Source organism: Odocoileus virginianus, chromosome 16, assembly GCF_023699985.2.
Source record: "Odocoileus virginianus isolate 20LAN1187 ecotype Illinois chromosome 16, Ovbor_1.2, whole genome shotgun sequence".
Lineage (NCBI taxonomy): Eukaryota > Metazoa > Chordata > Mammalia > Artiodactyla > Cervidae > Odocoileus > Odocoileus virginianus.
The window spans coordinates 17,257,757-17,328,753 of NC_069689.1; the positions used below are offsets into that span (position 1 = coordinate 17,257,757).

Sequence of the window (70,997 nt, forward strand, 5' to 3'; positions counted from 1 at the left end):
ACACGACTGAGCAACTGAACTGAACTGATGAGTAAGTCTCAATCAATATATTCTCTCACCAAAATCAATTGCCCTTCATTTTATACTGGATTGTAGAGCCAGTCCTCTGCAAAAGGATAATCTCTGATCAGGAAACTGGTGCTGCCATCTGAGAGCAAATAAATAAAGTGCCTCTGCTTACTAGCCCATACATGGTTTTCAAAAGAGTACTTTTTCCCATGTTGGAAGGAGTGCTGCAAACAGGGATGAATGAAAGGAATCTCCACCACCCCCACTCCCCACACCCCACACAAGCACTTTCTTGATGTGCCTGCGCTTCCTTCCATCTGCAGGATGAGCCCGTGATGATGGCTTCCAGAGCTCTGTCAACATTATTCTTGCACTCATGGCTTGTGGCTGGTCCTGGGCCCCAGGAGGGATTTGTAGAGCATTGCTGGAGAATGGATATATAGTCAAAAAGGGCCAGCTTTTCCTGTGCTAAGTTACCTACCAAGCTTAGCCTTCCTTGAAACTATTCTTGTACCTGATTATTAATTATAGCATTTTTCCATTTGATGGGGGAAGAACAGTCCTGCCCCCGGGCCTCTAGCAGCATTCAGCCCCCAGCACTGTATCTCCGATGCTGAAGCTGAAGCTCCAATACTCCGGCCACTTGGTGTTAAGAGCTGACTCATCAGAAAAGATCCTGATACTGGGAAAGATTGAGGGCAAGAGGAGAAGGAGCAGAGGATGAGATGGTTGGGTGACATCGCAGACTCAACGGACATGAGTTTGGGCAAACTCCAGAAGTTGGCGAAGGACCGAGAAGCCTGGTGTGCTACAGTCCGTGGGTCACAAAGAGTCAGACAAGACTGAGCGACTGAACAACTACTCACTCTCCCTAGTGCCAGAGGATGAAAACGATGAGCACTGTGTGACTTGGAAGAGCAGAATCAGCTGTTCCTCATGTCCATTATCACTATGACTATTATCATTATTTTTTACTGCTATTATTATAATTATTACCAAATTGCCACCTTCACATTGCCCATTGCATTTGATAGCATTGCTAACATCTTGGTGGAGTTGGCAAAGCAGGTGCTTCTGTGATCCCACTGAACAGACGGCAGCAGTGAGGCAGAGAGAGGTGAGGGGATGTGGGCAAGGCGGCCCAGCTAACGGACCACCATTAGTCCAGCTAGTGGACTGACCAGGATTAGAACCCAGGTCTCCATGACTTCAGGAGCTGAGCTGCACCTGAGTGTCACAGTACATCCCTGAGATTGGGGCTGAGGAGTAGATTGGGGAGATAGATGGTGCTGGGTTTTTCTTAGAGGCCTCGACTTCATTCATTCTGTACCTGTGACAGGTGCAGGCAGCATCGATCCCACCCCGCCTGAGTCTCTGCCTGTCTTAGATCTCCAGTGGCCGCAGTGTGCAGCATCTTAAGGCCAGATCTTAATTCCCTAACTGGGACTCGAACTCTGGCCACAGTGGTACAGGTGCTGAATCCTAACTGCTGGCCCAGTAGGGACAAGAGGCTAGAAGCAGGCTCTTCTCTTCTTTGGAGGAAGAGTTCCAGCAAAGAGATGGGAATTTGTAAAGCAGATAGAGCATTTATTAAGAGTAAAGTCCTTGTGGTGAAGAAACATGGGCAGGCCCAGAGGGAGCCACATGCTTTTGGGGTGATTTATAAGGGGGCAGTTTTCCAGGTTCCCTCTGGCCAATCATCTTGCTTTGTCTGACTCCATGTCCATATCTGGTCTGACTCAGGGCCCTTCCAGATGTGCACGGCATCTTTTATTCAAGATAGAATCAAGCGTGGGAGATTCTATAGAATCAACCTCTGGGAGGTTGGCAGGACGTATTATGGGCAATGCCCTCTCCCTTTGCTGACCCCAGAGAAACCTTCCTGCGCATGTGAAGTTTGTGAGGCCTCCTTGACTTTGACTGCAAGAAGGAAAAGTATGTAGGCTCCTTAACTTTTGATCCATGTGAGCCTCAGCTCCTCTCTGCTCCTGACATTATCTTTATCTTGAACTGTCTGTCCTCAGGGGACGAATACCAGCCACTCAGCCTGGGGCCCATCTATCTGCGCCCTCATCCTGTCTGTCCCTGCTTCCCTCCTGCTAGCCTGCTCACAGCTGCCTCTCTCTTCTCTCTGTCCCCTAGCCCAGGGTGATGGGAAAATCTGACAGAAAAGCTGCAAAGTGTCGCCAAGGGCTCAGCACTTGATGGCAAGGTGGAGCTGTGGAGATAGTCCTAGTTTTTCAATTTCTCCCAAACTTTTTCACTAAATGGCTTCTACATTTAATTTTTTTCTTTCTTTTATATCAAAATATTCTTAAGAGGACATACATCTACTTAATAATGATATGATATTCTGGGGATTGTTCTCTATCTGGCTTGAGATAACTTCAATTTTCTAATCCCTATAATGGGAGTGAGGGATTCCCAAGTGGCACTAGTGGTAAAGAACCTGCCTGCCAATGCAGGAGACATAAGAGACGTGGGTTTGATCCCTGGGTCGGGAAGATCCCCTGGAGAAGGGCATGGAAATCCACTCCAGTGTTCTTGCCTGGAGAATCCCATGGACAGAGGAGCCTGGCGGGTACAGTCCATAGGGTCGCAAAGAGTCAGACAAGACTGGTGACTTAGCACTCACACACGCCTGGTGGGAGTGACAGCAGTCTATCCCACATAGGCTTGTAAGAATTAAATTTACGTGTATGCATTTGTGTATACATGGGCACACACTGCCGAAATCAAATTGGCAGGTGTAATATTGTGATACAATAAGAAATACATGTTTGGGTCTTTACACACCCACCACCCATGAAAGGGAATTCCACTTTTCCACACCAGGGAGTTGTCAGTCCTAGTAATTTCAGCAATTCTGGTGGGTGGGTAGTGGTATCTTGCTGTTGGTTGTTGTCATTTTATTTGGTCGGTTTTTGGTTTTGGTGGGGTTTTTTGTGCATTCCTGATGACTGATGATGTTCGGCCATTTTTCAGATGCCTCTTGGTGATTTGGATATCCTCTTTGATGAAGTATCTGTTCAAGCCTTTGCCTTTGCTTCTAAGTTATGGTCTTTTCCGTATTGACTTGTAGAAATGTTTAAGACCCGGGTAGGATTAGTCCTTTATCAGACAGACATCTTGTAAGCACCATCTCCCGGTCAGTGCCTTGCTTCTGCATGCTCTTAGGTTACTTCTGGTGGACAGAAATTCTTACTGTTCATGAAGGTCAATTCGTCACTTGTTTATGGCTCACATGATTTGTGTGCCATTTAAGAAGTCTTCGCTATCTCAAGCTCATGAAGATATTCTACCACACCTTCTTCTAGAAGACCGTGTTGACAGTTGTAGTGGGGTTTTTTGTTTGTTTTTTTGCCGCACAGTGTGGCAGGCAGTATCTTAGTTTCCCATCCAGGGATCGAACCTGCACCCCCTGCAGTGGAAACTCATATCCTTAACCACTGGGCCACCAGGGAAGTCCAATACTTGTAGTTCTTAAGGTAAAAATAACATTGAATATCAGCAGTTAATATGGTTCATTCTACTACCTTTCACATTTGGGTCTATTATTTCTTAAATTAATTTTGTATGTGGAGTGAGATGACGTCAAAGTTCATTTCCCCCATGTGGATATTCAGACCTTCCTGCACTATTCGTTGAAAGGACCTTTCTTTCCCACTGAATTGCAGTGGTCTCTTTGCCTCATAGCAGGTGACTCTTCTTAGGCGTGTCTGACCTGGATTCTCTAGTCTATTCCATTTGTTAAGTCGTATGTCTGTGCCAATACTGCACTGTCTTAATCGCTATAGCTTTACAGCCATGATTGATAGCTGGCCATGTAAGAAAGCTCAGTATTTTCAGAGATGTCCCAGAATCTTCCCACAATCATCAGGCAAGAATTACTTGCTTTAGAGCAGAGAATCTCAAACTTGGATGTTTATTATAGCCCCCAGGAGAGGTTCTTAAGAGCAGCCTCTCACTGGCTTTTTCCCAAACCAACTAAATCAGAAGCTCAGAAGGGATATTCAGGGAATGAGTATTCTTAAAGCTTCCAGGTGATTCTAACATGATCCTAGACCTGAGACAACTACTTTAGAGATAGGATATGCTCATTTTTTGAAAAAAGGAAATAGAAGAGGCTTTTTGTTTTCTAGATCATCCACTCACTTTTTCCAGGCTGCAAGATCTTTGTTGTGCTACCCTTGCTCTCAGTTTTCACTTAGAGAACTCCTATTCATCCTTCAGGACCCAGTTCAAGATTGCCCCATCTATGAAACCATCCCAAGTACTTCAAGAGGAGTCAGGTGCCTCTCATCTGCTCTCACCTCCCAGAGCTACCTCTACCTCAGCATTTACCAAGCTTGTCTGTATCTCTGGACGCCCCTGTGTTCCCATCAGACTTGGGCTCTTGGAGTCAGGGCATGGCATAGTCATTAATATGTTCCTAGATCTCTCACAGTCCCAGCATCTGGGAGAACCAAAGAGCAAGGGTAAAATGGAAATTCCTTGCACATGGCCAAGCTGTAAAAACATATTCAAGCCACCGCCCAGTCTCAGGGCATTGCCTCTCGTCCATCAGCTGCCTGCAATGTCCCCAGACTTGACTGTCATCTTTATCCTCCCAGCCATTGATGGACACTAGACTCCAATCCCATTATCCACAGGGGATTGGGGAGGCCTCAAGTCTAAGCCCTGATCCCTTGATGGTGCTAGATGGGGGCTGGACCTCCCATAGCCATCTCCCTGATGCTCCACACTGATGCTACCCCCGCAAGTCTACCTTGGCTGATGGAGGACTGGAATATGGCTTCCTCCTGCAAGGGTGGGCGGCTCCTCACTGAGATCTAGTGCCTGACCTGGCCTCTAGCCCACCTGCAGCTGCCCTCTGCTGTGACCTACTGGCCCCTGGGAGTTGTGTGTGCTTGGGCATCCCCGGTGGCTCCATGGGCATCCCCACTTGCCTGGGTACTGACCCGCCCAGCCTCACCCATGCATCCTCATGGGAGTTTGCCCTGGAAGTGTGCGCGTCTGGGCCCGGCCGGCAGGTGTGGTTGGCAGACACCCACTGGCCTCACCCTGTCATTAGCAGGCAGGGTTATTTCCAGCCTGACCTGGATTCTGGGCCGGCGTCCGTCTGGCCGGCGGTCAGCGCCCATCACAATCAGGACCGCCTTCCCGTCCGCCCGTCCGTCGGCCAGAGACTCAGCGAGCAGAGTCACATGGGGAGGCCTCTCACCTGATCCAGATGCGTCACAGCGGACAGTCCCGCCTCCCCGGGTGAGGCGTGGTGGCAGTTTCCTGCTTCCGGCAGCTCTGGTGCCCATATCCCCATCGCCTGGTTAGCCTGGTCTGTGAGCGCGTCTGGGGCTGAACCCAGCTCAGGGAAGAGCCAGGGTCGCCTCTCTTCTAGAAGTCATTGCTGGGTCATCTGCGCTGTACATTGTTGGGGATGAGAGTCAGGTCCGCCAGAAGTAGTATCCCAAAGGAAGGAAAACTGGTGCTTCGCTCATACAGAACCTATTGTGAAACACCTCCAAATGGGGAAGGAATATTCAAATGATTTTTCTCCTCATTAGCATTTATTAGTGGAAACAGACTTGAAAAGAGGTCCCTTGGATCCATTGCAGCATCAGTGGGTCTGAAACATTTTCAGACACCATCACCACCCTCTGATAAAAAAGATAAGAGTGCCATCTTATCTGAAATCTTCTTAGAATGAATTCTAAACTAATACCGGTTCCCGAAGGACAACTTGGAAAATACAGAAAAGCCAGGGGGCAGAAAACCAACCCTCATCTCATCACTCAGAGCAACAAATATGCCATCAAAAACCAATTTGTAATTTTCTTGAATGATCAAAAACTTTCATGTGAATTTTTGATTCCTGTTTCTCCCTAACCGAAACTATATACCGAATTGTCTATTCATCTCTCTCTGAGTTCTCTTCTCTCAAAGGACTCCATGTGATCTAGGCTGATAGAACTGACAACCATAAAGAACCTGAAAAAATTATCAAAAGAAACAGGGGTTAGAGGCCAGAAAATCCTGTTTTCCACCTCTTCCCACTGTTGACAGTGGTGATATTTGGGTTGAATATTTAGCATCAGAACTACAGAATGATCTACCTGTAGAATACTCCAGGTTGTAGGGCCAGTGTGATTGGGAAATATAGTAGTTGCAAAAGTTATGAATGGACTTCATTAGGGAAGCCACACCCCAGTGGGTGTGGTCTAAATATCAGGCAGCTGCCTCCTGAGATGAGAAGCCCCAGAGGAAGTGGTGTGGCCTTTACTTTGGAACCTCCATCACCTGCCCAATCAGGCCATCTAATTTTATTGGCCTACAGTCTACTTTTCCAAGAGGCCATGGAAGTATAAATAATAAAGCAAGAAAAGAAGATCCATTTGGCTGGCTGCATAGATTTCTTCTGAATGTACTGTGAGTATGAGAACTTCTCTTTGAAAAGGTCAAGCGCTTCTTGCTTATTCCACACAAAGTTTGCTTCAGCTTGCAGGAGGGTACAGTCAAGTCCTAGAGGGATTGTCTAGAAGAAAATTCTGGAGGAGTTCTAGAGCTTGGAAACCCCTCTTTTGAAAAGGGTACTGAGCATCTCCAGTGAGACCCTGATCATTTTCCCAGACGTCTATCTCTTGTGCTTTTCTAAAGGATGTGGGGATGGGGATAGCCTAGGAAAATCAAGAGGCCCCTCCAAATCGGGTCTGTGTCTTCCCTGTAGTTCTGGCCATAGCCAGTCCTGTCTGTGAGCTGTGGTGTATCTTTATCTCTTCCCAAGGACAGAGGCTGCATTCATCAGTGTACTATTCCAGCATTGGAAAAGACTCTGATGCTGGGAAAGAGTGAGGGCAGGAGGAGAAGGGGGTGACAGAGGATGAGATGGTTGGGTGGTATCACTGACTCAGCGGACATGAGTTTGAGCAAACTCCGGGAGACAGTGAAGGACAGGGAAGCCTGGCATGCTGCAGTCCATGGGATCGCAAAGAGTTGGACGTGAGTTGGCTGATTGAACAACTAACAACAACTATTCCATGGAGAAAGTGAGGCCGAGCAACCCGTTTCATGAATTTTTGCAGAATTGCCTTAAAAGATTAGATTCTTGTTCTGATCCATCAGAATGCATGTTTTGACCTCAGAGAGCTCCTTTGTCCACTCAGGGCCTCAGTTTTCCCTTTATAGCACAAGTGGCCCAAAGTTGATGGTCATTCAACCCACACAGTCCCTCATCCTAGAATGAAGTTACAATGCAGGAGGAACAAGCCAGGCAAAGAGCTGGAAAGTGGTTGAGGATTTGGAGAAGTCTTTGGGGATGGGTGTTGGCACTGCCTCAGGAGAGGGAGCTCCATGCTTGGGTTTCAAAGGAGACCATGGGCTAGTCAGCAGCACTGGCATGGACCATTTCTTGGGCATTGCTCAAACGCCGTAGTGCCTAATGCATGACAAGGGCTCAAGATAGTTCTTAAAAGGATGAAGGCAGAAATCTCCAGGGTAAATCCAAAGATGAGATGATGGACCTGTGTCTCAGCCCCTTCTTCCTGGGAAGGAGGATGAAGTCTGTTGCCATAGTCACTACAGTTCTTTCACGGGTCGGTCTCTCTCACTTCCAACAGGGGAAAGAGGATGTGTCTCACCACCACTGAGTTCTAAACTTGTTTTGAAAAATAAGACCTTCTAATTAGAGTGTCCAGAGTGATCGCTTTTAACATGTCAATCCCGTAAAGCAGGTTGGAGCACAGGGCATCCCTGAGATGTCTCCCCTGGTGGGGAGCTTTTGTGCTAGTCTTTTGGGATGCTAAGGCACATCTTCAGGAAGGAAGGGTCCCTCAGGTCCCTTCTGAGTTTATCCAGGTCCTGTGCACTCTATGGAGAACTTTGGAAAGGCTTAGAGAAAAGCTGGGGTCTTGGAGGGCCTGCGATTCCTTGGGATGGGGCAGGACGCCTGTGTCTAGCCTTTGAAGACAGAGACTCCCACCACTTCTGGGAGATGGTGAGGGAACAGGGAAGCTTGGTGGGGTCACAAAGAGCTGGACACGATTTGGTGACTTAACAACAACAACAACCTTCTCACTGAGTGGGGCCCTTGGGCTGGTGGACCTTGCTCATTAGCCTCGAGTTTTAGGGGATGGGAGCTCGTCCCAAGCATCCTAAAACTTTGGCTTGAGGACGGATACTGCCTAAACTTTTCCTTGTTGCTCGGTTTATCACAGGGAAGAGAGAGCAGTCAGGAGACAGGAGATCTGGGGAGGGTGGCGGAGGTCTTTTCTCTTTGAAGACGATGGCTCCAAAGCACCACGCGTGGAACAATTCTGCTACATCCCGTGTGTGCTCCTTCTGTTGGTGGTGTTCCCTCAAACTACTGGTGACAACAAGGATGAAAGTACTTTGTAAAAGTACAACTATTCTTAAGAGTGCTATTTTAGCTCACAGGCCTCTGGTAGCTCAGACAGTAAAGAATCCGCCTACAATACAGGAGATCTGGGTTCAATTCCTGGGTCAGGAAGATTCCTTGGAGAAGGGAATGGCAATCCACTCCAGTATTCTTGTCTGGAGAATTCCAGGGACAGAGGAGACTGGCAGGCTACAGTCCATGGGGTTGCAAAGAGTCAGATGTGACTGAGCAACTAACACTTTCACTTTCTCTCCCTCCCTGAGTTGCTGTGATAAGGAGATTCCAGTCACTGGGCTTGGCAGGATGGTGTTGCGGGTAAAAGCAGTGCCGGCTGCCTTGCCCTTCCTTGGGTAAACCCACCCCCACCCCATATGTAGACTTCAAGTACCTGAACTGCTTGTCCAAAGGGCTTCTCATTTATACCTGGAACATATTTGGTTTGGATCTGTCTTTAGGATAAGTAAGTCCTGAGTCCATGCCATGATATTACTACTAGTAAGAGAAGAAAATTTTTTCCCCAAATTACTAGGGAATGTAAAACCAAGATGGTCAGAAATGAGCTGAAATTCTGCTACAGATTTATCTGCCCCCTGTGTACTCCACAAAATTAGGTTTCTAGTTTGCTCTTTTCCTTTATTTTATTTACCTATTTATTGGATTGGCCAAAAAGTTCATTTGGATTTTTCCATGGGATGTTATGGAAAAATTCGAACAAACTTTTTGACCAACCCAATATTTTGATTGACAGCCAAATACACACACCCCAAAATAAAAATGAGTAAAGACTTGCTCAACTTGGACAATCTATCAACTTATTAGGAAATAACCAGTCCCTCGGGTATTTTAATTGATGGGATAAAAAAAATTAGACTCTTTGGGCATCAGGGCCTGGTACCAATCTGACGAGTTTGGGTCGGTTTAGGGCCTGTGATGACAGATGGACGGGCCTGGAACTGGAAGTAGAGTGGGCTGCTTGCAGGGGAGGAAGGCCAGGCTGTCTGCACTCCATGAGCCTGGGCAGGAGGCCTGTGGGGACCACTGTGACACAGGTTATAGAGGTAGGGAACACTAAGGCTTGGCAGGGTGTGGGCTGTGTCCTAAGGGGTGGGCGCAGCGAGCTGATTACCAGCATCCAGTGAGAAGAAGGGTAAGATATCACTCCTTCCCCATTTATTAGATGAAAATATGGAGGCTCTGTAAAGAGTCTTCTTGGGAGTCACTGAACAAACACGTAAGCCAGAGAAGACCAATATCCAGACTTCCTATTCCATGTGTATATGTATTAGTCACTCAGTCATGTCCAGCGCTTTGCAATTCCATGGACGATAGCCCCTCAGGCTCCTCTGTCCATGGAATTCTCCAGGCAAGAACACTGCAGTGGGGAGCCATTCCCTTCTCCAGGTCTTATTCCAATAGTCAGATCTTATTCCTGAAACACGGTGAAGTAGGGAATCGACTTTGAGGGTCACTGACCAGGCATCACTGTAGAGTTATGCATGTGAGATGTCTGTGCTTCTGGGGTGGAATTCCAGCATTTTCCTTTCCCTGCTCCAAGTCCTGGCCCTGTCCTGCCCTGATCCGTACTCGGTTCCGGGGGCAAACTGCTCAAACCGCTTCCCACCCCACCTGGCTGGTCATCCAGCTGCTAGAATGTTCTCTCAGCTCTTTGTCAGCCAGGTCACTTCTTCATTCCCAGGTATTGGAAAATAATGCATACGAAGGTGGCCTGCCCCTCTGGATGGAAAAAACTTCTATTTTTAATCCAAGCAGTCTTTGTATGGTCCAACCCACTAATCTGAGACACTGAATCTTTTCCATTTTCTTCCCCTTATCAGAAATAACCCTGGGGATTTTACTGATCTTCATTTCTATAATCTAGTTTCAGACAGCCCCTGGAGGCTTGGTTCATCACTGGCCGTCTTTAATTTTTACTAAAGAGTGAGTTATTAGGAATGAAAGGTATTTGGAGATCACCTAGGCTCAGAGAGGGGAAGGCGCTTCCTCAGCATCACACATCAGAGTCAGGATTCCTGTCTGCCTGAAAGCCCCAACATTTGAAATAAAACAAAACTTGCATTTGTTAGGATGCTTTTGCCTTGAAGTAACTGACCACATATCTCACACCAGCATCACGGGAAGTCTTGGGGTACAGTGGGCTCCAGGTGAGCTTACCCTGGAATCCCCAACCTCAGTTTCTCAGCAGAGCCCTTGTAGGCACCCTCTTTGTGTTCTGGGCTTGTCCTAGAGTCATTCCCTTCATGGAACTAAGGGCTATGGTAGTCCCCAGTGTCTACATCTCCCTGGTCAGGACATCCAGAGGAAGAGAGAGGACAACAGCACCCCAACAATCCAACAAAGAACCCTGAAATACCCCCTCACTGGATCACTGAAGTCCTCCGTCCCTCTCTGAAAACTAACAAGAGAAACTCTCTATGCGCTGATTGGATTAGGCCCAGCTCAGGCCCCGGTCAGTAGTAGACGAGTGGAGGTTACCCTGCCCCATTCAGGGCTACCCTTAGAGCTGGGGTCGGGGTCCTGTCCCTGAGGTGCATGAGCTGCCCGAGGGAAGGGTAGATACCTGAAATAAAAGTTTTCTTAGGAAGACAGAAAGGAACCATGGGGAGCAAAAGCAAAAATAGAATTTTCAGACACAGGGCCCCAAGCTTCCTGAAGACTCATGTCTGCTGATCCACAGGACCTGGGCCTAGAGGGCTTGAGGGCGTGAAGAAAGTGAGGACGTGGGGCTCTCCTAGGTGCAGGCCTTGTGCTGCTCATCATTTATTCTCTCTTTCCGTCAACTGAAAGGAGCCTAATTGGTGCACGTCCCTGGGGCTGGTGATGCTGTGAGAGCAGGCTGCTACCAGCTCACAGCTCCCCTCTCCTCTCGAGGAAACTTCAGCTCTGGTTATAAGGGAAAACAAACTAAATCAAGCCAGCCAGCTCTAAAAGGGTTATTTATTGGCTCTTATAACTTGGAAAAATGGAACTGGGTGAGCTTCAGGTAAAGTTCAATCCAGGAACTTCAAAGATGTCACCAAATACATATTCTTCTTTCTCTACTTCCATCTCTCTCTCTCTCTGTCTCTCTCTCACCTTTCCTTCTGTATGTGGATGTCATGTTCACATTCAGGTCCCAGGCTTTCACATTAAGCCAGTTACCCCAGAGTTAGAATGGACTTTGCATTCTCAAAGAAAGACACTGATTGATCCTATTTTTGTCAACTTCTCATTCCTTAAGTACTCAGGGTGGCAGGGGGATGGAGTATTATGATGACTTAGCTTGGGTCAGATGTCCACACCATGGATTATTCTTACTGTGATCCAGTGTAGAGAAGGAAGCAGTTCCTTAAAGGAACTGAGATCCTGTTACTATAAAACAGGGCAAGAGGTAAACAAGAGCTATCCTCTACACTCAGACTTCTCATTCATGTAGTCATTTCTAGTCTCCGAGGTGATTGCAAAGGCTAGATGCTGTAATGAATGTCACAGCATTTATGAACTGCTATGCACAGTACACGCTGGTCACAGTATCACTTCTTTCATTGGTCTTCCTTGTGGATAAGACAGGGGTAATGGAGTTCTTTTGTTCTCTTTTCTGCTAACCTCGGGTCTACTACTCAACAGGACAATCTCCAAGAAAAATGAACCCCTTGCTGGGCCTGGGCCTGCTTCTGGCTGGCCTCCTTACTGTGGAAGGTCTTCTGAAGCCGAACTTCTCTCCAGAGAATCATGAAGCTGTGAGTCAGGGCCAAGGAGGGAAGGGAAAGGGGACAGCTCAGGAGCTTGCAAAGCGCAACGCAGACTTTGGACTCAAGCTGTTTAAGAAACTGTCTTTCCACACCCCTGACAATAACATCATCTTCTCCCCCTGGAGCATCTCTATGGCCTTCTCCATGCTATCTCTGGGGGCCCAGGACTCCACCCTGGCTGAGATCAAGGAGGGCTTCAACTTCAGGAGCATCCCTGAGAAAGACCTCCATGAAGGCTTCCATTACCTCATCCGCAGGCTGAATCAGAGGAACCAGGACCACAGGCTGGGACTCGGGAATGCCTTGTTTATTGACCAGAAGGTAAAGCCCCAGCAGAAGTTTCTGACAGAAATCAAGAACATGTATGAGGCAGACATCATCCCCACCAACTTCCGGAACTCAGAAAATGCTCAGAAGCAGATCAATAACTACGTCAGTCAGAAAACCCAGGGGAAAGTCGACAACCTAGTCAAGAACATAGACCCTGGCACTGTGATGCTTCTTATCAACTATATTTTCTTTCGAGGTAAGGCTTAGGGTATGTTGGCATGCAGACTTGAGTCAGATTCATGGGTTGTCCACTTACTTGCTCTGTGACCCTGAATTCACATGTAATTGCTCTCTTTGAATCCTACTTCTCCTGTCTGAAAAAGGAGTACCTTGATACATAGCTCATAGGGCGGTTATTGGGATTCAAAGTGGAAATGTATGATAAATGAATGTTTTGAAGTCTATTCCCCATGTGTGCGTTTTTATGATTACTGATTATCCTAACACAACATTGGTTGTAGAGGTTGAAGGGTCATCATTTTCCCCATTTCTTAGATCAGGAAAGTGAAATTCAGAGAGAGATTAATTAATTTGCTCAAAGCTACAAAGCCAGCCAGTGACAGTCAGGAGTTACATCCACTTCTCTTGACCTAATGGCTGTGCTTTCCATCACTCCAAGTAGATGCCCAGGATGGTGACCGTGTTGATGGTCAGGTAGTGATCACTGTGACCATGATCACATTGGTAGGTGCCTTGGTTTTCCCACCACATGTTATAGACTCCCCAAGTCTGAGGGTGAGGTATTGAAAAAAAAGATGAAAGTATATTCCCTAATTCAAGCTGCATCCACCACACTATACACACCCACTCACACCACACACACACACAAAAATGTTGGCCAACATAGGTGAGAATGAGAAGCCAGCATCCCTCGGACCAGGCAAGGCTGCTGGGCTGTCAGCAATATGGTCCTGAATATGGAAGTTCGGCTCTCCCAAAATCCACAAGGAGATTGATGGTTATAGGGGAAAACAGGAGTGATAATGGTAGACTGTCCAAAGCAGGGAAGAAAGGAAAATTAGGGATTTCCCAAAGCCCCTACATCCTCTAGATTGCAGCAAGAACCATAGCAACAGTGATGTAATGATGCCTAGCATCCACTCAACACTTGCTACACACAGTCAGTAAGCTGTGTTGCCTTTCCCCACTAAGTCTCACAGCAGCCCTGTGAGATTCCCGTCAATATCCTCAGTTGGTAAATAAGGACACTGAAGCCCAGGGAGGTTGAGATGCTTGACCAAGGTTTTCCTTCTAGAGCAATAAAGCCAGACATTTGAGCTTGGGAACTTGGTCCTAAAGGCCTTATATTGGGGGCTCTGAGGGTAGCACGTGTGAAAAGACCCAGGTCTGAGTTTATGTCATCAGAGAGTTCTCAGGGTCAAACAGAGAGAATCAAAATGCCCAGTTTTAAGTGTTCACTGGTCTTCAGCATGCTCCCCAGGGCCGCCTGTTAGTTTAGTTTTCTTAGCCTTACATGAGCGTGGCTTCTCCAGGGCTAACTTGGAATAGACATGAGATTTTTCACTCAGACCCAAATAGCCCCCACTGAGTGTGATCCAGGGTCTGCTTCTGTAACAGAATCCACAGGCTTTCTCAGCCTCAGGAGCCTTGAAGCTTGGGGAAATCTGAAGTTCCTCTCTTAGTCAGCAGCCCTTGTCTTGGCTTCACTGGGATAAATGATAGCTGGAACCAAGCTCACGTCACCTGAAGTGTTCAGGGCATGGCGTGAGGTCAAGGATTCCCGTGCACCTGCTCTGATACACCAGAGCAACCATATTCCTTCTTTAGGTCCTTGGGGGCAGAGACCCAATGGTTAACTGGATCCAGTAGCACTTTCTGCTTATGTCACTTTGTTCTTCTTCAATCTTAAGCCAGGTGGCAACATGAGTTTGACCCAAAGGAAACAAAAGAGGACGATTTCCTTCTGGACAGAAACAAGACCGTGAAGGTGCCCATGATGTTCCATGTGGGCATGTATAAAGTGGGGCGTGATGACCAGCTGTCCTGCACTGTCCTGGAAATGCCCTACCAGAGTGACTTCAGGGCCATCTTTGTTCTTCCTGATGAGGGCAAAATGAAGCAAGTGGAGGAAGCCCTGGGGCTGGACACTTTTGACAGATGGCAAAAGTTACTCGTACGAAGGTAAAGAGGGTGCCTGACATATGCAGTATCTTCCATCTTCCTCCCTCTCCTCCCGCTCCTTCTTTCTCAGACTTATTGAGCTCTTACCCCATGGATAAGGCCATCTGGGCTCCATGATGAATTTATCTTTTGGTAGGAAGTATGCTAGAAAACAGGTCATAGAAATGTAGATGCTTAAACATTGTGAGAGTGCAGAGGATGAAGCAAACTTGGTGGGCAGTGGTGGTCAGGGAGGGCTTCATGGAGGAGGTGGCATTGGTGCCACGTCTTCGAGGCTGAATAACAGTACACATGGATGGATGAGGGATGAGGAGTGACAAAATCCCAGGCAGAGGGAAACTGTGAGGACAAACACTTGGGGTGTCAAAGGGAGCTGTGAGTTGTACATCGTACATAGGATGTTTTCAATTGTGGTGCCATAATGAAACCAGTGAAGTGTGAGCCAAATAAGTTGTATTAATAATAGTTGAGGGACTGAAGTCACTAAATACTTTTCTTTTCAAATATAAAATTAGAACAGATTTAAGGTAAGCCTCCAGAATCTCACCCAGGCACTTGCCTACTGACAGCTTTTCTTGGGAAGGATGAGATCTAGAATTAAGAACTGGGGACTTGATGTCAGTGTAGACCTGCAAGGTGCCTCAAAAGCTTCTGGGCTAGGCCAGGCAGCCGGGAGATGTGGTGATATTACCAAAAGTGGAGGTCTTACTGCTCTCTCCTCAAAAGCCAGTAAAGATGCAAATTGATGGAAAGGAAAGTTTGCTTTACTTTGGATGCCAGCAGTGGGGCAGGGAATGAGAGTAAGGGCAGACTGCTGTCCAAAGGCCGATTGACAGTCCACGACCAAGAGCTTTTATAGAAGGGGGGGGGCCCTCCATGCAGAAACAGCACAGTCACCTCTGGCAGTCATGTTGAAACTGGTCATCAGTGGTATGATCATCATCCTGATTGTTTTAAGTACAGTCTTTAGTTCCAGGGTTGGTTTGTTCCCTTTCCTTTGAGGCCAGTTCTCGGAACTGTGACAACTTATGTCATGGCTATAGTCTGATCATCATGTAGTTAACTTCTTCTACCTGGTAGGAGTGTCAGTATCTACAAGACAGCTCAAAGGATATGGTTCAGGATATTAACTGAACCCTTGAGGAGGAACTAAAAGTCCTTGACCTTGCTTAGTGATTAAACTATTGTTATTTGGTCTCATTTGACTGCCTTCCTTGGTTTCTGCATTTTCTCATTCCTCTGATTAAAATTACTCTTGGGCTAAAGTTTCCCCACAGACAAAAAGCAGGTGAAGGACATGCAGGGAAGAGACCATAGGGTCCTGCTGTATTTCAGGAGGTCTATGAGATCGAAAAGGAAGCTTCCACTTTGGTAGAAACAATGTCAGGATATCCTTCTCCTTGGTCCTTTTGTTCTCTCTTCCACCTTGACCCCACCATGATTCTCCATCCAAAAGGCCTTTACTGAAAACCTCTGCCATGCCCAACATGCTGTCAGGAGTGGAGGAGGGTTCTAAGAGAGGCAGAGACGATGTTAGGACTGAGCTGGGCTGTCCATGAATGATAACTGAACCAACAGTTTCCTTCACATGGGAACAGACCTTTGGAGAAATTGAAGAATGCATTTCAGATACCCAGATTTAGCTGCAAGCTCATGGGAGAGAAATTCTATTTCTGAATGATAAAGCCTAATTCTACTACGACTCCCCCTTTCTTTCAGAAAAAAAATTAATGACCACAGAAAAAATAACTTGCCAGACTCCTTTGCCCTCTTGAAAGCTTGCTCAGACTTTCCCTTTTCTCCAGCATTCCTGATCCCCAAGTCAATCTGTACTTTTTTTCCCATGGCACTTACTGAGACTACCAGTCCATGTATCTACTCTTTTGTCTGCCTTTAGTTGTGATGGTGTTATTGTCTTTCTTCCCTAGTAGAGCACAGGTTCAAGAGCACGGATTTTTGCCTGCTCTAGATGCACCTAAGCATGTAGGACAGAGCCTGGTATACAGCAGGCAGTAAATAAGCTTGCGTCAAATGAACGGATAAGTGGAAAGGTAAGTCTCAGAGTCATTGGGCCTATCGTTGGTGTTAAAATCCAAGGCGCAGAATGAAATCCCCCAAGAGGGAAATAACGATAGAAAAGAGGATGGGGAGAAAAAAGAAAGGAGGACCCAGCAGGAGGCAGACTGGGAGCACTACCATGATGAGAGATGAGTGAGGAGGTGGAGCCAGCGAAGGATGAGAGAAGGAGCACCCAGGGATGGAGGGGAGAACAGAGGGCATGGATCCGGGTGGGAATGCTTCCAAAGGGATTGACTATGAGGTGCCACTTCTTGACTTTTGGCCACTGGCTCTAACAAGCCAAGGTCAGTGGCTGCTCTGGAAAATGGTTTGAGCCGATAATGGAAGTGGGCTCCCTAGAGGCTCAGTGGTAAAGAATCTGCCAGCCAACACAGGAGCCAGGGATTCGATCCCTGGGTCGAGAAGATCCCCTAGAGAAGGAAATGGCCACCAGCTCCAGTATTCTTGCCTGGGAAATCCCGCAGACAGAGGAACCTGGTGGGCTACAGTCCATGGGGTCGCAAAAGAATTGGACACAACTTAGTAACTGAGCGACAACGGCAAGGAACAATGGGAGGACGTGTGTTTTATTTTTTTCTCTCTGCTCTGAAAGAAAGACGTGGGCTGGAAGCTGGAGACGTGACTAGAAGCCAAGGGAATTGTTTTTGCTTTTGAATTGAGGATGAGGGTTGTTAGAGCCTGCGGTCTGCCCCGAGGGCGGTCCAGTAGAAGCCATTTATGGACTGTGCAGGAAGAAAAGGAAACACAGGCGGGAATGAAGTCCTTGGAGAGACAGAGAGAAATGGCATCAATGGCCCCGTGGACAGGAATACAGTGCCACAGATGCCTCAGCACGGCCGACCCCAGGGCAGGGACGCCAACCCAGGTCCCGAGCGCAGAGCATCTGAGGCGGCTCACTCAAGGCTGAGAGGATGAACACTTGCTTCCTCACTGACTGCTGAGCCTCCGATGCATGCATTTTAGCCCCCTTCCGGTCGCCATGGTCACCATCCTCATTTTCATACAAATGGCTTAGAGAGGAGAGGTCATTTGATCCAGAGCTCCTGGAAGGCAGAGTAGATCTGAACTCAGTTCTGCCAGCTTCCCATCTCAGGGCCTTGCTACATCTAGCATGAGATGGCTGGAGTTGGGATCAGCTCAGCACGTGGGTGTGGCTGAGGCTATAGTGGAGAGACCCTCCATGGCTCTGCTGAAGGGGTCCTGAGACAGAGGGGCTCGGGGACATTGCTGTGGATGAGGGCTTGGAAAGTTTGATAGAAAAATAAGAATGCAAGTCAGAGAGCCTGGATGTTTTAACACCCCATTCCAGGAGTCTTCTTTGGTGGTCTCGTGGTTAAGGCTGAGCTCCTGATGTAGGAGATCCCGATTCTATTCCATGTCAGGGAAGTAGGTCCCACCTGGCATAACTAAAAACATTTTTTTTAAGTCCAGGCTTAAGGAGTCTCTCTTCATTCTGTGGATAGAGAGAAGTTCTGAGACCTCAGGCGCTGGGAGGACAGATGCCTCATCACCATCAATCCTAAAGCCTGCCTGGAAAACGGCAGGGCCCCGCTGTTCACCTTTGTCACTTTCTCCTCCCTAGGGTCGCAGATGTGTTTGTGCCCAGATTGACCATCACCAGTAACTACGACCTGAAGAAGATGCTTTCCCACCTGGGCATCAGCAAAATCTTTGAGGAACACGGTGATCTCACCAGGATCTCCCCTCATCGAAACCTGAAAGTGGGTGAGGTAAGCCTGCCTGGACGGGTCTCTGCCCACCTCCAGCTCAGGGAGCCTTCGTACAGCCCTGGGCCAGACACACTATCACAGGAGCTGTGATGAGCCAAGAGTTCCCCCAGTCAGGCCAAGCCCAACTGCCCCGAACCGCCTATGGTCCTGGGCAAATCTAGTACCCTCCCAAGCCTCATGTTTCCAGTCTTCATAATCGGACCTGTCGATCTCCTGGTCCTACTTTGGAAGTTGATTCAGTGCAACAGTGGATGGAGGCTTGGAGCAGTCATCAGGTCTAGGAGTGACCGAGGCTTGGGAGGAGTAAGTTGTGAACATTTTTCTACATAATGTAGAGATAAGCAAGCTGAGGACCCCTTGGTCTCCAGCAAGGCTGAGCATTTGCCTGCTGGTGACAGTCAGAAGGACCACATGGGGAAGTGCCCAGATGTAGCAGACAGACTATAATACACCAGGGACTGCCCCGGTGGTCCAGTGGTCAAGATTTCGCCTTACAGTACAGGGGGTAGGTTTCAGTCCCTGATCGGGAGATCTAAGATCCCACATGCCTCATGACCCCGAAAACCAAAACATAGAACAGAAGCAATGTTGTAACAAATTCAGTAAAGACTTTAAAAATGGTCCACGTTAGAAAAAAAAAATCTTAAACACAGGACATCAGTGAAATTCAAATTTCATATAAGTGATGAATGAATGTTTTTTGTATAGCCTAAATATTGCATGGGATATACTTATGCTGAAAATTTCATCATTTACCTGAAATTCAATTTTAACTGGAAATTCAAGTTTATCCGTACTTTATCTGGCAATCCTACTTTTAGGTTCAAAGGGTATTGAGATCAGGGAAGATTTCAGCAAGCAGAGACAGGTGGGGGGAAGATCTTCCAGGAGGAAAGCACCCCAGCCTGAGGCTGGTAGGTGAGGAGGCGTGGAGTCTAGGGGGTGGAGTTGACAGCTGTGATTCTATATGTAAACATCAACCATTGACTTGCCAGTAAAATCACTAGCATTCTGTAGAACAGAGTCAGATGGCACTAGCGGTAAAGAACCCACCTGCCAACACAGGAGATGTAAGAGACTCGGGTTCTATTTCTGAGTTAGGAAGATCCCCTGGAGGAGGGCATGGCAACCCACTCCAGTGTTCTTACCTGGAACATTCCACCGACAGAGGAGCCTGGTGGGCTGCAGTCTATGGGGTCGCCAAGAGTTGGACACGATTGAAGGGACTTAGCAGCAGCAGCAGAATGCAATGAAACGTATCAATATTTAACAGAAGCCCATCAATTTTCCAGTATCCATTACTTCCTCATGGATGTTGATGCCTTTGGGGTGGATCTGGGGCCTGAGTCATCTCCAACAGCTACCCTGGAATCAGACTCCCTCTAAACATTCCACCAGGAGGATGAAAGGCGTTCAGAGGGGGCTGGCTGCTTTGGGCCGGGGGTGCCTTCACCTCCCTTCCATCCAGCTAAAGTTCAGCACAGCCTTTCCGTGATTAGTACCATTGATGAATCCCTGCAAGTCTTGGGAAACATAGCAAATCCCACTCCGTCTCCCCTCCCTGTAACTGATGCTCTCCTGCATCATTTTTTCTTTCAAGCTGCATCTGCTTGTTGAGTATCCTTAACTGATGACAACAGAACAGGTATGAGCCCTGGGGCCGCGGGCACCAGCCGAGTTCCTGCTATGCTGGGTGACTCAGGCAGAGGCCTCTTCTTCTCTGAGCCTTGTTGACTTAAAAAATAGTCACAACCTTGAAGTTGAGAGTTATGTTTTATTCAGTGGGAATTTTTAGGACTGCAAGCCTGGAAGACAGCATCGCAAGTAACCCTGAGAAAACTATTCGGAGGAGATAGGGGTGTTGGGGGTGAAGGAGTTAGGTTATATAGAAGTTGGTGACAAGAGGCAGGTAGTCTGAACATCAAAAGATTATTGTTAATTAAGGAAAACCAGAGATTTCAAGTTAGGAAATTTACTGTTTTTCTATGTCTGGGAAGATGCAAGAGTCTGGGCTCACTGCAATCATTCCTTTCATATGTATCTCAGCTATCTGGGGCCAGAATCCTGTGATTTGCTTTTTCACATCTTTAGTTCCTTGATCATCATTGGATCCTAGGCGTTGCTCTTTCTGAGTGTCCTCCAGGCTCAGAAAGTCCCATCTGGAGGGCCGGAACAGCTGATGGCTCTGACATCCTTGTTTATTGATATGGCAGGAAATACTGCATTTCAAGGGTTTCCCTGGTGGTGCTAGTGGTAAAGAACCTGCCTGCCAAAGCAGAAGAAGTAAGAGAAGAGGATTTGATCCTTGGGTTGGGAAGATCCCCCAGAGGAGGCCATGGCGACCCGCTCTAACACTCTTGCCTGGAGAATCCCGTGGACAGGGGAGCCTGGTGGGCTACCACCCACAGGGTCACAAAGAGTCAGACACGACTGAAGTGCCTTAGCATGCGTGCACGCACTCTATTTCACAGCCTCTTGTTAGCTTTCGCCCATCCAGGGCCTCCGAGTGGCTTCCCAAGCACTGACCCTACTCCTGTTTCCCGCAGGCGGTGCACAAGGCTACCCTGAAGATAGATGAGAAGGGCACAGAGGGGGCTGCGGGCTCCGGAGTGCAGACACTGCCCATGGAGACACCAATTCAGGTCAAGATAAACCACCGCTTCCTGCTGATGATCTGGGAGACTAAAATGAATAACCTGCTCTTCTTTGGAAAGATTGTTAATCCTTCTGGGAGATAAGGCAGAAACCCGACTTCCTGCAGACCCCAGCTATGTCCTGGGGTTGGATGCGCTTTGTCTCCTTGAGACCACAGGGACTGTCTCATCTCATCTCACATTATCCTGAGCTCTCCACACCACCATCCAAAGAGGCAGCACCACTGGCTTCTGGGCACCATTTCCCCCCTTAGCCCCCTTACCACCCATTCAAATTTCAGGATTAGACGCCTCATCCCCACCCAGTTGATAGTAACCTTCTCCTCCGCCCCTGGTAGGCAGAGGGGTTTTGTGATTTAATAAACAACACTCCCAAGATCTGCTGACTGTTGGTAGACAATATGGGGATTCTGTGAGCCAAGGAGAGTACCGGCTTGGGGTTCAGAGTGAAGGAGACCTGGGTTCAAATCTCAGAAACACAATCTTTGGGAAAGTCCTAATATGCTCTCCGCACTTCTGTTTCCCTATGGAACTAGGCCAAGACTGAGGACAATGATACTTCTCGAGGGCTCCGAGGAAGCTAGCACACCACTTGAGAAAAGTTAGTTCCCCTTTGTGAGCCCTTGGCTTGGAGTGTTTGGCGTGTGAGCTACACAGATATCCTCTGCATAGGGTCCCTATGGGAGCTGTGGGCTCAGTCAAGCATCCAGGCAGATGACAAAACAGGAGTGGGGCTGGTCCAACATTAGGCAGATGCAACCCAGAGTAGCAGCAGCCAGGAAACTCAGTGCCAGGTTTGTCTGACTCCAGAGCCGCTGTTTCAGGCACAGCGTGGAGACCGTGGGTTTTGAGCCAGTCAGCAAGCTCTGCTGAAGAGTTAATCCTTTGGGTGCACCTGGCCCGGAAAGCATGGCCATGCAGGGTCTGCCTATAACCACTAGAGGGCACCAGTGTTCACAGGACCAAGGATGCGATGCGTGTGGGTTTCTTTAAGCACCCGATTCCTTGCTGAATACCCAAAGCCAGTGCTGAAGGTGTTTAGGGAGGAAGGGATCCTCACTGGCTTGGCACTAAGAAGTCTGAGCTGGCACCAGTTGCCATCCCCTGGCAATTCACAGCTCACCATGCCTCTTCGGTCCTGGTCACAGCTACCCTGCCCGCGGCCAGAATGGACATTTGTATGAGAGATGTGGAATGTGAAGCTCAGAGAGGCAAAGTGACTTCCCTGTGTCTTTGTGGTTAGTGACAGGCAGCAAACAGCCATGTCATCTGGTCTGGGGCAGGAAGGGAGGGTTTCCACATAGACCTGGGGGCCCAGTTAGTCATTGCATTCCTCAGATCCAGTCCCAGCTGAAAGAGCTGCCCTGTCCCATTTGACGTGTGTGTGTGTGTGTGTGTGTGCACGCGCATGCATGTGTGTGTTCAGTAAGCACCTCCTCCTCTGTCCCAGGCCCTTGCAGGGCCCTGGAGACCCAACTGTCACATGAGCTTGTAGGGAAGGTAGCCTAGAGAGGGAGAGGACTAGTTTAGGATGCTAAGTGCTAAGATCAGGCAGCACCAGAGTAAGCAGCCTCTGTTTGAGAAGGTGGGAAGGGTGAGAACGTTGAGATTCTGCACCCAGAACACAGATGTGCGGGCAACAGCACTCGCTGGAGCACTTTACTGACCATCACCATTTCCCAGGCATTAGCCTGGGGGTTGGGGGCTGGGAGGACACCAGGGCAGCACCAGAATCCCTAGGAATTCACTCAAGTCCGTGACATGTGCCACTGGGGACGTGGGACGAGAGGGTAAGCCATTTAGTAGCTGGGTGACCTGGGTGTGCCGTTTAAAGCCTCTGAGCCTGAGCACCTCCTCATCTGCTGAAAGTTGCTATCTCCTCTACTGGTCACGCTCACCTCCTGCCTAATGAGCTCCTACTCATCCTTCAGTGGCCAATCCATAGTAATCTCTTTATGGAATTTTGTCTACTAAGCAGTTGTTCGATAAAGTACTCACCTCCCATGCATTGTGATGGCTCCTGGGTCTGAATTTTCCTACCACTCACACATGGGTTACAATCAATCCTGCATAGAATGATGAGTCATGGGACAGCAACCCCTGGGCTAGTTGTTGATACAAACAGACCTGGCCCCTGCCTTCATGGACTTAATATCCCATGAAAGAAACAAGCATGAATCAAATAACGACATGACCATGAGCTCTAGTGAACATGATGGAAGGTGGTCACTGGTGTTTTGAGAGTTTGTAACAGGTCAGTCTGACACAGCCTGGGGACTCAGACACTGAGAACACGACAATTGGGAAAAGCTCTGAATGTTGAGAACACATCTGTTTTGAATCATAGCTTTTAATTAAAACTGCATAAGGGAGTGTTTTTCCTCATATAGTTAAAAATATGTAAAACCCTGATTGGTCTTTCAAATATTAATAGAAATGAAGGTTAATGTCTAGTGCTTCATTCATCTTTATTTTAATCAGTTTTATTATAAATAGAACTGGTGGTGTTGTTCAGCCACTAAGTTGTGTCTGACTCTGTGACCCCTTGGACTACAGCACACCAAGTTCTCTTGTCCTTCACTGTCTCCCAGAGTTCCTTCAAATTCATGTCCACTGAGTCAGTGATGCTACCCAAACTTCTCATCCTCTCCCTTCTCCTCCTCCTGCCCTCATTCTTTCCCTGCATCAGGGTCTTTTCCAATGAGCTGGCTCTTTGCTTCAGGTGGCCAAAGTATTGGAGCTTTAACTTCACCACCAGTCCTTCCAATGAATTTTCAGGGTTGATTTCCTTTAGGATTGAAGGGTTTGATCTCCTTGCAGTCCAAGGGACTCTCAAGAGTTTCCTCCAACACCACAGTCCGTAAGCATCAATTCTTCAGCACTCAGCCTTCGTTATGGCCCAACTCTCACAACTGTACATGACTACTGGAAAAACAAAAGCTTTGACTGTACAGACCTTTGTTGGCAAAGTGATGTCTCTGCTTTTTGATATGCTGTCTAGGTTTGTCTTAGCTTTTCTTCCAAGGAGCAAGTGTCTTTTAATTTCATGGCTGTAGTCACTGTCCCAGTTTTTCTGTAAGATTTCCTACTTGTTTGTTGTTCAGCCATTCAGTCATACCTGACTCTTTGCGACCCCATGAACAACAACACACCAGCCTTTTCTGTCCTTCACTATCTCCCAGATTTCACTCAAACTCATGTTCATTGAGTCGGTGATGCCATGAAACCATCTCATCCTCTGTCATCCCCTTCTCCTCCTGCCTTCAATCTTTCCCAGCATCAGGGTCTTTTCCAGTGAGTTGGCTTTTTGCATCAGGTGGCCAAAGTATTGGAGCTTCAGCTTCAGCATCAGTCCTTCCAATGAATATTCAGGGTTGATTTCCTTTAGGATTGACTGATTTGATCTCCTTTCAGTCCAAGGGACTCTCAAGAGTCTTCCCAACACCACAGTTCAAAGCATCAATTCTTCATTGCCCAGCCTTCTTTATGGTCCAACTCTCCCATCCATACATGACTACTGGAAAAATCATGGTTTTAACTATATTGACCTTTGTTGGCAAAGTGATGCTTTTGAATACACTGTCTAGATTTATTATAGCTTTCCGTCCAAGGAGCAAGTGTCTTTTAATTTCATGGCTGTAGTCACAGTCTGAAGTGATTTTGGAGCCCAAGATAATAAAGTCTCTCACTGTTTCCATTTCCCTCCCCTCCCCCCCCATCTTTTTGCCATGAAGTGATGGTACTATATGCCATGATCTTAGTTTTTTGAATGTTGAGTTTTAAGCCAGCTTTTTCACTCTCCTCTTTCACCTTCATCAAGAGGCTCTTTAGCTCTTCTTTGTTTTCTGCCAAAAGGGTGGTGTCATCTGCATATCTGAGGTTATTGATATTTCTCTCAGCAATCTTGATTCCAGCTTGTGCTCTTCCAATCTGGCATTTCACATGACGTACTCTGCATATAAGTTAAATGAGCAGGGTGAGAAAATACGGACTTGACATACTCCTTTCCCAATTTAGAACCCATCTGCTATCCCGTGTCTGGTTCTAACTGTTGCTTCTTTACCTGCATATAGGTTTCTCAGGAGGAAAGTAAAGTAATCTGGTATTCCCATCTCTTTAAGAATTTTCCAGTTTGTTGTAATCCACACAGTCAAAGGCTTTAGCATAGTCAGTGAAGCAGAAGTAGATGCTTTTCTGGAATTCCTTTGCTTTTTCTATAATCCAACAGATGTTGGCAATTTAATCTCTGGTTCCTCTGCCTTTTCTAAAGGCTTGTACCTGGAAGCTCTCGGTTCACATACTGTTGAAACCTAGCTTGAAGGATTTTGAGCATTATTTTGCTAGCATGTGAAATGAGTGCAGCCATATTTTCACTCTTCACTACAGAAATGAATTCTATCTGGGTAACCAAGAGAGGGAAGGCTGTGGTGGGGAGCAGAGGAAACTGTCCCAAGCAGAGAGGTCGGTGTGTGCATAGGCCCTGAGGTCAGAAGGTGATGTGGACAAAAAACTGAAATGGGGTGAATGTAACAGAATAAAGCAAAAGAAGTGGGCAGAGGCTGGAGAGGTAGACTGGGTCCTCCTGGGCTACAGGGAGAATGGTGGTCTTGAATTGAAGGACTACGGGGAACTCCAGCAGGCATTTAGTTAGAGGGTGATCCAGACAGACTCTGTGCTGTGTGTCCCTAAGGCTACAGACTGGGCATCTCTGAGTCCCCAGGACCCAGGTGCCAATGCAGGAAATGGAGAAGATGCCCAGCACATGTTTATTGAAAAGAAAGATTGCCCGAGTCGTCGCCCATGTTCCAGACACGGCCAGCTCCTTCCTGAGCTCTCCCCTCCTCAGGGAGGAAAGGCCATGTGCCTTAGCCCGCCTGGAAAGCCCATCATGGGGCTCGTCTATGCCTCTTCTTCACATGGATCTGCGGAACACGCCATCTGCGTCCCTCCCTCCAGCCTCTGTTCCTGCCACCCTACCCCTCCCAGATGCTCCCCGTGTTTCCCATACTCTCCGCCTCCTGCAGTTCTTTCAGCGTGTTACTCATCCTTCTAGAAAGGAGTCAGACATAGGCCTCACCAGGCCACATGTTTGTGGACTGACAGACCTCATGAACAAATGAATATGTTTAAATGCCTCTCAGCAGCCCGGCACTGAATAGGACCTGCCCCCAAACCCCTGTCAGCCCAACTCTTCAAGTTAGTATGGCCATTCCATTTTACAGATGAGAAAACTGAGGCTCAAGATTGCTTAATTTGCCCAAATCCCCACAGCTAGAAAGCCACAGAGTTGGAACTCTGGAATGTCTGTCCAGCCAGCCAGCCATTTATCCATCCAACAAATATTTGCTGTGTCTACGTGGTGCCAGGGACTGTTCTAGGGGCTGGGACATATCAATAAATAAAATATACCAAACTCCTTGCCCTTACAGGAGTTTCAGGCTTGGAGGCAGAGGCAGATCATAAACAGTATGAGTAATAAATAAATAAGAACATTGCGTAGAGCAGGTCAGGGTGATTGCAGGGACAGTGATGGTCAGTTTGCCCTCTTTGGGAAGGTGACCACTGAGATGCTCCTTCCTTTGGTCTATGAGGCAGTGCTTGGAGCCTTCTGAGCTGGGAGATGCCCACGAATGGGTATACTCTCGAGAGGAGCGGGGTTAGTCTCCATCCTCCACCCAGAATGGAAGTGCCCGACATCACAATGCCAGAGTAGGAAGGACCATGGGATGTGATCCAACTTGACCTTCCAAGTAATGCAGAATGGCTTCGGGCAGCTTCCGAGCAGATGGCTTTCTGAGTGCCTGCCGGGTGCCCGGAGGCTGACTTCCTGTCTGCCTGGGTGGAGGTCATTCGTGTGGTCACATACTGGAAGTGACAGGCTGGCATGCTGGTGAGGATAATCACAGGTGAGAAGCTCCTTCCCAGCCCTGCTCTTCTCACACAGTGTGGTTTAGGCAAACACCTCCTCTTCCCGGGCCTGTGTTTCCCATTTGTGCCATAATGGGGTGTCCCTGGATGGTCCCCCAAGGCCCTGCTATCTCAGACAATACTTTGACACTCATATTGGAAATCGACAGAACTAACTCCAGAGCTTTATCTGCATATTCATTCTTCCATGCCTTTAGTCAACAAATAGTTTTTGAGCATTTGAGTCTGTGCCAGGCAGGGTGCCAGGCTTCCCAGGTGACCCTAGTGGTAAAGACCTGCCTGCCAATGCAGGAAACATAAGAGATGCAGGTTTGGTCCCTGAGTCAGGAAGATCCCCTGGAGGAGGGCATGGCAACCCACTCCAGTATTCTTGCCTGGAGAATCCCAAGAACAGAGGAGCCTGGCGGGCTACAATCCATAGGGTTGCAAAGAGTCGGACATGACTGAAGTGACTTAACATGCACCCATGTAGGCAGGGTGCCAGTGTGGAAAAGCCAGGTGAGAGTTTAGGGTCCCTTGGCTGCCTTCCTCTGGCTCAGGCCCAGCCAGGAGTGCGTTTCCCACTCCCCAGGTCACCAGGTCAGTGATCAGGTGTGACCTTAAGCTGTCAAGGCCAACACATCCTCTCCCTTTGTGAAATGTTCTTTCCATTTCCACTTAATTTCCCAACTTACATCCATTCCTGACCCCCTTTTCTGATTGTGGCCGAGTCCTCATCTCTTTCCTTCCGTTATTTACCTATATTGACCTTTAAATCAATCCACATTTTAAAAAATATGTTCAAACAGAAAAATTAATATAACAGTCATATATAGAAACCTCCCAAAACTTGACATATATAAAAATTAATTATAAAAATTAACAGCAAAATCAAGCCAGTGATTAAATTCCACAGAGACTGTTGTTTCTTAAAGTCTCTGAATGTGAAGCCTGGTCTACTTTGTTGAAAAGGAAAGTCAGCAGCCATCCAATGGCTATAAAGACTTGCTGGAACCAAAGAGAGACTATCTCCTTGAGGAGATCAGGAAGCAGTGCTGGTAAGCGAAGGATACCGCCATTGTGTGGGTCCAGGTCAGGGGCAAAACGCACAGAAGTTGTTTAATCTGTGAACGCAAGGAAGTTACCTTCCCCACCCCACGCCCCACCGCCAGGAGTCTCAGACCAACATTGGAATGTGTTCATGACTTACATGCCTGATTAGCCATTTTCTTTAAGATAAATTTTAAATTTTTTAATAATTTTAGACTTACAAAAATGTTGTGAACATAGTATAGAGTTTCTGCATTCTCTGGCCCCAATATCCTCAATACTAATATCTTATATAGCCAGTAAAGTGAAAGTCGCTAAGTTGTGTCCAACTCTTTGCAACCCCATGGGCTATACAGTCCATGGCATTCTCCAGGCCAGGAAACTGGAGTCGGTAGCCTTTTCCCTCTCCAGGGGATCTTCCCAACCCAGGGATCAAACCCAGATCTCCCACATTGAAGGCGGATTCTTTACCAGCTGAGCCCCAAGGGAAGCCCAAGAATGCTAGTGTTGGTAGCCTCTCCCTTCTCCAGGGGATCTTCCCCACCCAAGAATTGAACTGGGGTCTCCTGCATTGCCGGAGGATTCTTTACCAACTGAGCTATCAGAGAAGCCCTCATATAATCAGGAGACATTTGACACAAAGAACAAAAGCTGGTACAGTACGATTAACTGAACTTTATTTGGATTTCAACAGCTTTTTTCACTAATGTCTCTTTGTCTGTTCCAGGCTAAAACCCAAGGTATTGTGATGCAGATGAATGAACTTTCACTTTAAGGGCTTTGGCAGGGGCTTCACGGGGCTGGAGATTGGGGCAGGAGGCCCTGGCGTCAGACAGGCTGAAGTTCATGTTCAATGCTCTGCCTTGCATTCGGTTTGTGACATTAGACAAGGCACTTAATTGGGCCCAACCCTTAGTTTTTGCTCTCTGTGAAGTGGGGATCTGGAGAAGGGAATGGTAGCTCACTCCAGTCTATTCTTGCCTGGAGAATCATCATATCCACCTCACAGGGCATTTGAGGGGGATTAGGTGATGAAATGCGTGTAAATGTACTTTGCACCTGGTGGGCACCCATCCATGTCTGAGACGCCTGGTAAAGCACCAGACTGGTAGGGCAGCGTACTGCACTCCCCTGAAAGCTTCTTGCCCTTCCAGCACGAGTCACATTTTGGCTGTTGTTTTTTCTTGGCGTGATGTGAACAGATGACTCACAGATTCCTGGACTAGGAAAAACCAACCAGAAACAAACAGAGAAAAAAGCTCCTCGGGGCTTGGGCATCTGTCTAGACCTGCCTCCCTTCCCCATCTCCACCCTCAGCTTGGCTCAGGTTCCTGAAAGTCAGGCGACCATCCAGGCAAGCTAAGAAATGAGCAGTGTTGTAGCGAAAGAGGTTGCCGGGAGCTCTGGGGAGCCCTTCCCCTGGAGGTAGGTGCACAGATCCACAGTGGGTAACCTAGGGTCCTTGCTGGGAAGCCCTGAAGGGTCCCTTCTGCTTAAGATGGTGTTGCAGGGTCAGCCTTGAGGCACCCAATCGGCTCCACAGTTAAGAGCAAGAATACATTAAATAGGACTTCTCTGGGGGTCGAGCGGTTAAGAATTTGCCTGTCAATGCAGAGGACACAGGTTCCATCCAAGATCCAGGAAGATCCCACATGCTGTGGGGCAACAAAGCCCATGTGACACAACTGAGCCCGCGACCACAAGCTGCAGTTGCTGAAGCCCCCGCAGCCCATGCTGTACAGTAAGAGAAGCCCCCACAATGGGAAGCCCGCACACTGCCGGCAGAAAGTGGCCCCTGCTCACCGCGACTAGAGAAAACCCCTGCCCAGCAACAATTTCTTGCTCAGTCACTAAGTCCCACACGGCTCTTTGAGACCCCATGGACTGCAGCACACCCGGCTTCCCTGTCCTTCACCATCCCCCAGAGTTTGCTCAAACTCATGTCCAATGAGTTGGTGATGCCATCTAACCATCTCATCCTCTGGCATCCCCTTCTCCTCCTGCCCTCAGTCTTTCCCAGCATCAGGGTCTTCTCCAATGAGTTGGCTCTTGTTGAGCTTTAGCTTCAACATCAGTCCTTCCAGTGAGTATTCGGGGTTGGTTTCCTTTAGGACTGACCGGTTTGATCTTGCTGTCCAAGGGACTCTCAAGAGTCTTCTCTAACACCATAGTTCAAAAGCATTGATTCTTCAGTACTCAGCCTTCTTTATGGTTCAGAAGTCCCTGGGTCTGGGTGAGTCAGCAGAACCTGGAACTCGGGGCTCCCATCTTCCCTTCCACAGCCCCCAACATCTTTATATTCCCATTTAGTTTTCTCCCCATTATTCCCTGATCATATTCCCTGCCCCAGAGGAAGCCACAAAAGGTCCAGACTCTCTAACCAGGGAGACAGACACACAGGAAGGAAGATCACTATAGTTTGTTCCAGGGGATTGTAAAAGGAGGGGCAAACATTCTGTAGGATTCAGGAGTATGTGGTGACTGGGTGGTTTGGAACTGGAGCTGGAAGGATGAAAAGGAGTTTGTCAGGTGGGGAGAATGGCCAGGGCAATCTAGACAGATGAACAGTCATGCATGATCATATAGCATAAGGAAAAAAAAAAAAAGGCAGGGCTGCCTTCATTTCATTTTATTGCACTTAGTCTTTTTTACTTAGGTATAGTTTATATAGGGCAAATTATACAGTATTTCTGGCAATTATTTCCTCAAAGCTTCTTCTGTCTTCCCACACCCAGTTTTTGCCTGGATTACAATTAAAACTATGTTAGACTACTTGATTTTGTCCCATGGATCACTTTTGTTTTTTCTACCAGTTTGCTCTCATCAGTTTGGATTGCTCCTACTGTTCTATTTTCAAGCTTGTTGATCTCTACAATTTAAATTTTCTCATAAGGCTAGCCAGCTAGGTTTTCATTTCAGATACTGAATTTTTCATCTTTAAAAGGTCAATTTGATTCTTTTTATGCATTTGATTTTTCTCACATTATATCATGCTTTATTGTAAAAGCTTCCCCAGTAGCTCAGAAGGTAAAGATTCTACCTGCAATGTAGGAGACCTTGGTTCAATCCCTGGGCTGGGAAGATCCCTTGGGGAAAAGAATTGTTACCCACTCCAGTACTCTTGCCTGGAGAATCCCATGGAGAGAGGAGCCTGGTGGGCTACAGTCCATGGGGTCACAAAGAGTCAGACACAACTGAGTGACTGACACACACAAACAGCTGTTTTAAAGTCGTTGTCTGTTAATTCCATAATTTCAGTCATGTCTGCACCTGTTTCTATTGACTGATTTTTTTTTCTTCTGGACATGGATAACATTTTCTCATTTCTTAGAAAATTTAGCATTTTTGGTTGGATGCTAGTCATTGTGGCATTGCAATTTTTTATCTAGATTTTGTTGTATTCCTCTATGGTGTGTAAAACTGATTTTGACAGTGAAAATTACCTACAAAACAGTAGAATGATCGCCATAATTAAGACCCTAAAAAAGAAAATCTCTTTTGCTCATTTCCGGTCAGTGTCACCCTTCAGAATGGGTACATTTAAACTAGGTAAGTGATGTGTTGACAAAGAGAATGAGGAAGAAGGAGATTAAAGGACAAATCATACATCTGAATAGCTAGTTGAGTGGTGGTGGCAAGGATGGAGATGTTGAAAGGAAGTTTCGGTTGTAACTTTCCTTGGGAGAGGGTGTTTGGAAAAACAGTATAAGTTCCATTTGGGTCATACTGAGCTTAAGGTTCACTTGTGACATCAGAAGGAGATATCAAGTAGGTGGTTAGATACACGAAGTTCAGATGAAGATTGAAAGTAATGAGTGATTTGAATCTTAGTGGTAAAACTGTGAGTGTGATGAAATCAGCTGGGTAAAACAGAGATATTAAAGTGAGGAGGGCACCACAACCAAGTACAGATGCTGAACAGCTTGCCAACACATGAGGACGTGGAGGAGAAGAGGGTCCAGCAGAGGGGGCCGGGAGGAGGAGCAGAGAGACAGACCCAGGAGAACGTGGTGTCCCAGGGCCATGGGCAGGGACTGCTTAAGGGCCGAGTATGGTATCGTGTCAGAGGCTCCTGGGAAGTCAGGTAAGATGAGAAATCATGTATGCTCATGGACTGCTCCTGGGTCTGTGGACCCAGAAGCCAGGCTGGAGTGGACCAAGGAGTGAGTGAGAGGTGAGACCATGAACACACAGCTCCTGTGGATTTGGGCCATGATGGGGAGGATGGAGACAGAGCCCTGGCTGGAAGGGAACGTGTTGTTGGTCATAGTGGTTTGTCTTACTGGACAAGACTTGAGCATATTTTAAAACAAACTTATGGTTACCAATCAACCCTGAATATTCATTGGAAGGACTGATGCTGAAGCTGAAGCTCCAATATTTTGGCCACATGATGTGAAGAGCTGACTCACTGGAAAAGACCCTTCAATCTGGAAAAGATTGAAGGCAAAAGGAGAATGGGGTGGCAGAGGATGAGGTGGTTGGACAGCATCACCGACTTAATGGATGTGAGTTTGAGCAAACTATGGGAGATAGTGAAGGACAGGGAAGCCTGACGTGCTGCAGTCCATGCAGTCACAACGAGCTGGACAAAAGTGAGCAACTGAACAACACCAATGGTTACCAAAACGGGGCCGGGAAGTAGGGATAAATTGAGAGTTTGGGATTAATATATACACACTCCCATAAATACAATAGATAACCAACAAGGACCTATTGCATAGCACACTGAACTATACTCATTATCTTAAAATAACCTATAAGGGAAAAGAATCTGGAAAAAAATAGATATACATGTATGCATAACTGAATCACTCTGCTGAACACCTGCAACCAACACAACATGGTAAATCAACTATACTTCAGTAAAAGAAAATAAATACATAATTTTTTGAAAAGCCTATGGCAAGGATCCAGTTGAGAAGTAGTATTTAAATTCAGAAGAGGGGGCTGTAAGGCTCCTCATCAGACAGACACAAAACTGTGAAACAAAAAATTGCTGAATCAGATAAATGGAAATGGAGAGAAATTTGCAGTTTCCTAAAGTACTTATTCATTCATCAAAAAGATTTCTCAAATTTTAGCTATATTTGGTATGAGAAAATGTCCAATTTACATAAATTTAGTTTCAACAAAGAAGCTGTTGGGAATGTGGCTACCATGTTAGGACTGGCCTGACATTGACAAGCCTTATTGCCCTCAGTCCTCTGAACAGCTCTACAGGGCTGTATTATTGTCTCGATGTCGCAGAGCAGAATAAGGAAACTAAAATCCAGAGAGGTTAAAAGCTTGCCCATGATGGACTCAGAGTTGATAAAACCAAAACCTGGGACTTCCTTTGATGGTGGTCCAGTGGTTAAGAATTCACCCTGCAATGCAGGGGACAAGGGTTTGATCCCTGGTTGGGGAACTAAGATCCCACATATTGTGGAGCAAGTAAGCCCGAGTGCCCCAACTCCTGAGCCCACGCACCACACAAGCCTTCCCAGGTGACACAACAAAGATCCCGTGGGCCACAGCTAAGACCTGATTATGCAGCCAAATAAATAAATATTAAAAAAAAAATCTCAACCCTGACTTACTCCAAAACTGCTGGAGTTTCCAGTGGCAATTGGGTCACTGAGTCTAAAATCCTCCTTATACCAAAGTCTTGTTGGATGACACCTGTAAGGGAGCAGGCATCTAGACAACCAAAGTTGTAGGTAGGCTTCTACTCTGAGTTTTCACTTTTTGAGGGGCATCAACACACCAGCAAACAACTCTTGCTAGGGAGAGGCAGCCGTGGTGAGAAAATGATCAGATCTACACCAAAGGGATGAAGGGTATTTGGAGGAATCTCTAAGGGGTAAGAGCACCTCCGGCTGCTGAGGTTGGGACTTGGCAGTCGGGTTTCACTGTCTCACTTCTTTAAAAAGTAACCCTATGGTTAAGGGAAAGACCCTGATTTGGGGAAAGATTGAAGGCAGGAGGAGAAGGGGATGAAAGAGGATGAAATGGTTGGATGTCATCACAGACTCAATGGACTTGAGCTGGAGAAAAACTCCAGGAGATGGTGAAGGACAGGGAAACCTGGCATGCTGCAGTCCATGAGGTTGCAAAGAGTCAGTCATGATTAAGCGACTGAACAACAAATGGTTAGGGAGTTAGGCAGGGACATGCTGTACATTTAACACTTACTTGTGTCTGACTCTGTGACCCTGTGGACTGTAGTCCACCAGGCTCCTCTGTCCATAGGATTCTCCAGGCAAGAATACTGGAGTGGGTTGCCATTCCCTTCTCCAAAGGATCTTCCCAACCCAGGGATCCAGCCCAGGTCTCCTGCATTGCAGGTGAATTCTTTACCACTAAGCCACCAGGGAAGCCCCTGGGGACATGCACACTGCTATATTTTAAATGGTAACCAACAAAGACCTAGAGTATAGCACAGGGAACCCTGCTCAATGTATGTGGCTGCCTGGCTGGGCAGGAAGTTTGGGGGAGAATGGATACATGTATATGAATGGCTGAGTCCCTTCACTGTTGCTCTGAAACTACCAAAACATTATAAATGGCTATACCCCTATTTGGGCTTCCCAGGTGGCTCCAGTGCTAAAGAACCTGCCTGCCAATGCAGAAGACATAAGAGATGTGGGTCTAATCCGCGGGTTGGGAAGATCCCCTTGGAGGAGGGCACAGCAACCCTCTCCAGTATTCTTGCCTGGAGAATTCCATGGACAGAGGAGCCTGGTGGGCTACAGTCCATAGGGTTACAAAGAGTCAGACATGACTGCAGTGACTTAGTGTGTATGCATACCCTAACTTAAAAAGTTTTTTTAAGAAGTAACCCTAATGAAGCAGAAAAAGCAGAATGTGGGATCTGGGATTTGAATTTGGGATCATGGGTTCTGAGACCTGACTTGGAATCCCAAACAGAACACAGACTAGCTGAGTGACCAGGGTGTTATACCACCTCCAGTAGTCATGTATGGATGTGAGAGTTGGACCATAAAGAAAGCTGAGCATCAAAGAATTGATGCTTTTGAACTGTGGTGTTGGAGACTCTTGAGAGTCCCTTGGACAGCAAGGAGATCAAGCCAGTCAATCCTAAAGGAAATCAACTCTGAATATTCATTGGAAGGACTGATGCTGAAGCTGAAACTCCAATACTTTGGCCACCTGATGTGAAGAACTGACTGCTTAGAAAAGACCCTGATGCTGGGAAAGATTGAAGGCAGGAGGAGAAGGGGTCGACAGAGGATGAGATGGTCGGTTGGCATCACCAACTTGATGGACATGAGTTTGAGCAAGCTCCAGGAGTTGGTGATGGGCAGGGAGGCCTGGTGTGTTGCAGGCCATGGGGTCACAGAGAGTTGAACACAACTGAGCAACTGAACTGGACTGAACTGATCTTCAAAGCTGGACTTGCTCATCCATGAGGTTTACTTCCAGAGCAACCTAGGTTGTTATCTGGGATGTGTTGACTTCTCTAGCAGCGACCAGTGCCTGGAGGAAGAGCAGAGTCTCCTGAAAGGCCACCTAGAATGGTTACCACAGGCTGCTACCACACCCTGTCCTTTCTTCTTCGGAGTGTTCATTCCAAAATTTTCCTTTTCTGCCTCTTATGACCCAGAAACCATCCTCCCATAGATGGGCATCTAGGATGCCTTTGACAAAAATGCTGATTTTCTGGAATCACAAAGACAGGCTTCCTGCAAGTTTCCAAAGTTGAGTTGGTTGAGGAGCATATTGAATGTAAGTGTGAGTCCCAAGGGCCTGGCTTGTGGAGCACTCTCATCTCATTGATTAGGAAATAGAAGCCCCAAGAGGCAAAATGACTTCTCTACAACATAAGTAAGGCTGGATCCCATAGCTACCAGGCCTGTGGCTTTATGGCTGTCATACCACCACTGATAGGGGCTCCCCCAGTGGCTCAGTCGTAAAGAATCCACCTGCAATGCAGGAGATGCAGGAGACGCGGGGTCGATCCCTGGGTCAGAAAGATCCCCTGGTGGAAGGCATGGCAACCCACTCCAGTACTCTTGCCTGGAGAGTTGCATGGACTGAAGAGCCTGCTGGGCTATAGTCCCAAGGGTCACAAAGGGTCAGACACAACTGAGTGACCATACACACCACTGATACACAGGCATCCTTTATCCTTCTTCAAGTAAGTGTTCCTAAGGTCCAACTACAGGGCTCTGAGAGTCAAGTCTTTACTTGGCAGGAAGCTGTGCAGATGAGCAGCAGCCTGACACCCTTCTTCTGCCCCGCATTTGACTTCATCTTCCTAAAGCCTAGGTGCTCACACCAAAGTCATCATGTGACTGCTCATAGGCCAGGGGTACCCTGTAGAGGCATGGTGTTTGGTCTGCAATTGAAAGAAAGGAAGGGAGGCAGAGAGGATGAAAGAAAGGAGGAGGGAGGAGGGAAAGAAAGGAAGGAAGGAAGAGGGAGGGAGGAAAACAGCTGACTTCTGTAAGATACTGGATCTAAAATGTTAGCTTCTGATTCTCTTGAAAGAAGCCACCAAGCCAAATTCAGTGAGCCCAAACAGTCAGCCCGAGGGAGTCCTTCGGGTACCCCATGTGCCCTCTGCCCTTACAAGACACCTTCTCATCTCACGGGGGTTACCTGCCCAGCCCCTGCACACATGGGTTTCTGATCGCTAACCTAAAATTTTATTTCAATAACAGATTATAATGGTCAGAAGTGGTCCTGGCAGAGAAGGGGATCTTCATCACTGATGCTCAGGGAAAGAGTGCAGAGAGATCTCACTGGAATATGAAGGCTGTCATGGACTTTTCCCATGGTATGCTTCTCTACACATACAAAAAACAGTGATTAAAATTAAAATTTTTTACACAGCTGAAAAAAGAAGAGCAAAGATTATAACTGTTGAGAGTCCTCCAGCCCCCTGCAGTTTAGGAGGACATGAATTTCTTCCCTACCTGACCGAACCAGGAGGTACTATTTAGAACTCTCTAAAGAAATCTCTAATCTAGGTTTCCTGTACAACAATGGAAGCAATGGCGATTGCTCAAAACCAGGTCTTTCCAGTCTGTATTTGTAACCATTTAACTCTGTACTTCAGAGCCAACTGACCAGTAACCACCACAACTGCAATTAATTGGGCAAACTTAATGCCACGTATCACCTTGGAGCCTCTTGAGGGGGTGTCCTCATTCCTAGACAAAACACAAAAACTCAGTAAATAAAGGTGTCTGAATGGGAATTGCTGATGTTTATTTTTCCCTTGGCAGGTGGCCCACAAGGCCACGCTGGACATCAGTGAGGAGGGGATACAGGCCACAGAAGCCAATGCTACCAAGCTCATCATCCAGTCAAAGGATGGCCCCCTTTATCCTACCATCTCCTTCAACAGGCCCTTCATACTCCCGGCTGTAACCAAAGCCACAAAGACCTTAGTCTTCGTTGGGAAAGTTGAAAATCCCACTCAGTTCTAGGTGGCAAAAAGGCCTCTTTGTTAACTTCTGGGTTTTAGATATACCTAATGATAGTCTTGTTAAAAGCAGAAGTAGGGGTAAGCTTTCTCAAGTTATTAATAATGCCTCTTCAGGCTCCCCTGGTAGTCCAGTGATTAAGAATCCTCCTGTCAATGCAGGGGGCCAGACCTGGTCCATCCCTGGTCTGGGAAGGTCCTCCATGCCTGGAGCTAACTGACCCCACGGGCAGTAACTAGTGAAGCCTTCGCGAGCCTAGAGCCCAGGTTCCGAAACAAGACAGAGTAGCTTCTGCTCGCAGCAACCAGAGAACACCCACACACAGCAATGAAAACCCAGCACAGTCAAATAAAGATAAAAAAATTAAAGAATGCCTATTCAGTGTGAGTGGCAGCCGCAGGTCTGTCCTTGGCAGGGTGAGAACTCAGGGTCTAACTGGCTGACCCAATGATGGGGAGTTAATTCTTGACGCAGAATTTGTCTATTCCTAATTTATAAAGGGATTTATAATTTCTTTTTTTTTTTTAATTTATTTATTTATTTATTTTTTATTAGTTGGAGGCTAGTTACTTTACAATATTGTAGTGGTTTTTGCCATACATTGACATGAATCAGCCATGGATTTACATGTATTCCCCATCCTGATCCCCCCTCCCACCTCCCTCTCCACCCGATCCCTCTGGGTCTTCCCAGTGCACGAGCCCCAACCACTTGTCTCATGCATCCAACCTGGGCTGGTGATCTGTTTCACCCTTGATAATATACATGTTTCGATGCTGTTCTCTTGAAACATCCCACCCTCGCCTTCTCCCACCGAGTCCAAAAGTCTGTTCTATACATCTGTGTCTCTTTTTCTGTTTTGCATATAGGGTTATCGTTACCATCTTTCTAAATTCCATATATATGCGTTAGTATACTGTAATGGTCTTTATCTTTCTGGCTTACTTCACTCTGTATAATGGGCTCCAGTTTCATCCATCTCATTAGAACTGATTCAAATGAATTCTTTTTAATGGCTGAGTAATATTCCATGGTGTATATGTACCACAGCTTCCTTATCCATTCGTCTGCTGATGGGCATCTACGTTGCTTCCATGTCCTGGCTATTATAAACAGTGCTGCGATGAACATTGGGGTGCACGTGTCTATTAAAGAGCTAAATGTAAGTCCAGAAACTATAAAACTCCTAGAGGAGAACATAGGCAAAACACTCTCTAACATAAATCACAGCAGGATCTTCTATGACCCACCTCCCAGAATATTGGAAATAAAAGCAAAAATAAACAAATGGGACCTAATTAAACTTAAAAGCTTTTGCACAACAAAGGAAACTATAAGCAAGGTGAAAAGACAGCCCTCAGATTGGGAGAAAATAATAGCAAATGAAGCAACAGACAAAGGTTTAACCTCAAAAATATACAACCCTCTTTTGCTATGGATCGCCTTTTGGCCTCATGGTCTTTATTGCTCCTTGCTTCCTTGGTAACTTGTAAAGTCTGGTCTCTTGATCTTGATCTGAAGAAGCTACTGGCATATATACTCTTACAAAATTCAATAAAGCACCCTTGTTCCATCAGAGCTTGGGTCCCCGTGGCTTTCTCTCTCTCTCTCTCTCTCTCTCTCTATTTCTGGCTGATTCCCTGGAGCATGAAGGCCAGCTGCGTCACCCAGGGAATTTAGCCTCTTTCCTTCTTTCACTTTTTCATCGTCGACTCCAGACCACCAGGTTCTGGTCCGTTAAAGGACCCAGCAAGCACTGACACATACACACTCCGTGTGTAAGGCAGATAGCTGGCAGGAAGCTGCCCTATAGCACAGGGAACTCAGATTTGTGTTCTGTGACGACCTCCAGGGTGGGGTGGGGGGCAGGATGGAGGGGATATATGTATATACTTTTAGCTGATTCAGCTTGTTGTGTGACAGAAACTAATACAACTTTGTAAAGCAATTATGTTCCAATAAAAAATAAATATACAGTGACAATTTTTTTTTAAAGAAAGAAAGAAGCAGGGACTTGCCTGGTGGTCCAGTGGTTAAGATTCCATGCTTCCACTGCAGGGAACCCTGGGTTTGATTCCTGGTGGGGGAACTGCATGCCAGTGTGTTGCAGCCACATAAAAAAAAAGAAGCATTTTTTCTAGCTAATCCATTTATCTCCCACACCAATCATTTCTTTATTGGAAAATCACTTTTTGAAAAACCATCCATTAGGCTTATTAATGTGGATTTTGGATCCGACACTCCAGATCAACCTAACATTGATGCTAGTTAGCCAGAGCAAGCCAGCCACCTCTGTCAAATGCTAGGTCCCCCTGAAGTGTCTATTACTAATGGGATTCCTCACTTGTTAATTCACTATCCCTAGGATGTACAAAAGAACAATTGCCACCTCCCTCATGTCTGTGCTGAGTGTTTTAAAAGGCATCATAAAAGCTTGACCACTCAAAACATCAGAACATCTGGCTTTTCTAGGTGGGTGTTACTTCTCTGCCTGCCCAGTCCCCGGCACAGGGAGTCCAGGTGCGGCCATTGAGGTGAACTGGGCACATGCTTGGGCCAGAGAGGGTGCTGAGACTGGGGCTACAACAAGGAACGAATCCTGCCTCATGGGGCTGACAAATCCTGGGAGGAAGAAGGGGAGATACTGTAAGTGATGGCTCAATACAGCCCTTCACGAGATTTCAGGACAAGAAACTGGAGCCAACGAAGTGACTCAAAAGCATCCTCCTGGGCAGAAGCACTGAGAAAGCCCCCTGACGGCAGTGCAGTCACCCCAAGTGGCATCTCTGCCCCCTGGGGGATGACGGCCACCCATGTGCCAAGGCAGGCAGGAGCTGGGACTGGGGCTGTGGCACCCGTGTCTCCACCCACCCCTACCCATGTGCTGGACCATTAACACAGCACAGGGGTGAGGATTTCAAAGGTCCCCAGTTCTAGCTCCCAGTCACAGTCAGACACCCAGGGCTCCTGCATCACTGGGCGGTCATATGAGTCAACACAGAAAGTCCTCAGGACAATATCTTGCAAACTATTGGCATCCCGTAAAGTCTACCCATTAATGTCATTGTTCTGACTGTTTCCACACCAGGAACATTTTAAAACAACAAAGATGTTTCTTCCTACCTCCTTTCCCAGCTGGAAGTTGAGAAGAAAAGACACCTGTTTGTGCAGAATGTTGTCCTCCACAATATCCCTCACTGTCTGCCCAGCATCCTCCAACCCATTCCAGCTCAGGACCATCCACAACGCAGGGGACCCTTTGCATTCTGCAATGTGGGGCTGATCTCTGGTAGTAATACACCCTTCACTTCCCCCAGCTCAGCAGATTCATAGGAAATGTGTTCAGAGGCCCAGGTTTAAAATGAAATGCTACCAAACTTATTCGGGCTTCCCAGGTGGCACTAATGGGAAAGAATCTGCGTGCAATGCAGGAGATGTAAAAGATGCAGGTTCCATCCCTGGTCGGGACAGGCCTCAGGCCAAAAAACCAAAACAAAACAGAAGCAATATTGTTACAAACTCAGTAAAGACTTTTGAAAAAATGGTCCTCATAAAAAAAAAAATCTTCAAAAAAATATTATCATTACTGAAGATGAGAGGATGTAAAGTTAAAGCCCTTATCTTTGAGAGTTTTCTACATGTAATAGTCCATGATCTAGTACCATAAAGAGGAGATGACTGGCCAGGGGACTCTGAGTTAGGAGCGTGGCTCGGTGTCAGGTAGACACCGGTGTGAATCCCAGCTCTGTCTCCCACTAGCTGTGTGACTGTGGGTGAGTTACTGAACCTCTCTGAGCCTGGGTCCATAGCTCTAAAACAGGAACAGTGAGAATACTACCTGCCTTGGCGAGATTGTTGTGAGGGTTGAATGAGACATGGAAGATCAGGCGTGATACTCAGTGGCATTCGGCATAGAGGCGGCCACTATGGCTATTCAATGTTCACAGGGGTCTGGGCAGAGGAAGTACTGGATACAGCAGCCCATCCTTCCTCTAGCTCAACTCCTGCTCCCCAGTCAAAAAAAAAGAAGTGCCCCCAAGGGACCCACAGCATATGGGCAGAGGCATGGCCCCTGGGAGGGAGTGGGGGCTTCTCTGTAAAAACAGGGTCCCTCAAAGTAATCTACTGTGCTCATTGTTCATTTACTGAGTATTTATACACCTGCTGTGTGCCAGCACAAAGGAGAGGATCACGAATTGCATGCAGATGATTCCAAGGTTTCAGACTGGGAGGAAATGAACCCAAGTATTCAGTGAGACATGGCGCTGAGAGGTGAGCATGGGGCATTGTGGGAGCTCACAGTGCCTAGCCCCACCCAGGGGAAGGAGAGAGGGTGGCTGTCGGGGAAGGAGAGAGGGTGGCTGTCAGGAAAGTCTTTCCCAAGGAGAGTTCTGAACTGAGTCCTGAAGAAGGAGCTTAGTTAGCCTGAGAAGGAGGAGGAGTGGAGACAGGGTTCCAGGCAGTGGCAAAAGCAGCTGGCCCCCAGGGGACTCTGAGCCCCGAAGAATGTCAGGAGAGTATCAGGTACTGGGTGCCTACTGGGTACATACATTAAATCATCACGCTCTCAGCATGCTCGGTTACTCAGTCGCGTCTGACTCTTTTGCAACCCCGTGAACTGTAGCCCGCCGGGCTCTTCTGTCCATGGGATTCTCCAGGCAAGAAATACTGGAGTGGGTTGCCATTGCCTGCTGCAGGGACAACCTCTCAGAACAAGCTGCAAAATGAATACTATTTCTCCACTGCAAAGGAGGGAGCTAAGGCTCGGAAAGATGAGTGACTCACTCAAGGGGCCCCACAGACGCCAGTCAGGACTCTGGTATTCACCTTCAGGTCCTTGGAACCCCAGCTCGTCATATTTCCTACGTAGCCTACGGCCAATACTCACCTTTCTTTTTAAAACAATAGCTTTACTGAGTCCATAATTTGCATATGAAAAATTCATCCATTGTACATGTCTAATTCAGTGATTTTTTTTGTTGTTGTTGTTCGTTTGTAACATTCTGCAGCATCACCTGTATCTAGTTATAGAACTTTTTTTCAATTACCAGAAATGTCCTCAAGCCCATTTTAGCCTGTTCTAGTATGTGTCCTTGTTACCTAAAGACTGTATGCGGTGGGTCCGGCTGCTTGCTACTCAAAAGCCAATGAACAGGCCAGGCTGGTGGAAAGGAAACTTTGCTTTATCTCAGATGCCAGCAACGGGGGGGTAGGGGATGGAGTGTGGAGGGAGGCAAACATCTGTCCAAAGGTTGACTCCTCACCTTTTGGCAACCATGGGCCAAGTGATTATATACCTGGGGGGTGGGGGGTGGGGATGGGGGGAGCTACAGCAGAAACAACACCATCATCTCTGACAGTCATCTTGAAATCGGTCATCAGTGGTCTGATCAGCGTCGTCTTGGGTGTTTTAGGTACAGTTAATCATCAGTTCCAGGGTCTGTTTGTTCTCATTTCTTTGAGGTCAGTTCTCGGAACTGTAGCAGCTTATGTCATTGCTACAGCCGGGTCATCATGTGGCTAACGTCTCCCACCTGGTGTTTTAGTATCTGTAACACCGCTCACAGGATATGGCTCAGAATATTATCTTTAGTCCTTGAGAAGGAGCTAAAGGTCCTTGACTATGCTTAACGACTGCATTATTATTATTTGGTCTCCTTTGGCTGTTTTCCTTTGTTTCTGCTTTTCTCATTTCTTTGATTAAACTTATTCTGCCACGCAAGTTTCCTACAGACAAAAGGCAGGCAGAGGACACAGGGCAAGGGGGTTGGGGAGGCAAGAATCCTAAGATCCTGCTGTTTCATTCTCAGCTCCAGGTCACCACTAATCCACTCTTTCTAAAACTTTACCTTTCCTGGATTTATTACATTAATGATATGGTATGCAATCTTTTGAGTCTGACCTCTTTTGTATTTCCTTAATACTAATGATGCTGAGCACATTTTCATGTTCTTATTAGCTATTCATATGTCTTCATTGGTAAAATGTCTGTGGAGTCTTTTGCCCATTTTTAAATTAGATTGTATTTCTCTTGATTATTATTTGTTATTAATTTTCATTGGGGTGTAGTTGCTTTACAATGCTGTGTTACTTCCTACGGCACAGCTAAGTGACTCAGCTATATGTTTACTTATGTCCCCTCTTTTTTGGATTTCCTTCCCACGTAGGTAACCACAGAGAACTGACTAGGGTTCCCTGTGCTATAAAGTAGGTTCTCCTTAATTATCTATTTTATACACAGTCTCAATAGCGTACATTGAGTTATAAGAGCTATGTGCATGTTTAGGACAAAAGTCCCTAAGTACATCTACATTTTGCAAAGCTTTTCCCCAAGTCTGTGCCTAGATGTTTCGTTTTCATTATGTCCAAAACACCAAAGTTTTAATGAAATCTAATTTATCAATTTTTTTTTTGTTCTTGTCTGATTCATGCTTTTGGTGTTAGATCTAAGAAAACTTTGCTTAAATCAAGGTCACAAAAATAATTTCCTCTGTTTTCTTACAGAAATGTTATGATTTTTAACACAAACATAAAACTATGGCCCATTTGAGTTGAATTTGGTATATGCTGGGAGGTAAGGGTATAGGGTTTTGTTTGTTTGTTTGTTTTGCCTTTGCGTATGAATGGGCTTCCCTCATAACTCAGTTGGTAAAGAATCCGCCTGCAATGCAGAAGACCCCAGATCAATTCCTGGGTTGGGAAGATCCACTAGAGAAGGGAAAGACTACCCACTCCAGTATTCTGGCCTAGAGAATTCCATGGACTCTGCTGTCCATGGGGTCACAAAGAATCAGACATGACTTAGCAACTGGGCACACGCCCCATTTAATTATCTTGGCACTTTCTTTTCTCATATAGCTGTTTAAAGTTATAGATTTCCCTCTCTCAGCTGCTTTAGTGGCATCCCATAAATTATGATATGCTGATAATTTTGTTTCATTTAGTTTAAAACATTTTTACTTTCCCCATGATATCTTCTTTGAACTATGAATTATGCAGAAGCGCTTTGTTTACTTTCCAAATATTTTTTTTTTTCAGATTTCTTTCTGTTATAAAGGTATCATAGTGAGACAAGTTGCTGTTTGATCACTAAGTCGTGTCCGACTCTTTGGTGACTCCATAAACTGTAGCCCACCAGGCTTCTCTATCCATGGGATTTCCAAATCAACAATACTGGAGTGGGCTGCCATTTCCTTCTCCAAGGAATCTTCCCAACCCAGGGACGGAACCGTGTCTTCTGCTTGACAGTGGGATTCTTTAGCACTGAGCCACGTGGAAAGTGCATTCAGACAATATACTTCTTATAATTTCTCTTCTCAATTTATTAGACCTATTTTGTTGAGAAGACTATATGCAATCCTTAGCAATATTTCCCATAATTTTAGCCTACATGTGTCTTTGAATCTAAGTTGTATCTATTGTAGATAGCATATGAGTGGGTCTTGGGTTTTTATTCAGCCTGACTGTTTCAATTAAATATGAAGTTTAATGCATTTGTATATAATGTATTTATTGATATATTTGAATTGTATCTCACATTTTGCCAACCTCATACCCATTTTGCTTTTCTGTTCCTTATTTATTGCCTTCTTTGGGGGAAAGTAAAAATTTTTAGTGAATCACTTTAATTTCTCTTTGAATTTTTTTTCTTTTTGTTGGCTCTAGGGATTGCAGTATAATCTTAATTTATCATAATCTGCTTCAAAGTAGTATTAACTTAATTTCAGTAAAATATAAAACCTTGAGCCCAATATAGTTTCATTTCCTCCCCTTCCTTTGTGCTATTCCATCACGTGCTCAATCATGTCCAACTCTTTGCAACCCCATGGACTGTAGCCCACCAGGTTCCTCTGTCCATAAGATTCTCCAGGCAAAAATACCGGAGTAAGATGCTGTTTCCTCCTCCAGGTTGTGCTATTACTGTATGTAAATTTTGTATGTATGTGCATGCATGCAAAGTCGCTCAAGCTGTGTCTGACTCTCTGCAAACCTATGGACTATAGCTCACCAGGCTCCTCTGTCCATGGGATTCTCCAGGCAAGAGTACTGGAGTGGGCTACCATGCCCTCCTCAAGGGTGTCTTGTTGTATGTATGTATGTTATAAATGCAACAACACATTGTTCTATTTATTGCTTTTTACAATTTTATGCTATTTAGAGGAAAAGAATAATGAGAATATATATTTAGAGTTTTTTATATTTACCTACATATTTACTATTTTTGGTGGTGGTGGTGGTTTAGTTGCTAAGTGTTGTCTGACTCTTGGCGATCCCATGGACTGGGAACCTACCAGGCTCTTCTGTTTGTCCTTGGGAGTCTCCAGGCAAGAATACTGGAGTGGGTTGCCATTTCTTTCTCCAGGGGATCTTCCCGACCCAGGAATTGAACCTAGGTCTCCTGCACTGCAGGCAGATTCTTTACCAACTGAGCTACAAGAGCAATTTTTTTTACCATTGTTTATTTCTTTCTGTAGATCGAAATCACCATCTGGTATCATTTCCTTCCAATCTGAAGGAATTGCTCTAGTATTTATTGTAAAAAAAGTTTCTCTAGCAACTATTCTCTGAATATTTATTTATCTGTAAATGTTATTTCACCTTCATTTTCAAAGGGAAGCTTTGCTGGAAAGAATTCTTTGTTGACAGGTGTTTCTTTCCTTCAGCACTTTAACTATGTCATCCAACTGCATTTCTCCCTCCATTGTTCCTAACTAGAAGTCAACCATTAATCGTTTTGTTATTCCTTGGCATGTGATAAGTTATTTTTCCTCTTGCTGCTTTCATGCTTTTTCCCTTTGCCTTTCAACAATTTAATTACAGTGTCTATGTGTGGATTTCTTTGGGCTTCTTGGGTTTGTAGATTAATGTTTTTCCACCAACTTTGAGGAGATTTCCATCAGTACTTCTTCAAATATTTTTTCTACTCTTTTCTCTCTCCTTCTTCTGGGATTCCCATTACAGTTATGTTAGTATGCTTGATCTTGTATCACTGGTCAATGAGAGGTCTGTTCATTTATTTTTCAGTTTTTAAATTTTCCTTTCTTGGTTCATATTGGATCATTTCTACTGGTCTAGCTTCAAATTCACAGATTCTTTCTCCCACCATCTCGAATCTACTGTTGAGTCCTTTAGTGAATTTTTATTTCAGTTATTGTGCCTATTTTTAAATCCAGAATTTCTATTAAAAATAATTTCTATCTCTTTATTGAGTTTCCCTACATATTGTATCACTGTCTTCATTTTTCCTTCATTCTTTAAACATGGTTTCCTTTATTTCCTTAGATGTATTTGTTATAGCTGCTATGCACTTTTTGGGAGCTAAATTTAACATCTTTGGACACTCAGAAGCCATTTCTATTGATTTTTTTTTTCCTGAATATGGATCACACTTTCTTTTTTCTTTGCATTTATCACACATTTGTTGTTGTTGTTGAATACTGGATATTTTAGATAACATATAGTAGTAACTCTGGATTCTGACTCTCCCCCTCTTGAGGGTTTTTGTTTTTGTTTATTTAGAAATTTGCTTGGACTGACCTGTGAAATGTGGTTCCCCTGTAATTACTGACCAGTGGTGTTTCTTCTCAGTCTTTATTTTTAAACTTGCTTCTTAGAGGTCACCTTGTGTCTGTAATGCTTTTTATCCTCATTTATTATGTTTTCCTATTGGAATATAATTGCTTTTTTCTTTGGGATGGTTTTGGTCACTGCCTTTTGTACGATGTTGTGAACCTCCACCCATAGTTCTTCAGGCACTCTGTCTATCAGATCTAATCCCTTGAATCTATTTGTCACTTCTACTGTATAAACATAAGGGATTTGATTTAGGTCATACTTCAGTGGCTTTATGGGACTTCTCTGATAGCTCAGTTGGTAAAGAATCCACCTGCAAGGCAGGAGACCCCTGTTCAATTCCTGGGTCAGGAAGATCCCCTGGAGAAGGGATAGGCTAACCACTCCAGTATTCTTGGGCTTCCCTTGTAGCTCAGCTGGTGAAGAACCTGTCTGCAATGAGGGAGACCTGGGTTCGATCCCTGGGTTGGAAAGATCCCCTAGAGAAGAGAAAGGTTACCCACTCCAGTATTCTGGCCTGGAAACTTCTATGGACCATATAATTCAGGGGGCCACAAAGAGTCAGACATGACTTAGCAACTTTCACTGCCCTGCACTTCACTTCAATGGCCTACTTCTCTTCAGTGGTTTTCCCTACTTACTTCAATTTAGCTCTGAGTTTTGAAAAAATAAGCTCAGGATCTGATCCACAGTCTGCTTCCAGTCTTGTTTTTGCTGACTGTATAATTTCTCCATCTTTGGCTGCAAAGAATATAATCAATCTGATTTCAGTATTGACCATTTAGTGATGTTCATGTGTAGAGTTGTCTCTTGTGTTGTTGGAGGAGGGTGTTTGCTTTGACCAGTGTGTTCTCTTGGCAAAACTCTGTTAGACTTTGCTCTGCTTTATTTTGTATTACAAGGCTGAACCTTCCTGTTACTCTAGGTATCTCTTGACTTCCCACTTTTGCATTCCAATCGCCTATGATGAAAAGGACATCTTCTTTTGGTGTTAGTTCTACCGGGTCTTGGAGGTTTTCATAGAACCATTCAACTTAAGTTTCTTTGGCATTAGTGGTTGCATTACCTACCACTATTAGTGGTAGTTCTTTGGCATAATTAATTTGATTACTATGATATTGAATGGTTTGCCTTGGAAACGAACCAAGTTCATTCTGTCATTTTTGAGATTGCACTCAAGTACTGCATTTCAGACTCTTTTGTTGACCATGAGGTTTACTCCATATCTTCTAAGGGATTCTTGCCCACCTAATCCACCCATTCCAGTCCATTTTAAGTCACTGATTCCTAAAATGTCAGTGTACACTCTTGCCATCTCCTGGTTGACCGCCTCCAATTTACTTTGATTCATGGATCTATGAACACTCCAGATGCCTAAGCAATATTGTTCTTTACATCATCAGACTTTATTTTCACCACCAGACACATCCACAGCTGGGTGTCATTTCTGATTTGTCCCAGCCTCTTCAGTCTTTCTGGAGCTATTTCTATGCTCTTCCACAGTAGCATTTTGGGCACCTACTTTGGTATAAGTGGACCCCTTCTTTGGTATAATTGTTCTCCAGTTTACGGGTCATCCACCCAGTGGCTCTATGGTAGGGATAATAGCAATCTCCTCCAAGAGGACTTATGCCAACATTCCACACCTCCCAGAATTGCCACTGCCAGTGCCCCTGTCTCCACAGCAGGCCACTGCTGACTCATGCCTCTGCAGGAGACCTCCAAACACTCATAGGCAGGTCTGGCTCAGTTTCTTGTGGGGGCCACTGCTCCTCTCCCCTGGGTCCTGGTGTGCACAAGGTTTTGTTTGTGCCCTCCAAGAGTCTCTGGGAGGCATGGGGTTTGATTTTAACATGCCTGAACTCCTCCTACCATCTTGTTGTTACTTCGCCTTGGTCCTTGGATGTCAGGTATCATTTTTTGGTGGGTTCCAACATTCTCCTGTCAAGGACTGCTCAGCAGCTCCTTGCAAATTTGGTACTCTCACAGGAGAAGACGAGTGCACGTCCTTCTACTCTGTCATCTTGGCATGCTAGCAAGGCAATGCTCAAAATCCTTCAAGCTAGGCTTCAACAGTACATGAACTGAGAACGTCCAGATGTACAAACTGGATTTAGAAAAGGCAGAGGAACCAGAAATTGGAATCAAATTGCCAATATTCCCGGCTCATAGAGAAAGCAAGGGAATTCCAGAAAACTGCCTTCTTCTGCTTCATTGACTACATTAAAGCCTTTGACTGTGTGGATCACAACAAACAGTGGAAAATTCTTAAAGAGATGGGAATACCAGACCACCTTACCTGTTTCCTGATAAACCTTGTATGTGGGTCAACAAGCAACAGTTAGAACTGGACATGGAACAGCAGACTGGTTCAAAATTGAGACAGGAGTACTTCAAGGCTGTATACTGTCACCCTGTTTATTTAACTTATATGCAGAGTACATCATGAAAAATGCCAGGCTGGATGAATTACAAGCTGGAATCAAAATTGCTGGGAGAAATATCAACAATCTCAGATATGCATGTAATACCACCCTAATGGAAGAAAGCAAGGAGAAACTAAAGAACCTCTTAATGAAGGTGAAAGAGGAAAGCAAAAAAGCTGACTTAAAACTCAACATTCAAAAAACCAAGATAATGGCATTCAGTCCCACACTGCATGGCAAATAGACAGGGGAAAAAAATGGAAACAGTGGCAGATTTTATTTTCTTGGGCTCCAGTATCACTGCAGACAATGACTGCAGCCATGAGATTAAAAGACACTTGCTCCTTGGAAGAAAAGCTATGAGCAACCTAGACAGCATTTTAAAAAGTAGAGACATCATTTTGCCAACAAAGGTCTGTATAGTCAAAACTATGGTTCTTCCGGTAATCATGTATGGATGGAAGAGTTGGACCATAAAGAAGGCTGAGCACTGAAAAATTGGTGCTTTTGAACTGTGATGCTGGAGAAGACTCCTGAGAGTCCCTTTTACAGCAAGGAGATCAAACCTGTCAATCCTAAAGGAAATCAACCCTGAATATTCATTGGAAGGACTGATGCTGAAGCTAAAGCTCCAGTTCTTTGACCACGTGATGTAAAGAGCTGACTCACTGGAAAAGACCCTGATGCTGGGAAAGATTGAGGGCAGGAGAAGGGGGCAAGAGAGAATGAGACGGTTGGTTGGATGGCATCACCAACTCAATGGATATGAGTTTGAGCATACTCTGGGAGATGGTGAAGGACAAGGAAGCCTGGTGTGCTGCAATCCATTGGATTGTAAAGAGTGGAATATGACTTAGCAATTAAACAACAATAATTGTTTTACAACGCTGTATACATTTTTGCTGTACAATAATGTGAATCTTCTCTATGTATACATATATCCCCTCCCTCTCAAACCTCCCTCCTACACCCCATCCCACCCCTCTAAGTCATCAAGGAGCTGTGTTGCTTAAAGTTCAGCCATATTTTGACAGAAATTGCTTTCAAACACCTCAAGCCAATAAAAGTTCTACTTTCTGCTGATGGATCTGTGTGCAGGCCGATGAGCCCATTCAAACCTCAAGTACCACCATATTTTACTTTCCATCTTTCTCTCTTACTTCCCCAAGGGCCAGGGAGGGGTGGGTACCTTGGGTCTTCTCCAGTCTGTGGTGCCCGTGTGCAGAAACACCTTTAAACCTGGGACATGCAGAGAGCTTATCAATTCCCTACAGCTGTCACGCCTCTTGGAACTCCTTGGTTAATCCCATGTTAATCCGCTAGTCCATTTATTGATCCAAATACAGCTGAAGGTTAACAGAACCACTGCCCCCCAACCCATACTCATACATACTTTGCTTGCCACCAATATTATCACTTTAACTGACAAGGTTCCAAGTCAGGTGAGTCTGCTCCGGCAGCCGCAGTCGGACTCTGGATAGACCACCCACCAGCAGAACCCCAGACAAGCATGTAGAGACTCACTCTGTCCTTACACAGAGTTCAGTACTTTTGTTAATGAACCCTTATCTTCCTCACCCTTCATCTTTGTTGTGGGCCTTTGGTGAATTTCTATAGCACTTAAATGATTGTTTTTTGTTGATTTTGTCCACTTCTTTAGTGGCTATTGAAGAGAACATTTGGCAGTCGCTGCACCCCACCATGTCAGAACTGAATTTTGCCTAGACTTGGGGAAAACTTGCAGGTAAAGCCTTGACCACCACTCTCCCAAGGAACCCCACCCAACCCCAGCATTCAGAATTCCCCCTTCACACTTCCTTGACAATATGTTGACTCCTGCCTATTTTTTATGACTTACAGGAAGAGTGACTCAGTCTCTCTGAATTGTCCTTTTATTACCTGTGCCCTTCTCTTTCCAAACACAACTCCTTAGTGGTACTGTGTGCTCTTCATGAACTAGCCAAAACGTAGCCCACGGGCCTTTTACATGTTTGCTTCTTCCTCAAAACTAAGATATCCTTGAAGCCGGGGGTTCTCTTCAAGGGTGAAAAATCAGGCCTTAAGCTTCATGCCCCCGCCCCCACCCCATACCTAGCCCAGAGCATGGATCTTAGTAAAAGATAAGTAAGTGTTTGTTGAAATAACACATGAGTAGTTGAGTGAACGGCAGCTCAAACAGTGCCACAATCCATTGATTTGTTCGCTGCTTCACTGGAACTGAAATGATTCAGTTCTTGTTTTGTCTGCACAGTATTTGAACACAGCTGTTTGGCCAAGTTAGTATTAATTCAGGTTTATCCATTTCACTACACCAATGGCGGTATAAATAAATCACAGACAGAGGCAAAGAGCAATATCAGTAGATAACACCGGGCTCCCCTGAAGGGTAAGTCAGCTTTCTTCTCTTGGGGATAGTGAGGGTAAGTGTTTTATTGTTCTTTTGCTATGGTTCAAGCAGCCTCTGCCTTGGGCAAGATGATGAAGGATGCAGGATAATGAGGATATGTATATTTTCTGGAATCTCCTGCATCCACTGCTCTCCCCACCCATAACTCCCTTCCACTCTCTGGCTCCCTCAACCACAATGTCCTCCCTTCTCACCAACCCTTCTCCCCTTAGATGAGGTGGATGGGGGAGGTGATGAAGTGGGGAAGGCTGAGAGAACAATGGTTGGCAGTGAGAGGTAGGAGCTAATTGGAGGAGACAATGCGGGACTGACGTGGACTGCTTAGGACCAGGTTGCTGAGTCGGGTTGGCAGGAACCAGGGTATGGCAGGACTTCTCTGCCACCTGAAGAATTTGGACTCCATCCCCTTGAAACTCATGGGGAACCAAGAAACAGAAGTGATTGACACTCCGAGGAGCCCACTCTGGCTGTAGGGTGTCTGGAAATGTTGGTGGGGGGAAGATTGACAGGTGGGTGATGCTATCGCGGCAACTTGGGCTGCATAACAAAATGCCATGACCTATGTGGCTTAAGCAATAGAAAGTTATTCTCTCACAGCTCTGAGGCTGGAAGTCCAAGATTAGGGTGCCAGCGTGGCTGGATTCTGGTGAGAGTTCGGGCTTGGAGATGGCTGTGTTCTCATTGTGTCCTCACCGGACCTCATCTTGGTGGTGCGCATGCAGGGACAGAGTGGGGACAGCTCATACCCTGGTATTGCTTCTCATATGGGAAACTAATATATGGCTACACGCAAGGGACACTCGTGACCTCATCCGACTCCAGTTACTTCCCAAAGGCCTTCCTTCCAAGTACTGTTACATTCAGAGCTAGGGCTTTTGCCGTAGGAATTTCGAGGGGCATAAACCTTCAGTTCACAGTAGATGCTATTTCAGTAGCCATGATAAGGGACACCAGGGGTGGCAGGGATAATGCAGAGAAGTGGACCCTGTACCTGGAACTGAGCTGGGTGCCGTAGGAGACTAAGGAAGGGAGGACAGGCCCTGCCCTACGGAGGTAAAATTGAGCACAAAATCAGGTCATGGGTCTCATCTTTTTCTTTCCCATCAGTGGGGCCAGAAATCCTGCCATCTGCGCTCCCTTCAGATGCAAGGCCTGACTTCTGGTCTCAGTTGTGGGGTCACATGTGGGGACATTCACTCCTTCATGTGTGGTGGCTCACTCAGTTACGTCCAGCTCCCTGTGGCCCCGCAGACTGTAGCCCGCCAGGCTCCTCTGCCCATGGAGTTTTCCAGGCAAGAATACTGGAGTAGGGTGCCATTTTATACTCCAGTGGATCTCCCTGACCCACGGAGCAAACCCATGCCTCTTATGTCACCTGCAACAACAGGCAGATGCTTTACCACTAGCGCCATCCGGGAAGGCCGCATGAGGACAGAGAGGGGTTTTTGCCCCGAAAGTGGGTGAGGGACTGTGGCTGACAGCACGGACAGGACTTAAGTGAGGCGACCGGAATTCCTGAGCCGACCTCCGCCAGGCTCTCGGTTCAGCCGATGACCAAGTTGTCTGAGCGCCACCCGGGATTCACTTTAGAAATCACACGAGCATCTCTAAAGTCAGATTTGGCAGGCCTGCATCTGGACTTTGGGCTGCTAGCAAGTTGCTTTTGGAAAGGTTGAATTTTCATGTTAAAATCTGGATTTTTAGATGCTTCAGAAACAACAAAAACAACAAAAAAGACACCCAGCACCACTGCCCCAGAACTGATCCTAGTCACAGCTGGAGCTAAGTAATGCCAGCCCCTTCGACCTGGGCACATTGGTCCATTTTCCCCAGCCCCCAGCATGCCTTATTTCACTATACTTGCTGTCTTCCCATGGGGGTATTTCTGGCCAGACCTCTGTGGGTGTCTGAACCTGCAATCTTGGCTCATTCTCTCCTCCTGTTTCTTTCCTTTCCACACTTGTCAGGATAGTGTCATGAACCCTGTACTTAAAAAGAGAAAGAAAAAAGTGTGGATGGAGAAGACTTACTTGCAGGGTCAGCTAGGGGCAGAACTAAATCCCTCTTAATCAGGTCACTTTAATTTGTCTTTAGTCAGGTTCCAAAATCCTCATTAGACCTTCCTCATTGGACTTAGCTAGCATTCTCCAATCCAGGACTAATGGACTAATAGCAACCCCACCCAGGTGAGCTGCATATAGATAAAATGAGCCTTTTTCAACCCCTACAGCATTGAGAACACGTTCCATAGAATATTCACCTATATACCTCTTCCTTTCAATAGCAGCTCTGGATTGCCGCAGAAATGTCCCACAGGAGAATGCATCTGGCCCTGTCTCTGGTCCTCATCCTCTGTGGCCTGTTTAATAGCATCTTCTGTGAAAAGCAACAACACTCTCAACAGCACATGGACCTAGTCTTATTAAAGAAAATTTCAGCTCTCTCCCAGAAGATGGAAGCTCACCCTGAGGCTTTTGCCCAAGAATTGTTCAAGGCTTTGATAATTGAGGATCCCGGAAAGAATATCATCTTCTCCCCCGTAGCCATGACCACTGCCCTGGCCACTCTCTCCCTGGGGATCAAATCCACAATGAGCACCAACCACCATGAGGACCTGAAACTTGACCTTGAACTGTTGGATATGCACAAGCACATACAGCATCTTGTCCACATGGGGCATGAGCTAGTGAAGCAGAAGCAACTGAAGCACCATGACATTCTCTTTATCAACAGCAAAACAGTGGTCAACCAGATGCTCCTTCAACAGATGAGCAAGCTGCAGGGAATGGACATTCAGATGATTGACCTTACAGATATAGAAAAAGCCAAGAAGGCGATCAGCCACCACGTGGCTAAAAAAACACATATGAAAATCACAGACTTAATCACCAACCTGAACCCTGAGACCATCCTATGTCTTGTCAACCATGTTTTCTTCAAAGGTGAGGCTTATTAAGTGCATGAACTCCTGTTTTGGTAATCTTTGCCCTGGTGTGTCCTAACATGTTTAAGTCAAAAAAAAAAAAAAAAAAACATAATTTTTGTCAGTATCTCCCATTTTCTCAGAAACCAGTAGGTTTAAAACTTTTTAACTGAGTTTGATATCACTGCATTGTCTAGCATTTTTCAGTGTTTCTTCTCTTAAGCCTCTCAGTCATCTTGTTTGTGGTGCTTAAGATATTTTGGAGTAAAACGTGACCATTCTCGCTGATAAAAAAAAGGGAGAAAAAAAGACATCTTTTTTTGCAGAGCCATGAACACTGGCTAATTCGTTTGTCTTGTAAGGTCGGATTAGTGCGAGATGAGATGCTTTCTGCACCTGTGCCCCGCGTTGAACTCAGGGTCACACACCAGGTGTCTAAAATGTCAGTGTGAATTCCTGGGCACCGATCTTGACATCACCAGTGTTTCTTTGGGTGGCCCCAGAGTTACCCCTCGCTGGTATATATTTACATCCTCCTCCTCCACTCAGTATCACCTGCCTCCTTCTTCCACTGACTCCCAGCTGTGCACTCTCCTGCTGCCCGCATACGGACACGAAAGCAGGTCAGGCAGGATGTCCTCCACGTGCTGTCCGAGGCCCACGCACCTCTCCTCTCTCCCCTTCCATCACAGCGAAGAAATGGTTGTGCCCTCGTCGTCCTCAAGGCGGCGCCCCTTCTGTCTTCCCTGTCCAAGCACTCCTCCCCCCTGCCTCTTACCCCAGAGCTCATTTCTTTCTGGTCTCCTTTGCTGTTTTCTCTTCTCCTGACTTCTAAAAGTGTCTCCCACCACACCTGGGCTCACGACCTCAAACACCACCTGTACTCTATTCCCTAGTCTCTAGATGAGGCCTGGACCACCTCCCCTGAGGTCCAGATTCTAATACCTTTGGGGGGATGTTTCACAGACCTCCAAACACAATCCCCCAACCCGGTACCACCCCCAAACACCCTGTGTCTCCTCATCTCAGAGAATCACAGCACCATCTACCCACCTGCTCTGGACAAAACCTCCAGATCCAAGAACACAAGTCACATGGATTCTGCCTGCAGAGTTGACCTGGAATGTGTTGACTTCTCACCATCTGAGAAACTTAGCCTAGAAGTTTCTAGCCCAGGCCAACATTATCTCTTGCCTAGATGACTTTCCAAAGTTAATTACTCGGTTGCCATTCATGCCTGCCTCCAACCTCTTCTCCATTAAAATGCCAGAACAGTTTTCTTAACACATAAATCAGCTCTCTGTTCTATTCATTGTTCTAACCTCAGTATGTAGTATGGTACTGGAACATTTTTTGAGTTCTATGAATTTTAGGTTTAAATGAGTCAATTCATGGATATTCTATTACTGATTAAACACGGTTCCTACCAGGACATGAATAGTGTTTGTCCTGTGCATGATAAGTGAGGGAACTGCTCACGACACAGTGCTTCCCAGCATAGGATGTTTGCTGAAGGCACTGGGACCATCTGTTATTCATATTTAGGCCCACGGTTCCAAACTACATACCTGGGACATAAAAAGTGCTCCACAAATGATCCTTTTTTTTTTTTCTTAACCACACTGTATGGCCTAAGGGATCTTATTTCCCCAACCAGGGATTGAACTTGTGCCCCCTGCATTGGGAGCAGGGAGTCTTAACCACTGGACTGCCAGGGAAGTCCCAACATGAATGATCTTGGAGGGATCATTTCTCTGGATATTACAGAGAACTCTCCAGCATGATTCTCCCTTGGTGGTGGTGGTTTAGTCACTAAGTCATGTGCAACTCTTTGCGACCTCATGGACTGTAGCCCACCAGCCTCCGACAGTTTTCCAAAAGCTTTATCCGTATCACTCTCTAGAAAGCAAGTAGCAACAATAGAACAGAGAGGACCTCAAGTCTGCCTCTAGAATCAGAAGCAAGACTAACACTTGTAGAGATTTTCCAGACCAGACCAGATGGCCATTACCCTGGGTGATGGATGCGTTTTTTAACTGGCGTGTGCTTTGAATTTTTCTTAAAATTCATTGGGAATTGCATTATTTAAAATAGAATTTCACGCAGAGATTTGCATGTGTACTGAGGTGTGTGTGCCTTTCTGATAAAAAGCTTACCTCCTTGAAAAAAAATTAATACACTTTATTTTAAATAAGTAATTTTTTTGGAGTATGATTGCTTTACAATGTTATATTGGCTTCTACAGAACAACAAGTTTAATAAATTTTAAATAGATTTCTTTACCATTCTTTGAACTCTTAAAACACTCAAATGCAGTAGAAATTTTCAAAGAAGGGATGCTGTGATCAATGTTTCCTAAATTATTTGATGACAAAATCCTTTCTTGGTGTTATAGTTCCAGAGGCAGTTATTTTGGTAAACATCTTTTGAGAAATACAGATTTAAAGAAATTGTAGGGTGATTATTTTTGAAAATCATGTGTTTGCCTTTATGTCCTTTGCACCAGTCTAGAATTTTAACTATTCTGCTCACTAGAGTCAAGGTGTCACCTTAAACAGACTGCTTCCTTCTCAAGCAGATCACCTCTGGGTGCCTTCACCCCAAACATGAAGGTGGTGATGACTTTTTCATCAGATCACTCTTTGACTTTTCCTTCCCGATTTTCCCAGGCATCTTGAAAACAGCTTTTCAGGCCAAACACACCCATAAGGAGGACTTCTTTGTGAATGACCAAACCAAAGTACAGGTGGACATGATGAGAAAAACAGAACAGATGATTTACAGCCGGTCAGAGGAGCTACTTGCTACGATGGTTAAGATGCCTGGCAAAGAAAATGTGTCCCTAATTCTTGTGCTCCCAGATGCAGGACAATTTGACTCTGCTCTAAAAAAGATGACTACTAAGCGAGCTACACTTCAGAAAACCAGTGACTTCAGGTATGCTATTCTGAAGGAATACTTTAGATTTGAATCAGATTTTTGCTCAGCCCTCACTTCCTCTATGCAAAAGCCTTATTTGGCTGGCAAGGGTGGACAAGTTTGGCATCTGGTTATTTCCTAGGATATTTGTAGAAAATGAAACAAACCAAACAGGAAGAATAGTGACCTGAATTCCATTACAAAGTCGGAAGCCCCTTAAACTGTTAATTATAGTTCTTTTGATGACATGTACAATATCAGAAACCCACTTTGTAAAAGATCAAGTGGGATACAGAGAGGAATTATTGGAAAGATACATGGGAATTTCACGAAACTTACAAAATACATGAAATGGAATTTCGGGGAATGAACACAGCCAGGTCTCATGAGGGACTGGAACAAGAGACAGCAAAGTCACCGGGAACTCCGTTTCTCTTGTCACAAGTCCTTGTTTCTCCCTCTCCAGCTCAGCAAACCAGCCTTCCCCCCCACACTAGCACACAATCCACTCACCCCCAAAATATTTTCTGAGCATCTATTCTATGCCAGAAACTGCTTGGTGCTGGGAATACAATGATTAGCCAAACACATCTCTGTTTTCATGAAATTTTCAGTCTGGTAGGAAAGGTAGAAAGTCAACTAACAAATACGCAACTTCAAATTGTAGAAAAGCTATGAGAGAATGAGTAGGGTATATAACAGAATTCAGTGGTGGAGTGTTCATCAGGGATCTTAAGTAGGAAATGATCTTAAGGAAGTAAATGTCAAGCTGAGACCGCTGTGAACAGACACGACTCTCTTCTGTTCAATCAGATGCTCCAACCCACACTACACTGAGCATCTTTCAGTTCCAATTACATAATCCTGGAAGAGAGAATTGAATCAATCCAGCTTGAGTAAGGTGTCCATCAGGCTCCAATTAACGCAGATAAATTACATAGCGAAAGTGTGATCTTCAATGGCCCACTGATCTTAGTGGTGGGAGTCGGGGAACGTCTTCGGTCAACAAATGTGCAGATTGGGAAGAAATCTGTAAATAGCATTTACGACTACAGTTGAGAGGCACCGCAGAGTGGATCTGTCATTTTCTGCCACAGTTGTGCCTCCCACAGTATTCCTAGTTGGGGCAGAGGGGATTCAGCAGTGGAGGAACCCAGCTGAGTGGGTCGCTATCCAATCAGAAGCTCAACACTGCATTGACACAGGCTAAGATGGATTGGTTTTTGAGCAACCAAAAATGTTGGGTGAGCGGGCTGGCACTACACATTCTAATGTTTTGTTCAGTTGCTAAGTCATATCTGACTTCTTGCAACCACTTTCTAATACTCTCCCTTAGTTAGAGCTGCTGATCTGTAGAAGGAGGATTCCTCCTCTCTGTTTCAAAGAATACCATCTGAGATGGAACTTCCTCTCCTGTGAAAACTTCCTATGCTCTACCTGCAGCAAGAGGATCCCATGTCCCCCAACCCCCTCAGCACGTTTAGGGTCACCACACAGTTTAAACTGCTGCTTCCAGATGGAGGGTTAGAGGGACTCAGGCCTGGATGCCCTTGGTCTGACCCTCATCTTCTCTTGTATAGAAAGCCTGCAAAGGGAATCATTTGAATAGTAAAGTGTATTCTGAGTTAGTGGTTTGCTTGGAAATTCAACATTGCAGCTCAGACCCCAGCATCTTTAATCTTCCCCCCAAGCAAGCCCTGAGAGCAAACACTTCTATTGCATTTTCATTAGGAAAAGATCTTTCAGCCTAAGCAAGGTACAGCCCGTGGACCCCAGGAGAGAGACATAGCTCAGCTTCCTTGTCATTTTCATTCTTAACAGACTGGTGCACTTAGTTTTGCCCAAGTTGAAGATCTCCTCCAAGATAAACTTAAAGCATCTATTTCACAAGATTGACCCCAAACATATGCTGACTACCACAGCAATTTCACAGGACATCACATTGAAGGTTCCCCTGCCTAATTTGGAGGTGAGTGGGGCAATTTCTAGTTTCTCTGTTTTATTATCCACCACAGCCCAGATTGAAAATCAGTTTTTTCATACAGCAGTTATACCTCTTATCTGCCCAGATCCCTGGGCTTTGGGGGTCCTTTCATCATTCATTCACTCAAAGGTTATCGCTTCAAGCCCTGGAGGCAACGCAGGGGTAAAGTCATGGGCCAGCCAGACACATCAGTTGTCTTACTCTCATAGCTGTTATGTTCTGTTGACAGGGCAGACAGTGAGCATACCCACAGACCTTTACACTCTGTGTCCACCCGTGATACATGTCTAAAGAAAAGAGAGCAGAGAGACCAGGAACAGTGGGCTGGGGTGCAGTGGGCAGGCATTAGAAGGGCTGGGTTGGCCTTTATGCCAAGTCCTGGATAAAGAGCAAGGGGCATATGCCTGGGGACTCATGTCCTGGGCAAAGAGACCAACCAGTGTATCTGGAGGGGATGTGAACTTGACATTTTTGAAGAACCCCAAGAAAGCCCAGGCAGCTAGGGTGATGAGTGAGACAGAGTCTGGTAGGAAGTGAGGGCAGAAGTCAGGCAGAGCCGGGTCACTTGGGTCTCCCAGGCCCTGGATACGACTGGAGTTTTATTTGATAGACATGGGAGACAACCAAGGCTGACATGAGCTGACATGTTTTACAAAGATCACTTTTTGCCATGTGGAAAACAGGCAGTGTCCCTGGAGGAAGAGGGGACCCAGTAGGAAGTTTGGTGAGTAACCTAGGTGAGAGATATTGGTGGTTAGACAAGGTGTTCAAGGGAGAGTTAACAGTGATGAGAAGGTGCTGTGGGTTTTTTAGGCAGAGTTGGGGAGCGGGAAGGGGAGTCAGGTTTGTGAGCTAGAAGATTGGGGAACAATGAAGCCAATGTCTGAGGCAGGAAAGATGAAAGAGGGGTGGGTCTCGGGCAGGCAGAGACTAGCTCTGCTAAACTGGAGATGCCGGTTAGACATAGGGATGCCAAGAAGCATCTACTTATGAGATAATTTTACCCACCCTGGTGGACACAGGGGTTGCCCTCCAACCACTCTGCCAAGGTCACTAGCTAGCTGGTTGCCTTGTGGCTGCCCTGTAACACTCTGCCCAGAACGTAAACAACAATCACAGTCTCATCCTGGTACAGCACCTGACAAACTATAAAATACTTTCTCACGGTTTCTCTCACTCAGTCTCCCAATGAACCCAAAGAACCCTGGTCTTTAACTGGGAGATGAGGGACCTGCTGCTCAGAGACATCGGATGGAGTTCCAAGGTTGGGACCCCACAGGCATGCTGTGCTTTCCACGGCCCCGTAAGCGTTAGTGGTTCAGTCGTGTCCGACTCTTTTGTGGTCCTGTAGGCTGTAGCCCGCCAGGCTCCTCTATCCATGGGCTTTCCCGGGTAAGAATATTAGAGTGGGTTGCTATGCCCTTCTCCAGGGGATCCTCCCAACACAGGGGTCGAACCCGGGTCTCCTACACTGCAGGCAGCTTCTTCACCATCTGAGCCACTAACAAAATCCACTCGGCAGGTGTGCCCTGAGTGCTGGGTTTGGGAGATGTTGAGCTCTTCACAATCCAATACAAACAATGTCACAGCCACGTTCCCCAGCAGGGCCTCCTGCAGATCGGGGGTCATGTGTGTTCTGGCACAAGCGCTTTTTCTCAGAGGGCAAATTGTCCTTGGTTGGATGGAGACAAGAAAACCTAGCTCCCTGGTGGTTTTCATCACATCCTTTTCTAAAAGTGTTGGAAAGGACTATCTCTCAGTTATTTTGCGGGAATTTTTTCTAAGCCTTCAGACCATCCAGGCTTCCTCTGTGTTTTATTCCCCTTTCCTCCCTTTCAAATGCACAGACTCCTTGAGTCATTCGCCCAACCCTGAGGATGTCTGAACGCAACAATCACCAACCCTAGTATTGACCCCTCTTGGGGACATCTGACGTTCAAGGGCGAATCCAGTTGCTGGGAGCCAAAGGCAGCTTTCCAAGAGTGGAAGCCAGCCTTCCTCCAACTGCTGGTGGCTTTTCAGGAGTGGAAACCAGGCTTCCTTCACCTGGCATCAGCTGTCGGGGGAGGTTGCCCCCCGATCTTGGCCGTAGGAGATTGCTGGACACACCCCACCCCCACCGCCTCCCCCACTCCCACCAGCTTGGTCTGGGGCTAACCCAGGATTTGTGTCTTCCAGGCCCTGCATCAAGCTGAGATAGAGGTGAGCGAGCATGGCTTAGCTGCGGACACAGCCATGCACACAGAAAATCTGCTGAAAGTTCCCATGAACACAAAGGAGGTCCCCGTGGTCGTGAAGGTCAACAGACCCTTCTTGCTGTTTGTGGAGGATGAGATAACTCAAAGAGACCTCCTTGTGGGCAAAGTCCTCAACCCCCAAGTTAACTAGAGGCGGGGCCAGGCTGTGTGGCGCAGGAACTCAGCGGGCCATGAATAAAAAGAGTACAATTCACCAGCCGTGCGTCAGAGACCCTGAGACTGAGACGTGTGATCTGGGAATGGAGTGGGGATGGGTCTTCACTGGTGTCTGTCCAAGAACAGAGTGGCGTAAGACAAGGGCCAAGGGGGTCTGCCAGGGACATTTGGCCAGGATGTCTTCTATCCCCAAATAAGGCTAACATAGGCAGAGAAGCAATTCTGAGTGGTTGAGTAGGTGCAGGAGGGCTGTTTCGGTTGGGGGCTGTCTCACAGCCTTGCTTCCTGCCCAACTGGCAGTCAGAGCGTGGCCCCTCATCTGTACTTTCCCCCGGCCCCCTGTCCCCTGCCCCCAAGAGCCCCAGGCAGAGGCAGGTCCCACTGCAGAGAGGAGGCTGGGAAGAGGACAGACCCCTGGGGGGGGGGGGGTGCTTCCGTGTGTTCACCCAGCTCCAGGGAGAAATGGGGGTACCAGAGAGGCTGAAAGTCCCAAATATGTTGACAGCATCTTCTCCGTCCCTCATCTGGTTTCTTTTCATCTTTACACAAACCTTCTAGCAGTAGTAGTTGTCGTTCAGTTGCTAAGTCCAGTCCGACTCTTGCAATCCCACAGACTGTAGCCCACCAGGCTCCTCCTCTGTCCATGGGATTCTCCAGGCAAGACTACTGGAGTGGGTTGCCATTTCCTTCTCCAGGGGATTGTCCCGACCCAGGGATTGAATCCGGGTCTCCTGCATTACAGACAGATTCTTTACCAACTGAACTAAAACAGCCTTCTATGAGAGAGTTATTATTGCCCCCTACCGCACAGAAAGTAAAAGTGATGTGGGAAAAAGAGGACAACCATGCACAGGATAGGGTGTGTGTGTGTGTGTGTGTGTGTGTGTGTGTGTGTGTGTGGCTGGGACTTGGGTATTACCCGGCTGGCTATGAACTGCCTTGGACATATAGAATCATGGAGTCTGATGGCAACCAGACATTTGACAAGTCAGGTCCAGAGGTGAAGGGCACAAAGACATTGGCCAAACAGGCTGACCCGATAGTGCTACCCATGCAGCAGGACCTTGCCTGGATGGGCCAGCTCAGCATAGCAGCCAGAGAAGACTAGGCCAGATGGTGAAATGAAACTCTTCTGGTAGAAATTCCAGGCTCAGTGCTGAAAACACAAGGCCAGGAGTGAGACGGGTGGACAAAGGTGGGGCAGGGGGCACTGACTCCTGAGCCATGTAATGACATGACCAAGACAGAGCCTCCTGGGGGCCACCAGGAGACCCAGGAACCTTGGCCTAGACAAGAGAGACCTGGGCCCCCTCAGAACATGAGAAGTCCCTCTGTGGTGGGATTTAGGACACAACCCAAGTATGCTCTTCTGGGGATGATGTGAGGCCAGAGGAACCCCATCCCCTACCGAAGGAGTCGTTTCAGGGCTAGAACTTTCATTCTTTTAACAAAGATGCCCAAGAAAAGGCTTTGCCATTTGCATTATCACTTAAATCCAAGCTACAAGAAAGGAGAGGCCTGGGAATGGGCCACAAGAGTACCTTGGAAAAGTAGTTCAGTAAAGCAGCTAATTCGAGAGAGGACCCCTGAGGTGGATTGTTCTAGAAAGTGTGGAGGAAGTGGAGTCAGAAGCATAAGCAAATGGAAGAAGGCCAGGAGACCCACGCTTGGGCACGGATCATATCCAAGCAGATGCATGGCAGAGGCAGAGAGGCAAGGTAGAGGATGTTGAGGGCCTGGTTCTGATCTTGGTGGCCCCGACCTGCCGTGGCTTGAAGCAGGGTTTCGGTTCCTGGTCAGAGACTGAGGTCAGGTTGCTGCAGGGAGAAAGCCAGTTCCTAATCTCTAGACCAGTGGTCAGTGACAAGGCCCTGGCCCCTTGGCTTTGCAGAAAAGAATTCCCATAAATACAGAAAGTACTGAAGCAATTACAGTGTTTACTTGGGAAAAGAGTACAGGACATGTAGACAGACATGGGTAGACTCAGAGAGAGAGAGAGAGAGTGGTGCCCTCGTGGTAGTTTTAATCACTTATATGGGGCATTTCTTCTGGGTTTGCCTGGTTCTGAACCGTAGTTGGGCTTCCCTGATAGCTCAATTGGTAAAGAATCTGGCTGCAATGCAGGAGACCCCAGCTCGATTCCTGGGCTGGGAAGATGGGTCCTCTCATATGTACATGCGCATCTCTCAGTCAAGATGAGTTCCATCGAAGAGGCCTATGGGTAACTGGCATCACTTATTATGGGGTGGCGCCCCCTCCCTTTTTAACCTCCAAGGAGCTCTCCAGTCAGGAAGATTTTCTTGACTTTATGTGGTCCCTCATCTCTTACCTGGGCAAGGCCCAGCTTCCTCTCCTGATGGTCCTGCTATTGACATTTTGGAGTTTTGGAGCTTGGATATTCCACAGGGAATAAACTCCATCTGCTTACCCTGGAGGAGGGGGGCATCTACCAAATGCCTCAGTTACATTTAGTAGAGGGTGTCCATGAAGGATTTGGTCAAGGTGTGCAGCATGATGGTTTGACTTACATATACTGTGGAATGATCACCACAGTAAGTTTAGTTAACATCTCCTATTCAGAGTGATTCATGAAGAACATGGTCCAGAAAACACAAAACACTGGTAATGGGTCAGCAGCTGCCACATCACGACCCCCTGATGTCACATTTATATGCGAATGTCTTCACTCACCAAGCCGGGTCCAGGATCTCAATTCACTCTGCAGGACAGGCCAGCAGGACGGAAACTGTAAAGAAAAGGTCACTTCCGGTCTTCATACCGGTTCTAGGAATTGACCTGACAAATATTAACTAGGCTGCCGTGATCGTCAAACACTATTTTCCTGTGGGTAGGAGGCGAGGCAGTGTTGAAGACCCAAGTCCCCCAGCCCAGGGACCTTGCTGTGAGTACCACGCTTGTGTCTGAAATGAAGGTGGGGGTGACAGCACTCTCTTTTTCCCTCCCCCTCCTCTCCCTCCCCCTGCAATTCCCCCCCCCACCCCCACCAGTCCCTCCTTCTCACTTGGGCAGAATAAATGGCAGAACTGAGTTCCCTAAAGGAAAAATGCAATGATGTACTGCATCTAAGTCTTGAAGCAGGAACTTCAGGTTTTAAACAACCTTTTATAAATAACTTGGCCTTTAAATTTCTTTTGAGAAACTCCCAGTATTTCTCACAGTTAGACAAGAAAACAGAGCAATACAACCCAAAGCAAAATGATCGCACAGTTGTAGTAACTTTATGGGACATTTTATTATATGAAATAGGGATGCTTCAGGGCCCTGGTCTGGAATTTGACCCATGCTCCTACCACTTGTGTTTGTCTCTGCCCCGAGACTCAATTTCCCCGTGGGTACAACAGTGATAATATTACCGAGGGCTTAGGTTCTCATAAGGATTCCCTGAAATGACATGAAGCAGTTTTCCTCCACTGGGGCACTGCTGACATGTGGGGCAGACCGGGCTTCCTGGCTTGCATCTATTCTAGCATTTCCAGAGCTTTCTCTCTCCCTCTGCACTGCAGCTGCATCTCCTTCTCCAGGCTTTGAGATGATCCATCCCCGCCTTCGCACACATCCCTCCCACAGCATCTGAGAACAGGCTGGGAGCTAGTGATCCAATACAGCTAATATCTCCATCTCCACCACAAAAGAAACGATAAGTAGGGATGTTATACCTAATTCATGGGCTTCTTAATTTTCTTCTGAGATCTTGTGGGGAAAGGAATAAAGGAATAACTTTGGTGTAACTATATCCAGCCTCAGTAGAAAGGGGTGAAAATTAGCATTGCATGCTTCCTACATGCCAGGTGCTCTTTACATTATATTACGTCTCAAGATCCTTAAGCAACCCCACCCCCAGGAGGCAGGCATTGTCATTTGCATTTTGCAAATATCAACCAGCAGTTAGGAAAGCTTCCTTAACACAGTGTCACCCGATGATTTAACTACAGAGCCTTGATTCAAACCCAGGCCTTCTGACTTACAGTTCAGTCCTTTGTGAAATAGATACTCTGCAGGTCTGGGTGTTCTCGGGGTGCAATAAGTAGAAAGTGGTGGTGAGTTCACTGGGATAAAAAGAATAAACTGGAAAAAGTTAAAAAAAAAAAAAGAATAAACTGGAAAAAGTTTTATTACAGCTGTATTTCTAATTTTCTCCAGGGGCAGTCCAATTTTTAAGTTGTTCTGTTTCTCAATATGAATGAGAATCATTACTAAGTGGGCCTGTTCAGTTCAATTCAGTTCAGTCACTCAGTCGTGTCCGACTCTGCGACCCCATGGACCACAGCATGCCAGGCCTCCCTGTCCATCACCAACTCCCGGGGATTACTCAAACTCAGGTCCGTTGAGTCGGTGATGCCATGTACTGAGCTGCAATGGAGGGGTTAGGACGTGTCCTTGGGGATCTGCCTGCAGTACTTTGACCAGCAAACGTGTTTCGACATAATCGATAATGAAGCTACATTCCTCCCTCCCAACAACTGGCCTTGGGGATTTAAAGGGATTCCCAGGGCACCAGGTGCTATAAACTATCTGCAAAAATATGTAAATGGTCCAGAGATCATTGGTTTGGGTGAAAGGCATTAAAGGTGCTGATTAACAACTTACTGACCAGAGATACATCTTTTGTTACTGGAACGTTATTGACCGAGTCATTTCAATATTCACTTACATAACAAAACACCAGCCACAGGATTTGGTTTTTGCAAAATCCCCTAGTCAGTAGTGTGTTAAGACATAAAATGCATCAGGAGAGACAAACGAGGATGGGGTGGTGAGCTGTGGATGGCCGCTGAGGCATGGAACAACAGAAGGGTCGGTCTTGGAAGGAGCAAGGGGCCGAGACTCTTTACAGAGGACAGCAAGTGGGGGTGGGGGCCTGAGTGCAAGCTCTGTGTCGATGTGGGGACCCATGTGTGATAAGCCTTCACCCCGAGCTGGCGCTGCACTCCTCACCCCGAAGCACTTTGACCCTCTAGGGGTGGCATGAAGGCTCTTCTGGCCACTTCATATTAATGGAGTGATATTAATGGTATTATGATATATGGATGATATTGATGGAGTCATATTAACAAGCTCCTTAAAGCACAGGAGCTATTGTATATGTTTCCTAGGCTGTATTAACAACCTTCCACAAACTGGTTGGCTTACACTACAGAAACGGATTCTCATAGTTCTGAGGATGAGAAATCCAAGATCGAGGTGTCGGCAAGGCTAGGTCCTGAGGCTCCAAGATGGGAGTCTGCTCCAAGCCGCTCTCTCTGCTCCTGTAAACTTAGGTGTTCCTTAGCTTGTAGAATCATCACCCTGATTGATCTCTGCCTTCATCCTTACATCGCCTTCTCCCTGTGTGTTCCTGTGTCCAATTCCCCTCTTAATAAGGACATCAGTCATATAGGTTAGGGCCCATGCAACCTCATATTAGAGCTTCAGAGACATAAGAGACGTGGGTTCCATCCCTGGGTCAGAAAGATTCCCCTGGAGGAGGACATGGCAACCCACTCTAGTGTTCTTGCCTGGGGAATCCCATGGACAGAGGAGCCTGGCGGGCTACAGCCTGCAGGGTTGCAAAGAGTCGGACACGACTGAAGCTGCTTAGCCTGAATGCACACAACCTCATGTTAACTAATTACAACTCAATGAGTCTACTTCCCAACAAGACCACATTCTGATATGCTGAGGATGAGGACTTCAATATTTGAATTTGTGGGTGGGAGATTCAATTCAGCAGATATCTCTCCCAAACCTCTCCACCAGTTAAGATACAGGTTTCAGCCCCTGCAAGTGACAAGAGCTACTGGAGATAACAGAGATGGAGTAAATCTCTCTCCTCTCCCTCCACCCCCAGGCTCCATTCATCCCGTGGCTTTGCCACCCCTCATGGGCTGCCCTCACCCATAAGGTATCTGAGGCCGATCGTCTCATCCATACTCCAGCTCACAGAGACCAAAAGAGCAGAGGGCATGCCTCCTTCTGGGAGAGCCTGGCCAGGAGGTCCATGAAGCGTCTTACCCCCTCCAGTAGGCAAGATGTTAGTTAAAGGCCACACCCAAGTGCAGGGGAGGCCAGCAGCACTCCTGTCATAGTGTTCTGACTTTTGTCCCATACTATTGAGGGTCTCTCCAGTCTTTGAAAGTTAACAAATTATTGAAAGAGTGACTAGACAGTAGAAAGAAAAAGGAAGGAAGGGAAGGAAGGAAGAAGGAAGGGAGGCAGGGAGGAAGAAAGCAAGGGGAAAAGACCATGGAAGATGTTGGAGTTTATTTTGGGGAGGAGGGGGGTTAATCGTTCAGAAAAAGCAACAAAATATTATAGATGAATCGATATATAAAGCTGAGAAGGGGCTCCTGCTGTGACCTGGGGGAAGGTGTCTGGAGTCAGCTTGCTCACCCCCTCCTCACCCTCCGCAGCGCCCCACTTGACATCTCTGTGGGATCCAGCCTGGATGTGGTGTACTGTGTAAACACGAGGTTGTTTATGAAGGATGATGTGTTCCCCATCTTGTTTTCAGAGGATGAGGCCAGCATGGCTGTGGCTGCTGGGAGCTGGGATCCTGGTCTCTGTCCACTGTCAGCCCTTTCCTGCCGGTGGAGATAAGAGCCTGAGGGTGCCTGAAGCCAGCCATGGTCAGCTCTCAGAGACCCTCCCCGCCTACCAGAAAATCACACCCACCCTTACCAGCTTCGCTTTGCGTCTGTACAAGCAGCTGGCAGCAGAAACCCCAGGAAACATCTTCTTCTCCCCAGTAAGCATCTCCAGCACCCTGGCCCTGCTCTCTCTGGGAGCACAAGCTGATACCCGGACTCAGATCCTGGAGGGCCTTGGCTTCAATCTCACCGAGACCCCAGAAGCCGACATCCACCGGGGCTTCCAGAGCCTCATCCACACGCTTGACCTACCCAGCCCGAAACTGGAATTGAAACTCGGCAACTCTCTGTTCCTGGACATGCAGCTGAAGCCTCAGCAGCACATTTTGGACAACATCAGGGAGCTGTATGGAGTTTTTGCTTTTTCTGCCAACTTCACAAACTCTGATGCAACTAGGAAGCAGATTAATGACTATGTGAGAAGGCAAACGTACGGGCAGGTCGTGGACTGCCTGGAGGAGTTCACCCAAGACACGCTTATGGTTCTCTTGAATTACATGTTCTTTAAAGGTGAGGGCTGGCTCAAGCTCCTCCATCTCCAACCCTGCCCCTAAAAGGCACCTATCTAAAAGTCTATGGCTATATCTTCTGGAAGTTACCTCTACTGTATTAAATACTGGTCTTATTTGTTTTTATTGTTGTTTAGTCACTAAGTCATGTCTGATTCTTGCCACACTATGGGCTCTAGCCCTCCAGGCGCTACTGTCCTTGGAATATCCTAGGCAAGAATACTGGAGTAGGTTGCCATTTCCGTCTCCAGTGGATCTTCCCAACCCAGGGATTGAACCTGCGTCTCCTGCATTGGCAGGTGAACTCTTAACCACTGAGCCACCAGAGAAGCCTTGATCTTATATCACTACTTCTTAATTTATCAATATTTGATTTCTTTTGCCATGTTTTTTCTGTTCTACTTTTACTCTGATTTTTTTTAATACAATTTACAGTTAATCTTGCTTTTCTCTTAGTAATTCACTATTAGGGAAATATTTTATGTTTTATATCATTGCCTATTTCAAACCTACAGAAATTTGTAGAGAATGACATAAAAACCACCATGTACCAAGAAGTAACACATACTAACATTTTGCCTTTCGCTTCAGGTTTTTTTAAAAGCAATATTGCAGATACATTCAATTCCTTCTTAATCCTCCCCTGGTCCCATTTTCTTCCTTCCATTCCTCCCTGAAGGCAACCAGCATCCTAGGGTTGGCATGTGTTCCTCACATCCTTGGGTTCACACCAGTAGTGTCTGAGTCTAAATCATCATGGGTTCTCCTGAGTCTGACACAGGTTTAAGGATGTGTTCAGGTTAAGGACATTTGCTGAATGAATGATTTTCAAAGTAAACCTTGACTTTATGTTTAAGGCCTCTAGGAATGTTATTCATTCATTCAAAAGCATACATTAAGTACTAACTATATCACACAGAACCTTGATTACCTTTTGGGGAAATCTGGGTACAAAGTTTCAATCCCTGGGTTGGGAAGATTCCCTGGAGAATGAAATGGTAAGCCACTCCAATATTCTTGCCTGGGAAATCCCATCCACAGAGAAGCCTAGTGGGTTACAGTCCATAGGGTCACAAAAAGTTGGACACGACTTGGCGACTACAGAATAACAATATGAATACGGCAGAGTTTTCTCATTCTTGTGTAGCCCACAGCCCCATGTGAGTTGTAAGTAAAAACACAACTACAACTCAGTGGGAAAGTGATACTCTTCTGGGTAGATGTGGTTGTCCTGGAGTTCTTGGAAGATGCAACTTTCCAGATTCAAAGAGTGAGGGAAGGCTTCCTGGTTGAGAAGGCATCTAAGCTGAGACACACAGGATGAGTTAGACTTACCCAGGCAAAGAGGCTATGGGAAAAATGAATGGAAGAGGGTTCAGCTTGAAATATACTGTGTGCAAAGGTCCAAGGAAAAGAGTTACCATTGCATTTCCAAGAAAGAAGTAAATTTAATTAGACTGGTGCAAGTTTAGTCTGGCTACAATCTGGGAAATGATTTGGAGGAGAATAAGGGTAGAACAAATACAAGTCAGGAGGTTCCTGAAATGGTTCAAAGTCAGATGGTGGCCTCAAATAAAGTGGTGACTTTGGAGACAGAAGCAGCAATACTTGGTCATGGATTGGGGGGTGGGCATGAGGAACAGGATGAGCCAGCCCCCTCCCCCATCACCAAGACCAGTGTTTTCAGGAGGTCACGTCAGGAGATGATTGTGGGTG

General features: G+C 46.4%; 3 protein-coding genes across 3 annotated transcripts in view; all 3 read left to right on the forward strand.

The window, feature by feature from the left end:
* Nucleotides 1-12,033: 12,033 nt before the first annotated feature.
* Nucleotides 12,034-21,463, forward strand: LOC110140593 (serpin A12). Its single transcript, XM_020899098.2, has 4 exons — nt 12,034-12,676; nt 14,352-14,622; nt 18,284-18,431; nt 20,978-21,463. Exons 1-4 carry the CDS (start codon nt 12,043-12,045, stop codon nt 21,167-21,169), a joined length of 1,245 nt encoding a protein of 414 aa, XP_020754757.2. The 5' UTR covers nt 12,034-12,042; the 3' UTR covers nt 21,170-21,463.
* A 32,727-nt stretch (nt 21,464-54,190) lies between these two features.
* Nucleotides 54,191-62,099, forward strand: LOC110140594 (uterine milk protein-like). Its single transcript, XM_020899100.2, has 4 exons — nt 54,191-54,827; nt 57,478-57,745; nt 59,549-59,696; nt 61,890-62,099. The coding sequence occupies exons 1-4, from the start codon at nt 54,191-54,193 to the stop codon at nt 62,097-62,099; spliced, it is 1,263 nt and encodes a 420-aa protein (XP_020754759.2).
* A 2,825-nt stretch (nt 62,100-64,924) lies between these two features.
* LOC110140628 (serpin A11) overlaps nt 64,925-70,997 on the forward strand; it is a 12,668-nt gene continuing 6,595 nt past the window's right edge. Inside the window, exons 1-2 of the mRNA XM_020899160.2 lie at nt 64,925-65,027; nt 68,637-69,282. Of these exons, the coding sequence (XP_020754819.2) occupies nt 68,640-69,282 (643 nt within the window). The 5' untranslated portion in view covers nt 64,925-65,027; nt 68,637-68,639. The remainder of the gene's footprint in view (nt 65,028-68,636; nt 69,283-70,997) is intronic.

What these genes read in the sequence shown, in the direction of transcription:
- LOC110140593 (XM_020899098.2), top strand. Translation starts at nt 12,043, where the DNA reads ATGAACCCCTTGCTGGGCCTGGGCCTGCTTCTGGCTGGCCTCCTTACT. An exon ending in CAACTATATTTTCTTTCGAG is followed by an intron (nt 12,677 to 14,351) that starts GTAAGGCTTAGG and finishes TTCAATCTTAAG; the next exon opens with CCAGGTGGCAACATGAGTTT. An exon ending in CAAAAGTTACTCGTACGAAG is followed by an intron (nt 14,623 to 18,283) that starts GTAAAGAGGGTG and finishes TCTCCTCCCTAG; the next exon opens with GGTCGCAGATGTGTTTGTGC.
- LOC110140594 (XM_020899100.2), top strand. Translation starts at nt 54,191, where the DNA reads ATGTCCCACAGGAGAATGCATCTGGCCCTGTCTCTGGTCCTCATCCTC. An exon ending in CAACCATGTTTTCTTCAAAG is followed by an intron (nt 54,828 to 57,477) that starts GTGAGGCTTATT and finishes CGATTTTCCCAG; the next exon opens with GCATCTTGAAAACAGCTTTT. An exon ending in CAGAAAACCAGTGACTTCAG is followed by an intron (nt 57,746 to 59,548) that starts GTATGCTATTCT and finishes CATTCTTAACAG; the next exon opens with ACTGGTGCACTTAGTTTTGC.